The sequence below is a fragment of the Glandiceps talaboti genome, chromosome 23, assembly GCF_964340395.1.
Source record: "Glandiceps talaboti chromosome 23, keGlaTala1.1, whole genome shotgun sequence".
In the NCBI taxonomy this organism is placed as follows: Eukaryota; Metazoa; Hemichordata; class Enteropneusta; family Spengelidae; genus Glandiceps; species Glandiceps talaboti.
In genome coordinates, this window is record NC_135571.1 from 8,213,895 (window position 1) to 8,285,983 (window position 72,089).

Here is a 72,089-nt window from a genome sequence, read left to right on the forward strand (position 1 = left end):
GGTTTCTGGTAGTATTTTAATGTGTGTACTACATGTATATTTGTACATTGTATCGATCATATTGATGTGACTGCTATACCGTTTTTGCCATAGATGACTCCACATATAAACATGTCGATGTTGCACTTGTGAACATTTTTGTGTGTGTGTGAGTGTGTGTGTGTGTGTGTGTGTGGGGGGGGGGGGGGGGGTTGTGAGTGTGTGTGTGTGGGGGGGGTTGTGAGTGTGTGTGTGGGGGGGGGGGGGTTGTGAGTGTGTGTGTGGGAGGGTTGTGAGTGTGTGTGTGTGTGGGGGGGGGGGGTTGTGAGTGTGTGTGTGACATATTGTGCAATTGTCCCTTATCTACATCTAACTGTCCACCACAATGATTATGTCATTGTAGGTTGATAGAATGTCATGTTTTCCTACATTATGTATTAATTTATGGATTTGTATTTATTCTTCAACAGGAAATGGGTCCTCATGTATACCAAACCTGTCCATCAGCAAACTACTTTGACTGTAAAGCTATGGCAATTGGTTCCAGATCTCAATCAGCTAGGACATATCTAGAACGAAACATGGACAAATTCGCTGACAGTAAGTTAAATTGTGCAAGAGTTTATTCAAGTAGTATGTAGTGTAAGATTGTATGATGTGGTGTGTTGTGTCTGTACTGTGGTGCGTTAGATTATGCCACCCTTGGAGCGTTGAGGCACCTGAGTTTGCCCCAAGCCCTAAGTCGCAGTTGTTCTGATCAGTTGTTCAAGAGTTCAAGTAGTATGTACATGTAGTGTACATAAGATATGACGTGTTTTGTTGCTGTATCAGCCACTGCTTCATGTCTGTACTGGGTGTCTTCGATTAAGCAACCCCTTGGAGCCTTGAGGCACCTAAATTTGCCCCACGCTGTGTTCGGTTACTATTTGGCGTCACTCTCAAGAAGCCCTAAGTCACAATTGTTCTGATCACCTGTCACACAAACTATCATTCTTATTTGATGTCTAAGCTACAACCAAGGTAAGTACTGTCTTGACTCTGGCAGTTTTAACTTCTGCATGACAGTCTTTTGAACACTGGGGTTCAAGATAGTACAGGGAGGACAACAAAACAAAAGCAATACAGGATACTTTATACTTTTGTGTGGAAATATTGGTTGTATATTAAATGTCATTTTTTTCCCCTCTTTCATTTGATAAATAGGTTCACTTGAAGAACTAGTAAAACATGGATTACGTGCGTTACGTGATACACTACCACAGGAATCAGAGCTCACAACCAAGGTAAGTACTGTCTTGACCCTGGCAGTTTTAGCACTTGCCTTCTTAGTCTATGAGTTATCCATTGGTTTTGAATCTGATGGTCTCTTTACCCAACATATAGTTCAATGAGGAATCATGAGCCAAAAGTTGTAACTTTTCTGTGTCTATCTCAACATGAAACCTTGTGATCAGGCTCACTGATCTTGATAGTTCGTTTAACAGCTTGGGCAAGCTTCTCTGAAAAGAACTGTAACCACATTCAAGGCAACAGTAGTCTAGAGGTTATCCATTGGGTTTGAATCTGAAGGTCTCTTTACCCAACATATAGCTCAACGAGAAATCGTGAGCCAAAAGTTGTTCATGCAAATGAGTAAACCCTCAACTGAATGATGTAAACAGTGTATAAGTAGTATCCTGATATGACAAATATACCATATTTGGACATTACTGTACCATATTTGGTCATTACTGTACCATATTTGGACATAACTCTACCATATTTGGACATTATGTAACTGCCCCACAAATACAAATTATCGTTGGGCAGAATTGTCTGATCGACTAACAGACATGGTGTAAATGACTCTGTGGGTGGCTTCATTTGAATTTAAAATTTCATCTCAGCTCCTCGTTGAGTTAGATGTAAGGTAAAGAGATCTTAAGATTCAATAATTGGTTCTTGTAATAAGTAGTTCTTGTAATAATACGTTCTTGTACCACATCTTATTACTTACAAGTAACGTTTCACCTGTTCAGGTCGACAGGCTTTGGTCAAACTGTCTCGTTGTTGGCTTTACCGCTAGGTGGTGATTGGCATACCAGTTACATCATTTCTATTAATCACGTCATCACCACTACACCACCTACATGTTTAGTTTAGTTTAGTTCAGTTAGGGATTATATGAGAATGAATGACTTCCATAGTGGTAAAGACAGCTAACAGAGAGTGTGACATAGCCATTGCTGCCTGATGGTGAACAAATAAGTCTTCAGTTTTGTTTTGAAACAATCCAGGCTGGAGGCTTGGTGAATGTCAAGTGGGAAAGAGTTCCATAGTTTGGGGGCGACATATGAGAATGAACGACCTCCATAGGTGACTTGTCTGTAATTTGTAGAACGGAGAGTGTGACTCGGTGTGTATGGTTGGAGAAGATCACAAATGTACTCTGGAGTTAAACCATGGAGAGCTTTATATGTCAATCGTCAAATTTTGTAGTTATCATCCTTTTACTGTTACCATTTAATGATCTCCAGAACCCAAATTTATATAAGGGCAAATAAAAAAAGTTGTTTGGTTCCATTACCCGACCCCACCTAGTTTATCACGCCAACCCTAAACTTTTTTTTACGTATTCGAGAAAAGTAATAATAAAATCGCAAAGAAATAGTGGGTACAGAAAATGACATCAACTTAAAAAGACAATATAAAACTATTCTTCCAATCTGTAATGGCTGTACATCTGATGAGAAGAAATAAACAACACAGAGACCAGATGGAAAACAATGGAAAAGCTGAACTAGATACTCACACATGAAAAGAAATATATAATAAAATAAAATAAAAAATCTACCTACCCCACCTATTTTAAAATTGAATGTAATCGGAACCACACTTTTTTTTTACGCCTAAAAATATCCTTGACTGGCATTCCCCTTTAACTTATGATTTTAAGAATGTGTATTAACTTTTAGAGTTTTTCTTTTATCTTACCTCTAGAACTGCTCCGTAGCCATCGTTGGAAAAGACATTCCTTTTACAATTCATGAGAACGATAATGTAAAACAATTTGTATCCTTTTAAATTTGAATTTTAGTAACATCCATCTGCGTTGACTCCTTTGGAAATTATAAAATTGTTGATTTCCTTGAAAACAAGATGGTGGACCCAAGATTTTCTTTTATTATTTCAAAAACTTTCATGGATAAGCTCTCTTATCATATGGCTAAATTTAGAGAGAATTGAAGAATTTTGATTTTCATGGAAATTTGTGCCTGTGGTACACATGAATTGAAATCGTATTGAAAATGAAACTTGCTATCAAAGTGTTTTTGTATGGGCAGTAAGTAAGTAAAATCTACCTGAGTTCCCCAGTCATTTTACTAGGGTTCCATACCAGTGTGTTTGTTAAGGGTGGTAAGTAGGTAAAATCTACCTGAGTTCCCCAGTCATTTTACCAGGGTTCCATACCAGTGTTTTTGCTAAAGGTGGCAAGTAGGTAAAATCTACCTGAGTTCCCCTGTCATTTTACTTGATTTCCATACCAGTGTTTTTGTTAAGGCCAGTAAGAAGGTAAAATCTACCAGAGTTCCCCTGTCATTTTACTAGAGTTCCATACCAGCGTTTTTCTTAAGGGCAGTAAGTAAGTAAAATCTACCTGAGTTCCCCAGTCATTTTACTAGGGTTCCCTACCAGTGTTTTTGTTAAAGGTGGCAAGTAGGTAAAATCTACCTGACTTCCCCTGTCATTTTACTAGAGTTCCATACCAGTGTTTTTGTTAAGGGTGGTAAGCAGGTACACATAAAATCTACCTGAGTTCCCAGGGTTCCCTACCAGTGTTTTTGTTAAGGGTGGTAAAGAGGTAAAATCTATGTATGTGAGTTGCGCAGTCATTTTACAGGGGTTCCCTACCAGTGTTATGGTATAATGTATGCCAGTTTTACCAGATTCACCTCTTTCTGTCACGAGAGTTTCTAGACCTTAGCAAAACACTGCCACATAGATGTGTTCTGTGTGTATCCTAGATGTATTTTTCCTTAATTTTATGTTCAGTTAAGTGGCATAGACACTGAAAAGAGGAGGGCAGATGCCCCTCCGAAGGCAGCACCGATGGAACAAGAAAGTGATCGAACAGAATCCCAAGCAACAGAGGGTGACCAACCACCACAACAACCTCCACAAGAACAGCAACCTATGGAACATTAATGAAACCATTCTCTCAGCATAGAATGTTACAACCATGTCAACCAGGGAATCACTTTCGCTTACATGTGGTAAAAAAAAAAAAATCAAAAAGTATACAAGTTGTTTAACCCGGTATTCCTTTTGTTATAGAATCACAGCTTTTATTTTTGTTATTGGAAAACAGATGTGAATTCTGCATTGCAACTGACTAAATTGAAGATAGCCCATTTAAAAGCCCACGATTCAGTCCCAGGTTCACTTATTAGCACTGTCTTTTAGTGGAGCCATATAGATTACACAGGATCATTTTTTGTTCAGGGTCAACTTTTTCTATAGCTCCGCCAGACACCTGTAAAAGTAAAACGTTTTCTGTATGTACCACAACTGTTTATAGCATCCATATTAAGTGTAAAAGTAACTGTTTCATTTGCTAATTGACCACATCAGAAAGGCCACATGCTAGGCTTGTAAATAAACCAATTGAAACAGTCACTTTTACACTTGAATGCTGTAAATGAGTGTAACACATAGAGAAAGTGCTTTACTCCAGTGTTACTGGTTGTAATATGAATGCTATAAATGAGTGTAGCACATAGAGAAAGTGCTTTACTTCAGTGTTACTAGTTGTATATGAATGGGGAGACAAAACCAAAGATGGACTCAGTCACACTAGTAGTATCAGAATTGGTGGGCAATAACAAAGAAATCATCTGTGATATCAAATGCATTGTATTGTTACATATGTACCATTACATGAATGTGTACATATATACTGTTGACATTTTAAAACTGTATTGTATGTACGGTTGATTAATGACATCAATGTGTGCATATATTACGGCTAAAATGATGAAGGCTTGGTGTTTCACTCATGTAACATGACATTTAATACACACCCTCAGACAACTTCTAATGCAAAAGAAACAATTACATAGGTGCCGTGCACAGTGGGGATGTAGAAGTAGTCAAGTTGATATGTTGATTATCAGTTGGAAAGTAAACAATTGCAGCCTTTAAAATCATCAATTCCATGTATACTGTTTTCATTAGAAGCTTGTTACCGCACTGTGAAAGAATAGCAATGGTTATCAGTGTTCAATGTGATTGGGCAAAGGATCCTGCTGTGTTTATGGTGTCTCTGTTATTGTTAGTCTAGAGTTGAAATATGTCTAGCTCTGTCAAAAATGTAATGCCCCATAATTGAAACACCAAGTCTACATCATTTCAACTGTATTAGCATAATATGTACTGCAGTGTAATATATATACCAAACATATTACTGTATGCCTCTGTCCAAATGCACACATGAGTGTGCCATGTACACACAATCATGTAAGTGCACATTCATATTATTTTCACAAAAATTGAAGTTTTTGATTAACGTATGGAATACTAATAGAAATCTGTGACAGGAAAGTGCCAGTTTGGGTACTCAAGGTATTTTCACTCCTGTTTGGATGTTTTCTGTTGCTTTTTCACTAGCTAGTCTTGTGAAGCACAGACTCCAAAAACACTACATGGTACATGCACTTGTGCAAATAACTTGAGTAGGCCACACTGCCACCAGTGTGCCCTCTAATGATAGCCAAATTTTATTGTTGCGAGTCAAAATGATAAAAAAATGGCATTTTTTGTGAGTCACCACATAGTAAGAGATAGGAGAACACCAAATTTTGGTGTCTCTCTAGAAATTATGTATGTCAGTGGCACGTCAAATTGGCTTAGAGGGCACACTGACTGCCACTCACATATAGGTGTCTGTCATATTACATATGGTCCACACTTCTAGACATGCGAAGTTGAATTTCAATGTATTTGTTATCAGAACAGTTTTGTTCATAGTCTGTTAAAATATTTCGAAGGCCCCGCTTCTGGTAAACTTTTGTGAAAAGAAAAGAAGGACCTAGCATCTCAATATTTGAACATGTATTGTACCAAGCAAACAGGGAACTAAATCTTTCAATGGTTGTACTTCACCATATTACATCTACGTCTAAGCAGCGATTTTGTGATAAAAGTGATGATGTATATCGGTTGACTTGTAAGTTTATGTCAAGGTAAGAATATTGCAAAAGTCACTACTTGAACACAATATTTGTTTATGTATGTGTTTATTCACTGAAAACAATTTTGTAGATGAAATGGATTATTTCAATTTGTCCTCATGGAAATAAAACAAACCCAAGTCTTAGTTTATTATACCAATATTTTATTGCCTTGAATATTTTTTACTTTGGTGTGACTAAAGTACATATTGACAGGAAATGTAACTGATAAGGTTCTCTGCCTTTCGTGTATGTATGTGTGTATGTACATGTATGTATGTATGTATGTATGTATGTATGTATGTATGTATGTATGTATGTATGTGTGTGTGTGTGTATGTATTTGTGTGTGTATGTATGTATGTGTGTATGTATGTATGTATGTATGTATGTATGTATGTATCCACACTTTGGCCGTTGGTAGCATTTGGACTGTTACTCCTGCTATCGAGAGTCCCCATCAACCAAAACTTGGATTACATATACAGCTATAGCCAAATACAGGATGAAATGGAGTCTAGAAGTAGAAGACTGACCCGTCACAGGTTCCCATACATCACCATCAAGTTGGTAACAGACAGGACGGGTACCACTGTCGTGAACAAGATACAGTATATGAGCGTAGATATGAGTGTCTACGAAGCACAGTCCACAGGGATCTGTCAGGTTTGTGAGATCATACGAAGGATCATCTCCAGAGTAACATGTATCACAGTTATCAGTTTTGTCTTCTTTAAATTCACACTTTCTTCCCACCTGTATAAGAACAATGACATCAATTATGATTTTGAAAAATAAAAATAAAATATAAAAAAACCCGTAAATTATCATCAGAATTAATTTGCAAGTTTTGAATTTGATTTTCAAAATTTAAATATGATAAGTGATGGCCATGTTATGATATTGATTGGAAAAAAATCACCTGTGCAAATAAAGAGATGAGATAAAAACAAGTTGTTCACTGTAGACATCTAAAGTTTGAAGTGGATGCAATATGAATAGTTTTTTAATAATGTACCTTGATTTATGCAAATTAGTTGGTCAGAATTGGCAATATTCAAGTGTGGTCTGCTGAAAGTGAAAACTACTATGAAGTAAAATAAGTGCTGTAATACCTGCAGTATGTCTAGGTAACATGAACGATAACTTGCTTGTATACAAGAAAAAATCGGGTATTGGTCTAACACAAACATACACATACACGTACACACACATGCACGCACGCACACACACACTCACACATACACGCACACACATAACCCCCCCCCCACACACACACACACACACACATACATAAGTTAATTTATTGCCTGAACATTTATAATTAGCTCTAAATATAACGCCAACCCTTGCAAAACGAAGATAAATATAAGGTCACCTGTAGAGGGCAGTATACATCGCCAAAAGTCGATTTCTTCACAAAGGTCAAAAAAGGCGAAATTGGGGCCGTTTGGACTGCAAAAACGCATTATTGCGTAATAGTTGAAAAATGCGACTTTTCTTCTTTTAATCGATAATAACATGTCCACGGCCAAACCAAATCATCTCTTTTACGTTTCATAATATCAAACACGTAATTTGGAGTAGTTTTTGACAAATTAAAATCAATATTTCTGAAAAAATTAATAAAAAAATTAATAAAAACTGCCATAATTTGGTTATAAACTGAAATTCAAGATATCTTACAACTCGCAACACATTAATTTATGCATTAATAATGATAGGTCAACTGTAGATGGCAGTATACATCGCCAAAAGTCGATTTCTTCACAAAGTTCAAAAAAGGCGAAATTGGGACCGTTTGGACTGCAAAAACGCGTTATTGCGTAATAGTTGAAAAATGCGACTTTTCTTCTTTTAATCGATAATAACGTGTCCACGGCCAAACCAAATCATCTCTTTTACGTTTCATAATATCAAACACGTAATTTGGAGTAGTTTTAGACAAATTAAAATCAATATTTCTGAAAAAATTAATAAAAAAATTAATAAAAACTGCCATACTTTGGTTATAAACTGAAATTCAAGATATCTTACAACTCGCAACACATTAATTTATGCATTAATAATGATAGGTCAACTGTAGATGGCAGTATACATCGCCAAAAGTCGATTTCTTCACAAAGTTCAAAAAAGGCGAAATTGGGACCGTTTGGACTGCAAAAACGCGTTATTGCGTAATAGTTGAAAAATGCGACTTTTCTTCTTTTAATCGATAATAACATGTCCACGGCCAAACCAAATCATCTCTTTTACGTTTCATAATATCAAACACGTAATTTGGAGTAGTTTTTGACAAATTAAAATCAATATTTCTGAAAAAATTAATAAAAAAATTAATAAAAACTGCCATACTTTGGTTATAAACTGAAATTCAAGATATCTTACAACTCGCAACACATTAATTTATGCATTAATAATGATAGGTCAACTGTAGATGGCAGTATACATCGCCAAAAGTCGATTTCTTCACAAAGTTCAAAAAAGGCGAAATTGGGACCGTTTGGACTGCAAAAACGCGTTATTGCGTAATAGTTGAAAAATGCGACTTTTCTTCTTTTAATCGATAATAACGTGTCCACGGCCAAACCAAATCATCTCTTTTACGTTTCATAATATCAAACACGTAATTTGGAGTAGTTTTAGACAAATTAAAATCAATATTTCTGAAAAAATTAATAAAAAAATTAATAAAAACTGCCATACTTTGGTTATAAACTGAAATTCAAGATATCTTACAACTCGCAACACATTAATTTATGCATTAATAATGATAGGTCAACTGTAGATGGCAGTATACATCGCAAAAAGTCGATTTCTTCACAAAGTTCAAAAAAGGCGAAATTGGGACCGTTTGGACTGCAAAAACGCGTTATTGCGTAATAGTTGAAAAATGCGACTTTTCTTCTTTTAATCGATAATAACGTGTCCACGGCCAAACCAAATCATCTCTTTTACGTTTCATAATATCAAACACGTAATTTGGAGTAGTTTTAGACAAATTAAAATCAATATTTCTGAAAAAATTAATAAAAAAATTAATAAAAACTGCCATAACTTGGTTATAAACTGAAATTCAAGATATCTTACAACTCGCAACACATTAATTTATGCATTAATAATGATAGGTCAACTGTAGATGGCAGTATACATCGCCAAAAGTCGATTTCTTCACAAAGTTCAAAAAAGGCGAAATTGGGACCGTTTGGACTGCAAAAACGCGTTATTGCGTAATAGTTGAAAAATGCGACTTTTCTTCTTTTAATCGATAATAACGTGTCCACGGCCAAACCAAATCATCTCTTTTACGTTTCATAATATCAAACACGTAATTTGGAGTAGTTTTAGACAAATTAAAATCAATATTTCTGAAAAAATTAATAAAAAAATTAATAAAAACTGCCATAATTTGGTTATAAACTGAAATTCAAGATATCTTACAACTCGCAACACATTAATTTATGCATTAATAATGATAGGTCAACTGTAGATGGCAGTATACATCGCCAAAAGTCGATTTCTTCACAAAGTTCAAAAAAGGCGAAATTGGGACCGTTTGGACTGCAAAAACGCGTTATTGCGTAATAGTTGAAAAATGCGACTTTTCTTCTTTTAATCGATAATAACATGTCCACGGCCAAACCAAATCATCTCTTTTACGTTTCATAATATCAAACACGTAATTTGGAGTAGTTTTTGACAAATTAAAATCAATATTTCTGAAAAAATTAATAGAAAAATTAATAAAAACTGCCATACTTTGGTTATAAACTGAAATTCAAGATTTCTTACAGCTCGCAACACATTAATTTATGCATTAATAGTGATAGGTCAACTGTAGATGGCAGTATACATCGCCAAAAGTCGATTTCTTCACAAAGTTCAAAAAAGGCGAAATTGGGGCCGTTTGGACTGCAAAAACGCATTATTGCGTAATAGTTGAAAAATGCGACTTTTCTTCTTTTAATCGATAATAACGTGTCAACGGCCAAACCAAATCATCTCTTTTACGTTTCATAATATCAAACACGTAATTTGGAGTAGTTTTTGACAAATTAAAATCAATATTTCTGAAAAAATTAATAAAAAAATTAATTAAAACTGCCATACTTTGGTTATAAACTGAAATTCAAGATATCTTACAACTCGCAACACATTAATTTATGCATTAATAATGATAGGTCAACTGTAGATGGCAGTATACATCGCCAAAAGTCGAATTCTTCACAAAGTTCAAAAAAGGCGAAATTCGGGCCGTTTGGACTGCAAAAACGCATTATTGCGTAATAGTTGAAAAATGCGACTTTTCTTCTTTTAATCGATAATAGCGTGTCCACGGCCAAACCAAATCATCTCTTTTACGTTTCATAATATCAAACACGTAATTTGGAGTAGTTTTTGACAAATTAAAATCAATATTTCTGAAAAAATTAATAAAAATATTGATAAAAACTGCCATACTTTGGTTATAAACTGAAATTCAAGATATCTTACAACTCGCAACACATTAATTTATGCATTAATAATGATAGGTCAACTGTAGATGGCAGTATACATCGCCAAAAGTCGATTTCTTCACAAAGTTCAAAAAAGGCGAAATTGGGACCGTTTGGACTGCAAAAACGCATTATTGCGTAATAGTTGAAAAATGCGACTTTTCTTCTTTTAATTGATAATAGCGTGTCCACGGCCAAACCAAATCATCTCTTTTACGTTTCATAATATCAAACATGTTATTTAGAGTGGTTTTTGACAAATTAAAATCAATATTTCTGAAAAAATTAATAAAAAAATTAATAAAAACTGCCATACTTTGGTTATAAACTGAAATTCAAGATATCTTACAACTCGCAACACATTAATTTATGCATTAATAATGATAGGTCAACTGTAGATGGCAGTATACATCGCCAAAAGTCGATTTCTTCACAAAGTTCAAAAAAGGCGAAATTGGGACCGTTTGGACTGCAAAAACACATTATTGCGTAATAGTTGAAAAATGCGACTTTTCTTCTTTTAATCGATAATAGCGTGTCCACGGCCAAACCAAATCATCTCTTTTACGTTTCATAATATCAAACACGTAATTTGGAGTATTTTTTGACAAATTAAAATCAATATTTCTGAAAAAATTAATAAAAATATTAATAAAAACTGCCATACTTTGGTTATAAACTAAAATTCAAGATATCTTACAACTCGCAACACATTAATTTATGCATTAATAATGATAGGTCAACTGTAGATGGCAGTATACATCGCCAAAAGTCGATTTCTTCACAAAGTTCAAAAAAGGCGAAATTGGGACCGTTTGGACTGCAAAAACGCATTATTGCGTAATAGTTGAAAAATGCGACTTTTCTTCTTTTAATCGATAATAGCGTGTCCACGGCCAAACCAAATCATCTCTTTTACGTTTCATAATATCAAACATGTTATTTAGAGTGGTTTTTGACAAATTAAAATCAATATTTCTGAAAAAATTAATAAAAAAATTAATAAAAACTGCCATACTTTGGTTATAAACTGAAATTCAAGATATCTTACAACTCGCAACACATTAATTTATGCATTAATAATGATAGGTCAACTGTAGATGGCAGTATACATCGCCAAAAGTCGATTTCTTCACAAAGTTCAAAAAAGGCGAAATTGGGACCGTTTGGACTGCAAAAACACATTATTGCGTAATAGTTGAAAAATGCGACTTTTCTTCTTTTAATCGATAATAACGTGTCCACGGCCAAACCAAATCATCTCTTTTACGTTTCATAATATCAAACATGTTATTTAGAGTGGTTTTTGAAAAATTAAAATCAATATTTCTGAAAACATTAATAAAAAAATTAATAAAAACTGCCATACTTTGGTTATAAACTGAAATGCAAGATTTCTTTCAACTCGCAACACATTAATTTATGCATTAATGATAGGTCAACTGTAGATGGCAGTATACATCGCCAAAAGTCGATTTCTTCACAATGGTCAATAAAAGCGAAATTGGGGCCGTTTGGACTGCAAAAACACATTATTGCGTAATGGTTGAAAATAGTCACTTTCTGTGTATTTGCAATGGCAACACGTGCCTAAGACCCAAGTAAACAATATTTTATGAGTTGTTAATGGTAAAATATTACACGGAGGAGATTTTTGATAAATTATGAAATATATTTATTTGAAATAATAACGGAAAATAGATTTTTTTTCATTATACATTCCAAATTTCTTTTAAATCCAAACACACTGAGAATCATGATATATTGATTGATGTTGAGTACAGACACAAAAATATTATCTAAAATTATGCATAATACAGAAGATTCATGGATGACGTCAAACTTTGCAAAACGTGGATAAATATATAATGTCAACTGTAGATGGCAGTATACAGCATAAAAGTCTCTCTGCGTAATAGTTGAAAAATGTCACTTTCTGTGTATTGCCAATAGCAACACGTGCCTAGGGCACAAGTAAATTATATTTTATGAGTTGTTGATTGTAAAAGATTACATAGTCATAGAGGAGATTTTGATAAATTATCAAAAATAGATTATATAATAATAATAACCCAAAATCTATTTTTTTTCATTATACATTCCAAATTTCTTTTAAGTGCAAAAACACTGAGGAGAATCATGATAGTTTGATTTACGTCAATTGAGTAGAGACACAAAAATATTGTCAAAATTATGAATAAAATATAGAAGATAATTTTATTGTCTGAACATTTATAATTGAATCTAAAGATGACGTCAATCCTTGCAAAACGAAGATAAATATATAAGATCAACTGTAGATGGCAGTATACAGCCTAAAAATCCATTTCTTTACAAAGGTCAAAAAACGCAAAATTGCGTCCGTTTGGATTGCAAAAACGACTTATTACGTAATAGTTGAAAAATGTCACTTTCTTTGTATTGCCAATGGCAACACGTGTCTAGGGCCCAAGTAAATCATATTTCAGAAGTTGTTAATTGTAAAAGATTACATAGAGGAGATTTTTGATAATTTATGAAATACAAATATTTGAAATAATAACGGAAAATCAATATTTTTAATATACATTGCAAATATCTTTCACATCCAAACGCGGGGAGTAGAATCTTGATATATTGATTGATGTTGAATACATACACAAAAAACTCGTCTAACATAGTGCAGAGGGTATAGTTTACAGCCTGAGAATTATATTTTGGTCGGATATGACGTGTTACTCCAGCCTGAGAAAGACAAAGGTAAATATAAGGTTGAACGTAGATGGCAGTATTATATAAAACATCAATAATTTAAATTTTTAAAGGTCAAACATCGCGAAATCGCGACTATTTCCAGAGAGAAAAAGACAGTCACTTATTACGTAGCGGTAAGAGTTGAACATTAAGTTTTCTTTAAAGAAATTGTGTGGTTCCGATTACACTCAATGGGTGGGGTAGGTAGATTTTTTAGATTTTTTATTTATTTTTTCATGTGTGAGTGTCTAGTTCAGGTAGTTACGCTTTCTATTGTTTTTCCTATGGTCTCTGTGTTATTGATTTCTTCTCATCAGATGTACAGCCATTACAGATTGGAAGAACAGTTTTACAAATTGTCTTTTTAAGTTCTGTCAGTTTCCGCAGCCTCTATTTCTGGCGAGATTTCCCAATTTTCGCGATCTTATCATTTTTTTCTCTCGAATGCGTAAAAAAAAGTTTAGGATTGGCAGTAAAAAACTAGGTGGGGTAGGGTAACCGGAACCAAACAATATTTTTAGGCCTTATTGCCAATAACAAGACAATATGGACAAGGCAGATAATATTTTAGAAAGTTTCATAATAGGAAAAAGGAGGAGTATTTTATTTACAATTTCTAGTTAATGTGTATCATGTTAAAAAAGAAACTATCATTATAAACGAATAAAGTAAACACACACAAAGCACATATTGTATTATGTATACATATCAGTTGTTAGTATAGAAGGTCCACTAAAACACAGACACATACACACAGACATACAGACACAGACACACGCATGCACGCACGCACGCACGCACGCACGCAAACGAACAAACAAACAAACAAACAAACAAACAAACGCATTGTTTTGCAAAATTATAAATCTTTCCCAAAAGTAAAAATTAATAAATAAATGAATACATAGGTTGATGGATGAATGAATGAATGAATGAATAAATAAATAAATAAATAAATAAATAAATAAATAAATCAATCAATCAATCAATCAATCAATCAATCAATCAATCAATCAATCAATCAATCAATCAATCAATCAATCAATCAATCAATCAATCAATCAATCAATAAATCAATCAATCAATCAATCAATCAATCAATCAATCAATAACTCTGCTATAACTTTCTTACCACCAGTGAGGGATCCTCTAGGTATACACTAGGGTCGTATTGGTCATAGATGTTGATTATATTATCAAAGTCAGTCCCGGCATCTAAGCATTAAAGACAACATGTAGAGAAAGATGTAGCAGATTTATTTGCATGATTTACGACAAAACCAAGAGTTTAAAACATTTATAATTTACATAAGATATGCGATGAAGGACATCTCACATTATGATACTAGTACTGGTTTCAGTTGGTGTGGTATGAGTGGGGAGAGATTTGTAAATTGAATTGAATTGAATTTGTAAAACAATACAATGCAACACACCACACCACACAACACAACACAGCACAGCACAGCACAGCACAGCACAGTGTGCACAGTACAGCACAGTACAGTACAGCACATGTACAGTACAGTACAGTACAGTTAAGTACAGTACACTACAGTACAATACAGTACAGTACAGTACAGTACAGTACAACACAGCACAGTACAGTACAGCACAGCACAGTACAGTACAGCACAGTACAGTACAGTACAGTACAGTTAAGTACAGTTAAGTACAGTACACTAGTGAAGTGCAGTACAGTACAGTACAGTACAGCACAGCAGAGCACATCACATGTACAGTAAAGTACAGCACAATACAATACAATACAACACAATATAACAATAAAATATAATACAATACAAGTGCATAAAAGGTTACACAAATATTACAAAATAAAAAAAATTATCTCATGCATTCCCTTATCTGCTGCTTTAAATTTTATTCTATCTAAACGAGGAAATCGTCTCTGAAAATATTATTCTCCTCCTTACTTAGCCTGGGACCGGCATCTTTACTTCCCTTAGAGCTGAATACTATAGCTGGTAGGTGGCCGTCATAATGGTTACTCATTAACTCGCCAAGAACCGCTCCCAAGGAATGCCCAGTGAATAATATACAGGAGTGTGGAAACTTTGACAGTACCTCGAGAAAGAAACATGCAAAGAAGTATTGTATAAGTGATAATTTCATCTCTATTACATTCCATTGCCAACAATTAAACGTTATCTTGCTAACATTACACTCTAGACGTTGGTGGCGCTATATAATGGCCAGTCTGATTCCCCACTGTCACGGTCGACTATATATTTATTTGTAAATTAATTCCATTTTAGTCGAATTAGTTTTGAATAATTTATTTCTTTGTTCGACATTTGCATTAATTTGTTTAGCAATACTGTTTTGATTTTGTTTTGACTTCAAATGTAATTCTTTCATGTTGTCTTTGTAGATTATACTTCGATTCATGAAGAAGTTGTTTCCATATTTATTTATATCATAAAAACGCAGTTACCTTGGAATACATATATTAAAAAAACGTGTGTTTACAATGTGCCATTTTGGTTTGCATTTTACACACATTTACATAACAATTAATATATTTAGTTACAGAATTTATCAAAACATCGCGACTTTATTGCAAGGGGACGTGAAAATGACATAATAGCTACGCCCATCTCAAAAAGCGTCACAAAATGTAGCATCCTCCATCAACATCTTTTATCAGGATCTAACCAGTTTTATCTGGTCGAAGTTAATGTAGTCATGACGTAGGAATGACGCGCTGATCGAACACACTTTCAAGCAATCACCTTGCATGAAATCGTTCCTGAATGATTGACATCACAAGGCGCTCTCCAGGAGAATTCACAATCGAACACTTTCAGTGATGATTGTCACGTGACACAACGATAATCGTGGTTTTTGGAAGAAGAAAAAGCTAGCAATATAGATATTGTTTGTGTCGTTCTGTGGTACTGCAAAGTACCCAGAGCGAACTTCGCATGCGAAATGGTCCGAGCTTAGAGCGAAAGAACATCACAGCAGCCGTCGTCAACATCGACGCCACTGCCGATTTAACAACGGTTCGGCTCGCTGTCGGAGGGAGGTGCTATGTCGCCCACTCCGGATAGAAACGCCAAAGATGATCTGTGTTCGATCAGCGGGGGAGCTGACGGTTCGCCCCGAGAAGAACCCGATGAAGAAGAAGAAGCAAAGAAATCTCCAGATCCGGAGCCAGACTTAATACTACCCATAGCAGTCATTACACCACTCCATCTCATTACAACTCGAACGATCTGGAAGAATGTCTGTTGTCTGTGTTTGGCATTTTTACTTTCTTTCACCGCATTTCAGTCAATCCAGAACTTGGAAAGCAGTATCAGTGCGGAAGCCAATGTAGGCACGGCCTCGTTGAGCACAATGTACGGAGTTTTCATTCTATCATGTAACTTTGCACCGTTGGTGATCGACCGCCTCGGAACAAGACGAACCATGCTCCTCGGTCTTGTTGGTAATGTTATCTACACGGCGGTACACTTCCATTCTCATCACTACACTCTCATCCCGACTTCCATCTTACTCGGAGCAGTTGCTGGACCTATGTGGACCGCGCAGTGCACCCATCTCATCAAATGTGCTGCAAAATACTCCGAAATGACAAGAGAAAAAGATTATATCGTTATTTCCCAGTTCACTGGTTATTTTTACATGACTTTCGGCTTTACTCAAATTTTGGGAAACATCGTATCTGCTGCCGTGTTGGAAGACAATAGCTTATCCATCAAGGACACTGCATCGAACAGTTCTGCCGCGCTCCCTATCATTAACATCCAAAGAACTTGCGGCTCTGGTGATGCCGGTGAGAGTGAAATGGACATTGACAAACTACCAACTCATGATTCCCAAACACTTTTATTCACCATCTACACAATAATCGGACTTATCGCAGTACTGGCGCTGATCCCTCTTGACCAACTTGACCGTATTCGGGGACCACAGGGAGCAAGGAACACTTCGAGAGGCTGCCTATGTGCATCTACGATCCAAATGCTGAAAGACCCCAAGGTGCTGTTAATGACTCCATTCTTAATGTACTGTGGTATCGAGCAAGCATTTCTCTTTGGAGACTTCACAAAAGTAAGTAATTAGATGCCAGTCGTTCTGTCATCATTTATAAACTATTATCAATTTTACTGTTTCTCATTTGACGCTACATACATAAATTTATTAAACGTAAAAGTACGCATCATATTATAGAAAATAAATGAATAAAATAATTGACAAAATTAAACTTTTAGATAAATAAAAAATAATGGTAAAAAATAAATAAATAAGTTAATATAAATAAATAAATAAATAAATAAATAAATAAAATAAATAAATTATCGGTTCAGTACAAGGTTTTACAAACGAATACCAGATTTATAGTTCTCTAATTTGTTTTAATTTCGCACGTTGTTAATTGTACTCTTTTACGGTACTGTAATCCATTATCGAGATGTGACATATGCCGCAAAGAGGTATGGGTATTTTACGACGGTGTGTAACTTTGTAATATTTGCATAACCAATATGTCATATTTGTCTTTCTTTCCATCCCACATTTCAGTCTTACATCAGCTGTGCAATTGGAGTCGACGCAGTCGGAGCTATCATGATCTGTTACGGAATGTCCAACTCAATATCCTCAGTTATTGCCGGCAGAGCGTCCAAATACACCGGACAGTCTAGCCTCCTCTTACTCTCAGCCATTATCAACTTGGCCCTGATGACGGTGTTGCTGTCATGGCAACCATCCCCGGATGACCGCACTGTCTTTTTTGTCATCACTGGAGGTTGGGGAATATCGGATGCAATATTACAAACGCAACTGAGCAGTAAGTATACATTATTTAATCATATTCACAGCATGTTAGTATCTAAGGGGAAAAGTGTCATCATTCATGTTTCTTTAATGTTTTTTTTCTTTCTCTTTCTGAAATCGCTGGGACATCGCTGCTTCGAATTTCACACGTAACATCACTGCAACTTGTTGGAAGTGCGATACAAAAATTGCTCCATCCTTCCAAGATATACATGTATACAGGAGTGTGTTCTTTCAAAAGTACCGTGGTGTACAGTGAGCTGAAATGGCGCTGGCACTGACGCAATTTGGAAACCAATTGCAAGGACATATCTTAAGTTACCAATCATGGGAACGATGCACATCGCGGTAATGGAATATCAGTGGCCCGGGCAGCACTTTGTGGTTTGGTTTACGACACAACGTCGCCACCAACGGTGAATTATGTAAACGAAAGCACCAACCGAAGAATGTGTGGTGATTAGAAATATTGGTCCGGAGATGACGATGAATACTTGTGATGTTTTCTGAGAGCATCGACCAACTGAATTACATCATAATTACATCAATTGGTCGTTCATTACGCCACGCCAGTCCAACGTGTCTGTATCTGCCTTCCATATCTCACCATCATATATACTAGAAGACTAACAAGACGATTTACCTTGTGTTTACTAACGATCAATAACGATGCTAATGTCATATCATATATCATATCATATCATATCACATGTACTGTGTAGTTAGCTTGTATTTCTTCTGATCATTTTCAATTGAAAATTACCTTTGAGCTGCAATAGTGACAAACTTAGTAATCTCTCTCTCTCTCTCTCTCTCTCTCTCTCTCTCCCATCTCCCCGTCTCTCTATATCTCTATTTCTCTGTCTTTATCTCTGTCACTGCCTTTCTCTCTCTTCCTCTGTCTCTGTCTGTTTGTCTCTGACTCTCTCTCTCTCCCTCTCTGTCTGTCTGTCTGTCTGTCTGTCTGTCTGTCTGTCTGTCTGTCTGTCTGTCTGTCTGTCTGTCTGTCTGTCTGTCTGTCTGTCTGTCTGTCTGTCTGTCTGTCTGTCTGTCTGTCTGTCTGTCTGTCTGTCTGTCTGTCTGTCTGTCTGTCTGTCTGTCTGTCTGTCTGTCTCTCTCTCTCTCTCTCTCTCTCTCTCTCTCTCTCTCTCTCTCTCTCTCTCTCTCTCTCTCTCTCTCTCTCTCTCTCTCTCTCTCTCTCCATTAGCTGTCCTTGGTGGTATCTTTCGGAACAAGATCGAGGCAACATTCTCCCTCGGAAAGATGCTACAAGCACTTGGTTATATGATCTCATTTGCCTTCAGTGGACTCATTCCCGTATATGCCAAAATAATAATCGTGGGTTCGACTCTCTTAATCGCCTTTGTTTGTTATATCATTCTTCAACGTAAGGTCAGAGGGAAAACATTCTTCCAGTGTGGTAAACTCGATCAAGGCTACTCAATCACAGAGGTGTAAATCGGCGACGGCAGTGGTGCGCGGCAATGTGATTTCTGGAGCTCAAAGCGTGTAGTATTCGATGACGTCATGTTACCGACTATACTATTTAGTTATGGGGAGGTTACAGATGGTAACATTATCGGGTTTACCAAATAAATAACCCACTTTATACATTTATGCGTGACCAGCTGTTTTTTATTATGCTAAATAACTAGAGTGGCCATAATCTTACGGATGAGAAATTACTATTAGTAGCTGAGTAGCTGAATTTTTGCGTGTCTAGCGTTTGGCAGTGACATACCAAATATTAGCATTGAAACACCTAAAGACTCTTAATAACGCGTACGTGTTCTTATATGTACCGTATCCCAGCCGTCATCATGTACAAGAAGAACGTTCTCACAAGCCATTTTTTTTGCTGACGCAACAGTAATGATACCTTTTAAGAAATTACTAGTAGCTGAATTTGTACGTATTGCCGTAAAGAGGTGCATTATTTTACAACAATGATGAATACAAGTGTTTGTTTTAGTTTGTTGTAGTTGACTTTAAAAATCAAAACAGAAATAAACCGAGAGCTGTCGTATTAGGACTAACGGCAACTTTAGTGAGACTTTGCTGAACTGTATTTCGAAACTGAACTGGAAATCAAACATTTTCATGTAAACAATAATTATAATGTTATTATATTTTATTGAATTAATAAGTTCTGTTAGGTTGTCTCCCTACTACTAGCACTAGATTGTATACGTCATGCCGTTCCCCCCTCAACGGTCTATTCTTGAGAAGGTGACAGTGGGAGTCGAAAAGTGAGAGCGCCCCCACACGTTGTATCTGACAATGTCCGCTTACCTGAACTGTGAAATTCTTTGCTTGGCTGAAATAGTCTATTTCTTCTGAACTGAACTGTTGGCAGTCGGAATCAAGTTGGGAACCATAGATGAACTGTCCGGCACATAAATCACATTCTCTTTCTTCCTGTGATCCAGATAACTTTGTCCCACGAAATGCAATCACAACACGGTTGGTGGCGCTGTTGTCCTGTCAGAAAATGGGGCAATATATAAGGCGTAAGTATCTTGTAATAAATGAATAAAAAAACCAACGAATATCGACTGAACGATTCGACACCGTCATCATATACACTCATTTAATCACTACATATGACCTACAAGAGCGCCACTAACGACGAATAATTGTCTCAAGAAAAAGTTGACAACGATCAAAATGATAAAACGTACAAATATTTCTACTCACAATTTGTGTGAGTTACTTTTGTTCTGTAGGTCTAGTGAGAACATAGACCCTGGGTGGAGGGTCTATGATGAGAAGCACCCTGTCTTTGTATATTACATGTTACAGCCTGTGTCCTTTTACAACTGCTGACACCAGACCGTGGACGAACGGAACCTGTTACAAACAGGGAAAGTAAACAACTGATTTGGCTGCTTAATATCACTCCATACAGCATGTTGGAACAGCAGAGACTTGTATTACACACCATGGTTGGATGAGAACAGTTTTATGGCCTTTCTATATGTACATGAAATGCAAGGGTAACTAGAAATTTGTTTTTGAACATGAACATTTACGTAAAATGGTGATAAAACTGTTCTTATCAAATGATAGAATGTAATACAAGTCTCTGTACTTCCAATACATGCTATGCCAAGTGTTATTAATCCAATTCAGTTGTTTACTTTCCGGTTCCCTGAGCTGCTTGTAACAGGTTCCGTTCGTCCAGTCTGCTGTCCGCATGCGCAGTAAATACAAATTAAAAACAAGATTGTAATAACTTGTATTTGGCAGGAAAGAAGTCGAAACCCATACGAGTACGGTTATTGACTTCGATGAAGACTTGTCAAACATATTCGTCCATTCATTCATTTGATGAATCGGTGCTAATGTCCACTGGCCAAAAATGTCCGAACTTTGATAAATAAACGATCTGCATATACCACTAAGAAATAACCATTGAAATTGGTCAAATAGCTAAAGTTTGGTTATCTTAAGCTTAATCGCTTTTTAAATCAAATATTCATGTATATAATGGTGATATTTTAATAATGACGGGTTTGATGACTGTTAGGCATATGTACGTCACTTAATGTAGCGGCTTTGACCTGCATAGCAAAAAACTGTGGATATATTTGTATTTGAAAACCACATTTACATGTTATCTCCAAACGTTTGATTATTGCCATGAAAAGATAAGAGACAAAGAAAGCTGACATTTCGGAGTTTATGCCACCGACCAAATAGACTGTCGACAGTCGTTCGTGCCTTTTTTGCTACGTTTCATCTGAAACAAAGTCGTCGCCTCGCTCATTAGCACTGAATACTAATGCGTATGTGACAGGAACTGTGAGTGTCGAAGGCACGCATTAATATATGTGACCATTGTGCACATGTGCGATGACCCTATGATGACCCAATCCAGAAAGTTTGGAGATGGGAAACGTTGGCTCACGACACTGGCACACGCAGTTCAATCAGTACGCGGTTATAATATTGCTCCGGATCGGAGCGAGGCGACGACTTTAGTTTTAGATAAAACGTAGCAAAAAAGGCACGAACGACTGTCGACAGTGTACCGACCAAAACGTTGGCTGCACCTGGCTGGCGTTTCCGTCACTTAAATTTATGATCGGAGCATAACTATCATTCGTGTATTTATTATTTGATTGCAAAAGATGTTATCTCTCAAAATACAATGTCTATTGTTTGATATTCTAACATATGTCCGATTATGTAATCGAAGATTCCATCTTACCTGGTACACAACTGCATGCATACCAAACTCCGGGTCCTTCTTATCGATAAGAGTCCAACCACTAATCGTATTATTAAATTCACCTGTGTAAGCGACTGTTACTGTGTCTGCTATTGGACCAACGTACGAGGCGAACTCTGCCTGGCTTCCAAACAGAGCGGCGTCTGTAAACCTTTCCCAGACATCGGTACAGGCATCTGTATGTGAGAAAACACTATGGTAGCCAAGTAAAAGGTACGCTGCAGTTATTCGAAGAAATACATCTGGAGTCATTTTTGTCTTGCTCTCCACACTGCACAACTAAGCTTGTAGAATGACCTTTGACACGTTGTGATATAATTATGACATGGTATCGGTGCATGACAATCACCTATACAGCAGAGTATTTACCCAACTGCCAACTCGAGTAGTAATAAAAGAATATTGACAGGTATAACAGATAAGGGTAGGCAAGGTGATTGTGGGTGGGTGGGGGGAATCCACAGTACAGTTTACGGAAGAAATATGTGTAAAATTACAAATTACGAAGATAAAATTTCAAATTTTACATTTACGATGAACAAACTTACGAATTATTAAGAAGCTGGCTTATCTCCAGTGTGACTTTGTGATCTTCTGCAGCCATACACACAGAGTCACACTCTTCGTTCTACAAACAAGAATCTGCTTGCAACAACAAATTACAGACAAGTCACCTATGGAGGTCGTTCATTCTCATATGTCACCCCCAAACTATGGAACTCTTTGCCACTTGACATTCACCAAGCCTCCAGCCTGGATTGTTTCAAAACAAAACTGAAGACTTATTTGTTCACCAAAGTCTACAGTGTGCTTTAGCCATTCAGTGCTACTGAACAGAACATTGCTCTGGAAATCGGCGCTATAGAAATTTGATTGATTGATTGATTGATTGATTGATTGATTGATTGATTGATTGATTGATTGATAGACTCAATATCATATTGCCTAATTTTGTGGTCACGGGTTCTCGGCCATAACACAACTTAAGCAGGTAATATATTTTGTCATTGTTTGGACATTAAAATCAAACAACTCAAACTGTCAGCTGCAGGGAGACAGACAGACAGACACAAGACACACATGGACAGACAGATAGATAGACAGACACACACAGACAGAGTCGACAGCCAAACACACACAAGACATGTTAACACACAAACTAACAAGCTAGAAAGCATGCGCGCGCACACACACAGAACATATGTCAGCATGGACATACATAATTTTCGTTACCAGATGTCGAAACGAAAAATGAGTAACAACTATGTATAGGATTGAATATTATAATTACTTTTGTTCAGTTGACCATAATTCTATTGTACGTGGTCTGAGATGTTTGTTCAAGTCAGAAATGGTGGTTGGTCAGGTATGGTGGTTGGTTGGTCGGTCAGGTATCATGGTTGGTTGGTCAGGTATGGTGGTTGGGTGGTCATGTATGGTGGTTTGTTGGTCAGGTATGGTGGTTGGTTGGTCAGGTATGGCGGTGGTTGGTCAGGTATCATGGTTGGTTGGTCAGGTATGGTGGTTGGTTGGTCAGGTATGGTGGTTGGTTGGTCAGGTATGGCGGTGGTTGGTCAGGTATGGTGGTTGGTTGGTCGGTCAGGTATTGTGGTTGCTTGGTCAGGTATGGTGGTTGGTTGGTCAGGTATGGTGGTTGGTTGGTCAGGTATGGTGGTTGGTCGGTCAGGTATGGTGGTTGGTTGGTCAAGTATGGTGGTTGGTTGGTCAGCTATGGTGGTTGGTTGGTCAGGTATAGTGGTAGGTTGGTCAGGTATGGCGGTTGGTTGGTCAGGTATGGTGGTTGGTTGGTCAGGTATGGTGGTTGGTTGGTCAGGTATGGCGGTTGGTTGGTCAGGTATGGTGGTTGGTTGGTCAGGTATGGTGGTTGGTTGGTCAGGTATGGTGGTTGGTTGGTCAGGTATGGTGGTTGGTTGGTCGGTCAGGTATGGTGGTTGCTTGGTCAAGTATGGCAGTTGGTCGGTCAGGTATGGTGGTTGGTTGGTCAGGTATAGTGGTAGGTTGGTCAGGTATGGTGGTTGGTTGGTCAGGTATGGTGGTTGGTTGGTTGGTCAGGTATGGTGGTTGCTTGGTCAAGTATGGTGGTTGGTTGGTCAGGTATGGCAGTTGGTTGGTCAAGTATGGCAGTTGGTTGGTCAGGTATGGTGGTTGGTTGGTTGGTCAGGTATGGTGGTTGCTTGGTCAAGTATGGCAGTTGGTTGGTCAGGTATGGTGGTTGGTTGGTCAGGTATAGTGGTAGGTTGGTCAGGTATGATGGTTGGTTGGTCAGGTATGGCGGTTGGTTGGTCAGGGATGGCTGCTCGTAAGACGTGAAATATCCAATAGTTAGAAAGTTTGCATTGAAAATAGATGTCAAAATTGAGAAGTCAACAAACAAACAAACAAACAAACAAACAAACAAACAAAAAACAAACAAACACAGAACTCAATTGTCACGAAGATTAGTATTATCGAGCTTTACACAGAATATAATAGTAGAAGTAATGTATTGTTTATTTTCAGCCGTTGTTACATAATTGCCTTATTTCATTTATCGAAATTTGTCGAGAATGACAATCCTTAGATTCTAGCATACGTCATGTTGTTCAGCCCTATCACATTAGTGTTGAATGTAGTGAGCGAAAATAATTTCAAATTTTGAGCTGAAAATGTTTACTTCCCAAATTATCTTTACCTACCACCAAAATTACCAAATATGGACATTAATACACATATATATATGTTTCTCTTTGGTGTAACGTATTGGTTTGTAGATATGGTCGATCCTAAACCAATACCTCGACCTCACATAAATGTAGAACTTCTACCCTATCAACTAACTGGATACTGACGTATCGGCCAATCATTGGTGCATCGCATCCACACGTCACGACGATGGTTTCTTGATAAGTGATGTCACCAACTAACATCTCGCCACACACGGGATTATTCGAGAAATCTTTGTCGTTACCAACACGTACTTCTGCTTTAGCTATTCTGTTCTCTGAAATGCCAATAATGAAAAGTGTGGTGTTAGGAATAATATATCAAGAAAATAAAAGCAGAGGACAGATGTTGCAACAAAAATAAAAACAACAGCAACAGCAAGAGCTACAACAGCAACGGCAATAACAATAATAACAACAACAACAACAACAACAACAACAGCAACAACAACAACATTGACAGCAGCCGCAGCAACAGCAGCAGCAACAACAACAGCAGTAGCAACAACAGCAACAACATTGACAGCAGCAGCAGCAACAACAGCAACAACAGCAGCAACAACCGCAGCAACAGCAACAACAACAACAGCAACAATAACAGCAACAGCAGCAGTAGTAGTAGCAACAATAACAACAACAGCAACAACAACAAGAGGAGCAACAACAACAACAGCAACAACAACAACAGCAGCAGTATCAGGAACAGCAGGAACAGCAGCAGCAGCAGCAACAACAACAACAATAACAACAACAACAACAACAACAACGTCACCATCACCATCAGAAAGACTAGAATCAGTCAGACTATGAAGTATAAAGGCACCAGGTATTATTTGATCCAGAACTTAATGACAACATTGTGTACCATAACAGACGCATATCATAAAATATCTTATTTACATACAGGAATTATATAAGAACCCTACTTACGGCAACAATCCTGCCTGTTTGTTATCACCACGTTGTGTATCTTGTGAGATAGTCCGAGATCCACCATCCACCACGGTTTAAACTGTTTGTTTGTTTGTGTACAGGACTGGCCAATTAACATATGACTGTCTTTGTTTCCATCCACAGCTTTCTCTGCAGGTCCTCCAGCATATTTATCAGTGGAACTCTGTATTACACTTTTCCCTGCAGCAACATTTTTAAGTGTCCCAGGTACCTTACAGACTAGAAAATATAAAAATGGTATCAAAGTCATTTCTCATCATCATCATCATCACCATCATCATCATCATCATCATCATCATCATCATCAACAACAACAACAACAACAACAACAACAACAACAACAACAACAACCGTCTATGACATGCAGATTAATCGAAACAAGATTCATAATAACTGAAACTGTCATTATTTTAGATTTTTTTTTTTATAAATTATACTTGTGGAGGTATGGGTAAATTATTCTCAACGATATTTTATTTTTCCAGATCAAAATATTCGTGACCTAAGGTTTTTGAAACTATTCCAACTATGGCGCATACGCACTAGATGTTATTCGATCCGGGAGACTGTGAGGAACTGGAACGGTCGAAGTTGTTATCTGATAAACTGTTATTTGAGCCAAACATTTTCTAACTTAGCAATTAATGTTTCTATCACCACGACTCGTCTATCTACTCGTAATGACAAAACCTAGTACGTCACTCGTTTACCGTGGATGAACAAAGAAAAAACGCATGTCGCGGGATCAGTCGTGACAATTGTCTGTCTGTCTGTCTGTCTGTCTGTCTGTCTGTCTGTCTGTCTGTCTGTCTGTCTGTCTGTCTGACTGTCTGTCTGTCTATCTGTGTCCATCTGTATGTATGTATGTATGTATGTATGTATGTATGTATGTATGTATGTATGTATGTATGTATGTATGTATGGATGGATGGATGGATGGATGGATGGATGGGTGGATAGATGTATGTATGTATGTATGTATGTATGTATGTATGTATGTATGTATGGATGGATGGATGGATGGATGGATGGGTGGATAGATGTATGTATGTATGTATGTATGTATGTATGTATGTATGTATGTATGTATGTATGTATGTATGTATGTATGTATGTATGGATGGATGGATGGATGGATGGGTGGATAGATGTATGTATGTATGTATGTATGTATGTATGTATGGATGGATGGATGGATGGATGGGTGGATAGATGTATGTATGTCCATCTGATTTGGTTGCAAAGGATTCAAAATATCAAAATAGAACTCTTAATCTACATATAGTAGCTTGTCGAATATCAATTATCATAACAACTGTAATAAATACCTCGAGCACGTGCTCCGACTCCGCCTCCGACTCCGACTGATGGGACTAAGTCTGACCCTGGAGAAAACAAATAGACCATTAATAGGCATGCAATGTTGTCATCTAAAATAAACTGGAAACAAACAAACAAACGAACATACATACATACATACATACATACATACATACATACATACATTCATACATACATACATACATACATTCATACATACATACATACAACATACATACATACATACATACATACATACATACATACATACAACATACATACATACATACATACATACATACATACATAAATACATACATACATACATACATACATACATAACTAACGAAAATCCATCCATCTGAACTGACTAGCAGTTTGAAAGACACAACCTTCTTACAAAAGTTGAAATCTGGGTACAATGATTAATGTTCATATGTTCAGTACAGTAAACTACATAAGTTTGAATTACCAAGAAAGGTTGTGATAGTAATAAAAAAAAAGTACCAGCAAAGACAATTACTTTACTGACTGTGCCCTTTTATAATTTGCATAATTTTTAAGAATTCCTAAATACTGGACTAGATATGGAATGGTATGATTACTTACTAGGGACCATTATTTTAACCTCGCATAGTTGTAGATAATCCTGTCTATTCACGAGTTGAATGCTGACATAACGACCCTTTAATGGTCCACCACAGTAGAATGACAAAGTTTCTTGATACTTCATATCATGTCCAACTGGTTTCCCACATGGTGCATTAGCATTGAAATTGTCATTATCTCCAACTCTCACAACTGCACTCAGAATCCTTTCCACTGTAGACAAAAAACATTGGCATGACATTTTAGTTCTGGAAACGACATAGTACCCCATCTAGACGGCACTAAAAATCCTACTTGAGGTAGGATTCAGGATAGTTTAAAGCCTGTGTAGACGCAAACGCGTCCTGAACCTGTCCTGAAACTGTCCAGACTTAGGACACCTTGGAGAGGTTTCCTGAAACACTCCTGACGTCATACTATGTACTGTCAGGACAAAAGGCGCGTCATCTAGACGCTGTAACCTTCCTATGTGTAAACACAAATCTATCCTACCTCAGGTAGGACTTGGGACTGCCTCAGGTAGGACGACCTTCGTGCAGATGGGGCTACTGTCGAAATTTTGAGACAGACAAAAAGCTGTTTCTTAGTTTTAGAATGTAAACTAAATGGATACTTAGGCGGAAGTTTCAAAATAATGTCAGAAAATAGTGACTTCTTGAACACAAAGCTTAGCAAAGTTAACTTAGGGTGAGGATTTTTTTACATAATTAGTACTCAAAGTATTAAAAGTGTCAGAACACGTAAACTCTTTGCACCATTACTAGTGATGTCCACACATGTACATATTCACAACTTGGTGTGATACAAGTATTACCTAGTCAACTGATACAGAAACTGTTGGTAAAACTGCTGTTTCATGTTCTACTTTAACCAGCTTTTAGAGACATAAAACGTCAGACAAATGAAAATCACAAGAAATCTTATATGGAACTGTTTGCACTAGGAAGCAATGTCTATTGTTTATACACACTAGATTTGAGAAAATAGTTAATAGTTGTTGATGGTGCTTTTCAACATAAAATTAGCGCCATCAACGACAAACTATTATATATCGTTTTAGAAACCGTTAGACACAAATCTATGTATATCTACTTACTGCAACAATCCATTCGATTGGTTACAATGACCTCTTGTACATGGTAAGACTTCCCTAGGTCAACTTTCCACCAGGCGTTCTGTTCTGTGTTTGTACAAGCACAGCTATTTCCACTCCACAGACTGTTACTGTTACCATCAATTGCTTTGCCTGGAGTGGTACCAGGGTATATACTACTTAGAGAAGCAGTTCCCTTCTCCGCTATATTTATGAACATTGAGGATACTGGTACAGCGTTGACTGTAGTGAAAATACAAAATTATATATCAAAATATTAAATTGAAGATTCCAAGTTGGTGGTTTGTTATCTGTAAAGCGCCAATGGGCAGTAGCGTTGGATATTACGTGCTATACAAAACCCTTTCCATAGCTTTGCATATTGCAACACATCACATCACATCACATCACGTCGGATTAGATCAGATCAGATCACATCCCATCACGTCACCGCCACACCACACCACTTCACATCACATCACATCACTTCACTTGACGTCCCATCAAGTCACGTCACATCAAATCACATCTCATCATATCACATCACACCACAGCACAGCACATCACATCACATCACATCACATCACATCACATCACATAACTTTACGTCAAGTCATGTTACGTCACATCACATCGCGTAGATAATGACACCTGTCATCATGTATGGAACAGATATAATTATAACAGTCACATATGTTACACTACCCGTAAGTAAGTCCTAATAAGAGTTATCATAGTACAAACACCCACCCGCATATTCAATCTCAGAAACATATGATGGAAAAGAAAAATTGGTTACACATAAGAGTAAATACCGTACAATATACATGTACTATGGTAAAACGTGACTTGTCTGTCTGTCTGTCTGTCTGTCTGTCTGTCTGTCTGTCGAACTGAATGTTTGTCTGTCTGTCTCCCTCCCTCTCTATGTTAGCCTGCCTGTGGCTTTCTGTCAGTCTGTGTCTGTCTGTCTGTCTGTCTGTCTGTCTGTCTGTCTGTCTGTCTGTCTCTCACTCTCACTCTCTCTCTCTCTCTCTCTCTCTCTCTCTCTCTCTCTCTCTCTCTCTCTCTCTCTCTCTCTCTCTCTCTCTCTCTCTCTCTCTCTCTCTCTCTGTTTTTGATATATGTAAAAAGTCTAGATTTGGAGCGAAATCAAGAATTCTCTTTACCAGGAACTATGACTTCGACTTCACACACATGTAGATTTTCTTGCCGACCATTGATATGAATACTGACGTAACGACCTAGGACTGGTTTGTCACAGTGGAAAGTCATCGTTTCATGATAGATTCTATCATTTGCAACGGGTTGTCCACACATCGTGTTACCATCAATACTCAGGTGGTCTCCAACTCTCACCTCGGCATCAAGAAGGCGTTCCACTATTCAGAAAAATAGTTCCATCACGAATTACATATAACATAATATCAATACTGAAAGTCATATATAAACAATATAGATTATATTGATTTGTATTTTTACACGCTCCTTTGAGTTATTGCAAATTATGTATTGAATAGAGTGGCAATGTTTTTCCATGGTCATCTTCGTGACATAGACTAGTTCAAGTTGAAACTTAAGAACTCGTCTATAATTCAGAATTATCATATTAAAACTATTCATATTTTACATGATGCATTTCAATTGCAATATGAATAATTAGATGCTTTGTAAAATTACATCTCCTTTTATGTACCTATAGTGCCACAACCGAATTATGTTATCTTACTGAAATTCACACTATGTCTACTTACAGCAACAATCCTGGCGATTGAATACAACTACCTCTTGCACAGGATAGGAATATCCAAGATCTACTCTCCACCAAGCATTGTGGTCAGGGTTGGTATGCGAACAGCTATTTTGATTCCAGTCACCATTAGTACTACCATCAACTGCATTGTCTGGATCGGTACCCAGGTAATCACTACTTTGGGAGGCAGGTTTACCCTTGGCTATATTTTTGAACTTATTAGGTATTGGTATAGCTGTATGTATAATGAATAAACATTAAAAGAAAACTGCAGTATATCATTAACACCTAAGGCCTAATAAAAAAAATTGTGTGGTCCCGATTACATTCAATGTTAGAATACGTGGGATTGGTAGAATTTTTTTATTATATTTTTTTCTATGTGAGTGTCTACTTCAGGTTCTCCATTGTTTTTCAAATGGTTTCTGTGTTGTTTATTTCTTCCTATCAGATGTACAGCCATTACAGATTGGAATAATAGTTTTATATTGTCTTTTTAAGCTGATGTCACTTTCCACATCTACTATTTCTCGTGACACTTCAACATTTTATTTTTTCTCGAATACGTAAAAGACGTTTAGGGTCAGCAGTGAAAAGCTAGGTGCGTGTCGGGTAACCGGAACCAAACAATTATTGTTTTAGGCCTTAGCTAGCTAGATAGACCCATACATTAATTTCACAACTTTTGTAACAGATTATCACAACATACAGACATACGTAATAATAACACTTAAAATGGCACTTGGATACCTTTGTGACATCACATTTGTGGTATTTCTTTCTAGTTCTGTAACTGGTGAGCAGAAATTGCCCAAAATAAATAAAGAATTTAATTGAATTTGGATATACGACGGAATAAAGAAAAAGATTATTTGCATGTTTCAGACACATCTTACTAATAACTATATAAACTTGTAAAATCGATTCACAGTTATATGCTTATTTAGCTTGGCAAACGTTCTATTATTTCCTAGTTTTTGTTTTATCTACTTTGGTAGTTTTTTTAACTTTGTGTATATTTACTTTTGGTGCTTTTGTACATTAGAATGCAATCTCCTAGTGTCAGTTGAAGGGTATTACTTTGTTAATTACGCATTGACCAATAACTTTATTAACAAGGGGAACCTTGTAAACCCGCCATCTTGAATATCTTTGAGCTTTATTATGTAGAAAGATGTATCATCCTAGCTTCTGATATAAATATAAATCAGTGAATGTGTCACATTGCAGGATAACTACTAGGAATATGGAAGATAGGTAAAGCACATTTACTCAGAATTTCTAACATTAGTAAGAGACTCTGTAAAAGTATGACTTATTACCTGGAGCCATGACTTGAACTTCACACACATGAAGATTATCTTGTCGATCCTTTAGTTGGATGCTGACATATCGTCCCTCTACTGGGCCATCGCAGTCAAACGTTAGAGTTTCCTTTGTGACATCGTCATTTCCGACTGTAGGGCCACACTGTGTATTGGCTTCAATGCTCTGGAAGTTTCCAACTCTTATTTGGGCACTTCGAATGCGTTCAACTGTCAGAAGCAAAAATGTAATATTAACAATCTTCTTTGTTTGTTTGTTTGTTTGTTTGTTTGTTTGTTAACGTAATCTGAATAAAGCAGTTTGAACCAACTTAGAAGACAAGGGAATGGTGCATAGTTATATACATCATCATCATCACCACCACCATCATCATCACCACCACCACCACCACCACCACCACCACCATCATCATCATCATCAGCATCATCATCATCATCATCATCATCATCATCATCATCATCATCATCATCATCATCATCATCATCATCACCACCACCACCACCACCACCACCATCATCATCATCATCATCATCATCATGATCATCATCATCATCATCCCATTTTAACCCACAGCACAAGCATTATCAGCACCAGAACTAGCACCACAATCACAAGCATCACCACCACGACCAACAACAACAACAACAACAACAACAACAACAACAACAACATCATCAGCAACAGAGATAAAGAAGATGAGAAGAAGAACATGAAGGTCAAATCAAGTCCAAGAGCAAGATGCACACGACAAATTTTCATGACATCTGTCAATCCGATTGAAATGATCACATTCTATTTCGAAGTTAACATTTTACTACACGATAAGATTATACATCTTTTAAATTGACTGTGGTAGAATATTCTATAGAACAACTTACTGCAGCAGTCTCGACGGTTTGTCACTATCACCTTATGTACAGAATACGTCTGTCCGAGGTCAACTTTCCACCAGGCATTCTGGTCAGGGTTGGTATGAGAACAGCTATTTTTATTCCAATCAGTATTGGTGTTACCATCAACTGCGTTGTTAGGATCCGTACCCAGGTAGCTGCTACTCTGGGATGCACTTGCGCCTTTGGCTACATTTACCAAAGTGTCTGCAGGAAGAAAAATGGAATACAGCCACAGTAATCATATTTGTAAAGTGACGTATAGATAGATAATGTTAGTTTACATTCAAAGTGCATTGGACTTTACAGACTTAGAACAATTACCAAAGTAGGTATGAATATGTTGAAGAAAATTGAATACAACCATAATATACAAAATAAGTAAATTGACACAGTTTGTACATGTTTAGTTTTAAGTTTGTTTAGTTGAGGGTTGGTACTGTATCAAACTTTATGGACTGCTACTACACCATAACAATATCCGGATTCGAAAACGAAAAAAACACTATCTGGTAAAACTCTAATAATTGCATTAAAAGGCTTCAGGTTTTACAATGTACACATTCTTAATTGAAATATACTCTTTTGAGCCTTTCTCATTTTGTCCACCATTACAATGACCAATACATAATTAGCTATATATTACCCTGCAATTGCACAGAGAATGACTAATACCTGCTTACATTTACTTTGTGTTGAGAGATTTAAAATTTGAAAGTTGAAAATATTACATGTGTTTGCTATTTTATGATAAGCCTTTGGCTTACCAGGAACCATTACTTAAATTGTCCTCAAATATCTGAACGTTATTATATTATTATATAGTATTTTATTTGCCACAAACTCAAAATCATATCAACATAACAAGAGAGAAAGTAAAAAAGACAGTGGTATAAATATTATACATAAACTGATGGATGAATACAGAGTTCATGGCTGGACCACAAAAATTGTTTGAAACAAACTAGTCAAGTTTGTGGCCCATACTACAATTGATAAAACAAAATAATCAAAGCAAAAACAAAAACAAATTTGAAATTAAAACAAAAACAAACAAAAAACAACGTTGTTGATGACGTCGATCCAATAGTTATGTGATAACACTCAAACCCTCTAGTGCACCGTAACAGTAAATGGCTCACTGATTGCAACCGTGTACAATATCAAAATGGAAACACTTATTTGCCTGACAGAAATAGTCTAATATATATTCACTATATCATAACAAATATATAAATACCTTTTTGAGGTATTCCCACTCGTGTGATTGTTGGGACTCGGTCTGATCCTTGGGAAAAGAAATTAACAAATTAATAGAAGTGCAAGAACAACATCTTGAATAAACCACTAACAAAACAAACAACAAACTAACTAACAAAAGGCCAAACAGACAAAGAAACAAATTTCGTACAGAAATGTAAATCTGGGTACAATGATTAATATTCAGAATAGCAAACTATACGTTCAGTATAGCAAACTAATTAAGTGTTAATTACCAAGGATGTTTGCGATAATAAAGTATTACAAAAATCCATAAATTTACAAGACTGTGTCCCTTTATAACTTGTCTATGTAGTAAGAATAATTAAATTCTGGACTAGGTATACGATGTTGTAACTACCTACCAGGAACCATTATTTTAACTTCACACAGTTGCAGATAATCCTGTCTATTCTCCAGTTGAATGCTGACGTAACGACCCTTTAATGGTCCACCACAGTAGAACGACAGAGTTTCTTGAGTTGCGATGTCACTTGCCACTGGTTTCCCACACGCACGATTAATATTCATATTCCAATTATCTCCAACTCGTACCACAGCATTCAGAATTCGTTCCACTGAAGACAAAAAGTGTTGGCATAATATTTAGCTTTGGGTATTACAATGTGTCAGAACTTTGAGACAGACAAAAAGTTTAATTTTAGAATGTAACCTGTAGAGACATTTAGGGAGATTCAAAATCATTTCACGAAAAAGTGACTTTTTGAGGAAAAGAATTAGTAAACGTAATTAGTTACTGTAGGTAAGACTGTTGCATGTTCTAATTTAATTAACTTTTTGATAATAAGAAACTAGCTTTGTACGACACATTTTGCACTTGGAAGCAATATTTACTAAATTGTTCATATACACTGAATGTTACAAAATACTTCTTGATGGTGTCTTTTAATATCGTGCTAATCGCGACATCAACGACAAACTATTATATCTCGTTATTACAAAACGTTAGATACAAATCGAAGCATATCTACTTACTGCAGCAATCCATTCGATTGGTTACAATGACTTCATATACCTGGTAAGACTTTCCCAGGTCAACCTTCCACCAGGCGTTCTTTTCAGAGTTTGTACAAGCACAGCTATTTCCACTCCACAGACTATTACTGTTACCATCAATTGCTCTGTCTGGAGTGGTACCAGGGTATGTACTACTTACAGAAGCAGTTCCCTTCTCTGCTATATTTATGAACATTGACGGTACTGGTACAGCGTCGCCTGTAGTGAAAATACAAAAATTAATAAAAAAATATTTCAAGTTTCCAAGTTGGTGGTTTGCTATTTGTAAAGAATTAGTGGGTATTATCTTTGGATATTTGGAGCAAATCACAACACAGAACAATACATCATATAACATATCATTACAGTGCATCACGCATAACAGCACATTACTTCACATCACAACGTAGTACAGCACATCAAAATGTCAAATCACGTCACACCGCATAACATATATATAACATCACACTGTATCTTATGGAACAATGCATTGTATTATCACATCACATCCCATCATATTACATGACGTCACGTGATATCACACTACATCACATCATATCATCTGTCATTGTTTGGAAGGTGTGAAAATTGTAGACAGTATGATGTCTATTTCCAGTACTTGAAACAGTAATAAAAATCCCTCCCTCCCTCCCTCTCTCTCTTTCGTTCTCTTTCCCTCTCCCTCCCCCCCCTCTCTCTCCCTCTCCCTCTATCCCCACCCCCTTGGAATATTTATATCAGCATTGTTAGTATTAACAAATAGTGTTTTGATGTCTGTTGTTTTTTGTGTCTGTAAAAAGTTAGAATTTGAGACAAAATGCTCCTAATACTTACCAGGAATTATGACTTGAACTTCACACACATGTAAATTGTCTACCCGACCATTTATTTGAATACTGACGTAACGACCTAGGACTGGTTTGTCACAATGGAAAGTCATCGTTTCATGATAGATTCTGTCCTTTCCAACAGGTTTTCCACATATGGTGTTACCAGCAATACTTAGGAAGTCTCCAACTCTCACCTCAGCATCAAGAAGGCGTTCCACTATTCAGAAAGACAAGTTACATCAAGAATTGCATTTAACTTAGTATAACAACATGTCAAAGTGTATCATAAACACTACAGCTTAATTCATTTTCATTTCAGTGTCTTTTATATTTCCATGGACATATTGGTAATGTAGGCTGGTTCAAAATAAATCTAAAGAACTCCTTTATAATTCAGAATTGTCATCGGATTAAAACTTTATATTTCACATGATGCATTTTCTCATTGCAGTATGATGTACAATGGAATGTAAAATTATGTATTAAACCTCATATGTACCTATAGTGGCACAATCAAATATATCCATGTTATCTATTTCAATTTACAAATTAACTTCTATCTACTTACAGCAACAATCCTGGCGATTTGTTACAACCACCTCATACACTGGATACGATTGCCCAAGATCTACTCTCCACCAAGCATTGTGGTCAGGTTCGGTATGAGAACAGCTATTTCCAGTAAATACACTATTAGTATTACCATCAATTGCTCTGTTAGGATCATTACCTTGGTAATCACTACTTTGGGTGGCAGTCTTACCCTCAGCTATATTTACGAACACATTGGGTATTGCTTTATCTAATAAAGCGAATATAAATTAAAAGAAAAGTATGGCATATCAATAACAGCTAGCTAGCTAGACCCGCCGAATGATTTTAACATTGGAACAGCTTATCATAACAGACTGTCATTGTACGTGTAATAACAATGCAAATGGAACTTGTATGTAAGATGGAATACCGAAAATGGTAATTTACATGTTACATATTATATTGTACTGCAAGTGATTTGTAAAAATCGAGGTGCAGTTATTTACTTGGTCAGATTGGCAAATGTTTCTAGGCCGAAATAATTTACTTGGTGTGTATTTAGGTTTGGTGTTCTTGTATCATAAGAATTTAATCACGTACGTTTAGTGGAAGGATTCAAAAGAACAAGTTCTCGGAAGGGGAACTTGTAAAAACATTGTCTTAAATATCTTTAATTAATGGTTCGATAAAGGGAAAATGTATCATCTTATGATAAATAGTAAACATTGAACATATTGTGGGATATAACTACTGGCCTACACACCCCTGGGTAGGTATTTCTGTTACTATAAATCATACCATAAGCCCCTGTAGCTGAGCAGGCTTAGTTTGAATTCCACTTAAATCTCACTTAGCCATGGTACATGAAAGATAGATAATGCTCATCTGCACAGTATTTCTCATATTAGTAAGGAACTCTGTAAAAGTATGATCTGTTACCTTGAGCCATGACTTGAACTTCACACACATGAAGGTTATCTTGTCGATCCTTTAGTTGAATACTGACATATCGACCCTGTACTGGTCCATCGCAGTCAAACGTTAGGGTTTCCTTATTGACAACGTCACTTCCGACTGTCTTACCACACTGTGTATTGGCTTCAATGCTCTGGAAGTCTCCGACTCTTACTTCGGCATTTAGAAGGCGTTCACCTGTCACAAACAGCAATATTCGTAATATTCTTTATTTTGTTAAGGTTATTAGGTCATCACCATGATCATCGCTGTTATCACCAGAACAACCAACGACAGAAGCACTACCACCACCACCACCAACAACAACAACAACAACAACAACAACAACAACAACAGCGACCACAACCACGACCACGACAATAACAACGCCCACTACGACAAGAAGAACACGTTAATGGCAAATAAAAGTCAAGAGCGAAAAGTACAAGAACATACACACATGAAGACTAAACGGACATATTTTCATAATTTACCAAAGGAAATGATCACATACTATTTAATACTTAACTTTTTACCTTACCATGCATTAAAAGAATGACTAATTTCAATGTTGTAAAAGTTTATAATTAACCACTTACTGCAGCAATCTTGGCGGTTTGTCACGATAACCTTATGTACAGGATACGATTTTCCTAGGTCAAGTTTCCACCAGGCATTCTGGTCAGAGTTGGTATGAGAACAGCTATTGCCACCCCAATCACTATTAGTATCACCATCAATTGCTCTGTTAGGATCGTTACCTTCGTAGTTGCTACTCTGGGATGCAGTTGCGCCCTTGGCTACATTTACCAAAGTGTCTTCAGGAAGAAAATGGAATACGGCCACAGTAATTATATTTGTAAAGTGATCCATGATGCGCATTTATATATTAGATATATAATGTGAGTTTACATTCAAAGTGCATTGGACTTAACAGACTAGAAAAATTGTTTCCTTAGTTTTTCACGCCGACCTTAATTTTTTTTTGGTATTGGAGAAAAAACTTGTGAATTCCCTCAAGAAATAGTGGATGCTAAAACTGACATCAACTAAAAAAAAAAAAGGCAATATAAAACTGTTCATCCAGTCTGTATTGGCTGTACGTCTGATGAGAAGCAAACGATAACACAGAGACCATATGGAAAACAATGGGATATATACGACATATACGACAAATATATCTATAAAAAATAAACAATCTACTCCACCTATTCTAAAATTAAGCGTAATCGGAACCGCACAATTCTTTTGTTATAAGGCCTTAATATCAAATAAAACTCCCGACTTCTGATGTTATCAGAAAGTAGAGAACTGAAGGGTCATTACAGATTGAGTAGTCAACCAACAGGAGGATGTCTGTCAACGTTACATCATGAGCTTAACTAACCCTTAGGAAGATCCCCTGTGAGGGTTTGAAACATCCGAGTTTTATTTTTATAAACTTTTATCTGAACAAGACGTTTTGCATCGTATACTCGTGGCGACAAAGTCCACTATGCCACTCGTATATTTCTTGTGAAGAAATAAATGCATTAGATACCTTGAGTAGTTGTTCCTGGAGGTAATCCAACTCGTATGACTGATGGGACTCGCTCTGATCCTGGGAAAAGAAATCAACCATTAATAGACGTGCAAGGATAACATCTTAAATAAACTGCAAACAGCAAACAACCGAGCGGACGGCAGACTAAGAAACAAATTCTACACAGAAGTATAAATCCGGGTACAATGATTAATTTTTATATGTTCAGTACAGCGAAATTAATACGTTTGAATCAAGTTGACAGTATTAAAAGTATCACCAAAGACCATTAGGTTATTCACCGTGTCCCTTTATAACTTATACATGTAGTAAGAATGACTAATTATTGCACCTAATATACGATGTTGTCACTACCTACCAGGAACCATTATTTTAACTTCACACAGTTGCAGATAATCCTGTCGATTCTCGAGTTGAATGCTGACATAACGACCCTTTAATGGTCCACCACAGTAGAATGACAAAGTTTCTTGAGTTGCGATGTCACTTGCCACTGGTTTCCCACACGCAGGATTAGCACTGAAATCCACATTATCTCCAACTCGTGCCACTGCATTCAGAATTCGTTCCACTGAAGACAAACAAATATGTTGGCATAATATTTAGCTTTGGATTACAAAGTGTCGAAATGTTGAGAATCACAAAAAGTAATTTCTTCGATTTAGAATGTAAACTACAGGGATGTTGAGAAAGTTTCAAAATTCTTTCAGAAAAAAGTGACTTGTTGAAGAAAGTTTAGCAAAGCTACACTGGGATAAGGAAAACGTTTCACGTAATCAGTAACTGTAGACTCGACTCCTAATGAAAATTAAAATGAAAAGAATTTACAAGGAACTTTGTAAGACACTGTTTCCACTTTGAAAGCATTATTTACAATTTTTAAAATGTACACATCATTTTTAGAAAACATTTGTTGGTGGTGCTTTTCAACATAATAGAAACGCCATCAACGACAAACTATTTTATCAAAAACGTTAGACTTAAATTTAAGTATAACTACTTACTGCAGCAATCCATTCGATTGGTTACAATGACCTCATATACATGGTAAGAATTTCCCAGGTCAACCTTCCACCAGGCGTTCTTTTCAGAGTTTGTACAAGCACAGCTATTTCCACTCCACAGACTGTTACTGTTACCATCAATTGCTCTTCCTGGAGTGGTACCAGGGTATGTACTACTTACAGAAGCAGTTCCCTTCTCTGCTATATTTATGAACATTGAGGGTAATGGTACAGCATCGCCTGTAGTGAAAATATAAAAGTTGTTCCTTTAAAATAATTATAAGAGTGGTGTTTTCATCACATCACATCACATCACATCACATCACATCTCATCACATCACATCTAATCGAGTCACATCTAAGAACATCACATCAAATCACATCACATCATAGCACACCACACCCCACCCCACCCCACCACACCACACCTCATCACGTCAGGTCACGTCACGTCACATCACATCACATCACATCACATCACATGTGAAAATTGTAGAAAGTATGTGTCCAGTACTTGTAATAATAATCTGTCTGTCTGTCTGTCTTTATCTGACTGACTGACTGACTGTCTGTCTGTCTGTCTGTCTGCTTCTCTGTCTCTCGCTCTGTCTGTCTGTGTGTCTCTCTCTCTCTTTATGTCTATGTCTCTTTCTGTCTGTATGTCTGTCTGTCTCTGTCTATCTGTCTCATTCTCTCCCTCTCTCTCTCTCTCTCTCTCTCTCTCTCTCTCTCTCTCTCTCTCTCTCTCTCTCTCTCTCTCTCTCTCTCTCTCTCTCTCTCTCTCTCTCTCTCTCTCTTTGTATGAAAAAAGTCAGGATGTGGGACAAAAGACTTACCAGGAATTATGACTTGAACTTCACACACATGTAAATTGTCTACCCGACCATTTATTTGAATACTGACGTAACGACCTAGGACTGGTTTGTCACAGTGGAAAGTCATCGTTTCATGATAGATTCTATCCTTTCCAACCAGTTCCCCACATATTTTGTTACCAGCAATACTTAGGAAGTCTCCAACTCTCACCTCAGCATTAAGAAGGCGTTCCACTATTCAGAAAGACAAGTTACATCAAGAATTGCATTTAACTTAGTATAACAACATGTCAAAGTGTATCATAAACACTACAGCTTAATTCATTTTCATTTTAGTGTCTTTCATATTTCCATGGACATATTTGTACTGTAGGCTGGTTCAAAATGAATCTAAAGAACTCCTGTACAATTCAGAATTGTCATCAGATTAAAACTTTATACTTCACATGATGTATTTTCATTGCAGTGTGATGTACAATGGAATGTAAAATTATGTATTAAACCCCTTATATACCTATAGTGGCACATTCAAATATATCTATGTTATCTGTTTCAATTTACAAATTAACGTCTATAAATAGCTACTTACAGCAACAATCCTGACGATTCGTTACAACCACCTCATACACTGGATACGATTGCCCAAGATCTACTCGCCACCAAGCATTGTGGTCAGGTTCGGTATGGGAACAGCTATTTCCAGTAAATGCACTATTAGTATTACCATCAATTGCTCTGTTAGGATCATTACCTTGGTAATCACTACTTTGGGTGGCAGTCTTACCCTCAGCTATATTTACGAACACATTGGGTATAGCGGTATCTAATATATAGCATATAAATTAAAAGGAAAGTATGGCATATCAATAAAAGCTAGCTGGCCAGACCCGCCAAATGATTTTAACAGCTTATCATAACAGACTGTCATTATACGTGTAATAACAATGCAAATGGAAATTGTATGTAAGATGGAATAACGAAAATGGTAATTTACATGTTACATATATATTGTACTGCTAGTAATTTGCATTAATTTGTAAAAATCGAGGTGCAGTTATTTGTTTGGTCAGATTGTCAAATGTTTCTAGGCCGAAATAATTGACTTGCTGTATATTTAGGTTTGGTGTTCTTGTATTATAAGAATTTAATCTCGTACGTTTAGTGGAATGGAGTTCTTTTGAATAAGTTCTCGGAAGGGGAACTTGTAAAGACATTGTCTTAAATATCTTTAATTAATGGTTCGATAAAGGGAAAATGTATCATCTTATGATAAATAGTAAACATTGAACATGTTGTGGGATATAACTACTGGCCTACATACCCCTGGGTAGGTATTTCTGTTACTATAAATCATACCATAAGCCCCTGTAGCTGAGCAGGCTTAGTTTGAATTCCACTTAAATCTCACTTAGCCATGGTACATGAGAGATAGATAATGCTCATCTACTCAATATTTCTCAAATTAGTAAGGAACTCTGTAAAAGTATGATCTGTTACCTTGAGCCATGACTTGAACTTCGCACACATGAAGGTTATCTTGTCGATCCTTTAGTTGAATACTGACATATCGACCCTGTACTGGTCCATTGCAGTCAAACGGTAGGGTTTCCTTATTGACAACGTCACTTCCGACTGTCTTACCACACTGTGTATTGGCTTCAATGCTCTGGAAGTCTCCTACTCTTACTTCGGCATTTAGAAGGCGTTCACCTGTCACAAACAGCAATGTTTGTAATATTGTTAATTTTGTTATGGTTATTAGGTCATCACCATGATCATCGCTGTTATCACCTGCACAACCAACAACAGAAGCAGTACCACCACCACCACCACCACCACCACCACCACCAACACCACAACCAACAACAAGAACAACAACAACAACAACAACAACAACAACAACAACAACAACAACAACAACAACAACGACCACGACCACGACCTAGACGACGCCCACGACGACAAAAAGAACACGTTAATGGTAAATAAAGGTCAAGAGCGAAAATCACAAGAACATACACACATGAAAACTGAACGGACATATTTTCATAATTTAGTAAAGGAAATGATCACATGCTATTTAATACTTAACGTTTTACCTTACCATGCATTAAAAGAATGACTAATTTCACGGTTGTAAAAGTTTTATAATTAACCACTTACTGCAGCAATCTTGGCGGTTTGTCACGATAACCTTATGTACGTGATACGATTTTCCTAGGTCAAGTTTCCACCAGGCATTCTGGTCAGAGTTAGTATGAGAACAGCTATTGCCACCCCAGTCACTATTAGTATCACCATCAATTGCTCTGTTAGGATCGTTACCTTCGTAGTTGCTACTCTGGGTTGCAGTTGCGCCCTTGGCTACATTTACCAAAGTGTCTGCAGAAAGAAAATGGAATACAGCGACAATTATCATATTTGTAAAGTGATGCAATATTTATATATTAGATATATAATGTGAGTTTACATTCAAAGTGCATTGTACTGTACAGACTAGAAAGATTATTTCCCTATGGTTTTTCACGCCCACCTTGATTTTCTTTTCGTTTTAGAGAAAAAAAATAGTAAAATCGCAAAACTTGTGAAGTCTCCCAAGAAATAGTGGATGCTGAAAATGACATCAACTTAAAAAGACAATATAAAACTGTTCATCCTATCTGTAATGGCTGTACGTCTGGTGAGAAGCAATCGATAACACAGAGACCATATGGAAAATGTGATTTAAACTGAATGCCTCCCGTAAGAAAATCACTAATTATGCAAATAACTCATTAAACTAAAAAAAACTATTGTAACAGGCTTTGTTAATGTTAATGTATGTAAGATTAAAGTATTTAAGAGTGTATGATACTGCTTAATTACTGAATATCGTTCATTATTCAAAATACTCATTAAAGGAAAAAGTTGTAGAAACAAACTTCATAGGACAGGTGCGTATTATTATGATTGCTGTGCGTATCATATTATACGAAATTTGAAGCTTGCATTTTTAAGATACAACCTAGTTACCTAAAATCATTAATTATGCAAATTTGTCATTAAAACTAAGCTATATAAAAGATTTTATAAGACATATCCGCTTTGTTATGATTAAGGTATGTACTAAATTGTATTGAAATTGAAGTATGCAGTCTTAAGATATAGCCTAATTAACGAAAATCATTAATTATGGAAAACTTGATAGGACATATGTGTTTTCTTATGATTAACGTGTGTACTAAATTATGTTGAATTTGAAGTATGTATTCTTAAGATATAGCCTAATTACCAAAAATAATTAATTGTGCAAATTAATCATTAACGCTGTAAGATACATCAACGAATTTTATAGGACAAATGTATGTTGTTATGTTTAATGAATATACTAAATTATATTGAAATTGCAGTATGAAGTCTTAAGATATTGCGTAATTAGTTGATTTCATTAATATGCAAATTTCTCTAATCAAACATTAACAGATCTGGCTCAAAACCTAATCAGGTCTAGCTATTACCGTAAACATTATATATCCCAAATTTCATTACAATTGAGCCAGCCGATTTTTAGAAAATGATGACACAGACAGACAGACAGACAGACAGACAGACAGACAGACAGACAGACAGACAGACAGACAGACAGACAGTAGAGAACTGAATGGTGATTATAAATTGAGTAGTCAATCAACAGGAGGATGTCTGTCAACGTTACATCATGAGTTTAAACTAGCCCTCAGGAAGATCCCCTGTGAGTGTTTGAAACATCCCAGTTTTATTTTTCTAAACTTTTATCTGAACAAGAAGTTTTGCATCGTCTAGTCGTGGTGACAAAGCCCGGTATGCCACTCGTATTTTTCTTGTGAAGAAATAAATGCATTAGATACCTTGAGTAGATGTTACTGGAGGTAATCCAACTCGTATGACTGATGGGACTCGCTCTGATCCTGGGAAAGAGAAATCAACCATTAATAGACGTACAAGGATAACATCTTATATAAACTTCAAACAGCAAACAACCGAGCAGACGACAGACTAAGAAACAAATTCTACACAGAAGTATAAATCCGGGTACAATGATTAATTTTGATATGTTCAGTACAGCGAAATTAATACGTTTGAATCAAGTTTAAGAACGTTTGTGACAGTATTAAAAGTACCACCAAAGTCCATGAGGTTACTCACCGTGTCCCTTTATAACTTATACATGTAGTAAGAATGACTAATTATTGCACCTAATATACGATGTTGTAACTACCTACCAGGAACCATTATTTTAACTTCACACAGTTGCAGATAATCCTGTCTATTCTCCAGTTGAATGCTGACATAACGACCCTTTAATGGTCCACCACAGTAGAATGACAAAGTTTCTTGAGTTGCGATGTCACTTGGTACTGGTTTCCCACACGCAGGATTAGCACTGAAATCCACATTATCTCCAACTCGTACCACTGCATTCAGAATTCGTTCCACTGTAGACAAAAAATGTTGGCATAATATTAAGCTTTGGACATTAGGAAGTAGCGAAAATTTGATTTATCACGATTATTAAATTTTAGAATGTAAACAGTAGAGATATTCAGGGAGATTCGAAATCATTTCAGGAAAAGGTGACTTTTTAAATATGATGTTAAAAGGAAAATGTGTCACGTAATTAGTAACTGTAGGTAAGACTGTTGCATGTTGTAGTTTAATTAGCGTTTTGAGACATAAAACCGAGACAAATTTAAATCACAAGAAAATGTGTGTGATACTGTTTGCACTTGCAAGCAATATTTACTAATTGTTGATAGACACTTGATGTTAGAAAATATTTGTTGATATTGTCATTCAATATGGTGATAATCGCGCCTTCAACGACAAACTATTATATCTCGTTATCACAAAACGTTAGATACAAATCTAAGTATAACTACTTACTGCAGCAATCCATTCGATTGGTTACAATGACCTCATATACATGGTAAGAATTTCCTAGGTCAACCTTCCACCAGGCGTTCTTTTCAGAGTTTGTACAAGCACAGCTATTTCCACTCCACAGACTGTTACTGTTACCATCAATTGCTCTTCCTGGAGAGGTACCAGGGTATGTACTACTATCAGAAGCAGTTCCCTTCTCTGCTATATTTATGAACATTGAGGGTAATGGTACAGCATCGCCTGTAGTGAAAATACAAATATTGATCTATTAAGAAAAATAATTCAAGTTTCCAAGTTGGTGGTTTGCTATTTGTAAAGAGTTAGTGGGTATTATCTTTGGATATTTGGAGCAAATCAGAACACAGAGCAATACATCACATAACATATCATTACAGTGCATCACGCATAACAGCACATTACTTCACTTCGCAACGAAGTACAGCACATCAAGATGTCAAATCAAATCACATCACATAACATATGCATAACACCACACCATATCTTATGGAACAATGCATCACGTATAATCACATCACATGATCATAGCATATTACATGATGTCACGTGATATTACATTACATCACATCATATCATGTTATTGTTTAGAAGATGTGAAAATTGTAGAAAGTATGTTTTCAGTACTTGTAACAATAATCTGTCTGTCTGTCTGTCTGTCTGTCTGTCTGTCTGTCTGTCTGCTTCCATGTCTCTCGCTCTGTTTGTCTCTGTCTGTCTTTATGTCTATGTTTCTGTCTGTCTGTCTGTCTGTCTGTCTGTCTGTGTCTGTCTGTCAGTCTCATTCTCTCACTCTCTCTCTCGCTCGCTCTCTCTCTCTCTCTCTCTCTCTCTCTCTCTCTCTCTCTCTCTCTCTCTCTCTCTCTCTCTCTCTCTCTCTCTCTCTCTCTCTCTCTCTCTCTCTCTCTCTCTCTCTCTCTCTCTCTCTCTCTGTATGAAAAAAGTCAGGATGTGGGACAAAAGACTTACCAGGAATTATGACTTGAACTTCACACACATGTAGATTGTCTACCCGACCATTTATTTGAATACTGACGTAACGACCTAGGACTGGTTTGTCACAGTGGAAAGTCATCGTTTCATGATAGATTCTGTCCTTTCCAACAGGTTTTCCACATATTGTGTTACCAGCAATACTTAGGAAGTCTCCAACTCTCACCTCAGCATCAAGAAGGCGTTCCACTATACAGAAAGGCAAGTTACATCAAGAATTGCATTTAACTTAATATAACAACATAAGTCAAATCAGATCATAAATACTACACACTTTAGTCATTTATTTTTTAAACGTTCCTTGAATTATTGTGAACTCTGAATTAAATAGGGAGACTGTGTCTTTTCATGGGTATATTGGTAATGTAGGCTGGTCTAAAGAACTCTTTTATAATTCAGAATCGTCATCGGATTAAAATGTTAAATTTACAAGATGTATTTTCATTGTAATATGAAGTACCATGGAATGTAAAATCATATACCAAACCTCTGATGTACCTATAGTGGCACAATCAAATATATCCATGTTATCTATTTCAATTCACAAATTAACGTCTATCTACTTACAGCAACAATCCTGGCGATTTGTTACAACCACCTCATACACAGGATACGATTGCCCAAGATCTACTCTCCACCAAGCATTGTGGTCAGGTTCGGTATGGGAACAGCTATTTCCAGTAAATACACTATTAGTATCACCATCAATTGCTCTGTCAGGATCGTTACCTAGGTAATCACTACTTTGGGTGGCAGTCTTACCCTCAGCTATATTTACGAACACATTGGGTATAGCGGTATCTAATATATAGCATATAAATTAAAAGGAAAGTATGGCTTATCAATAAAAGCTAGCTGGCCAGACCCGCCAAATGATTTTAACAGCTTATCATAACAGACTGTCATTGTACGTGTAATAACAATGTAAATGGAACTTGTAATTGTATGTAAGATGGAATAACGAAAATGGTAATTTACATGTTACATATTATATTGTACTGCTAGTAATTTGCATTAATTTGTAAAAATCGAGTTGCAGTTATTTGTTTGATCAGATTGTCAAATGTTTCTAGGTCGAAATCATTGACTTGGTGTATATTTAGGTTTGGTGTTCTTGTTTTATAAGAATTTAATCTCGTACTTTTAGTGGAAGGGAGTTCTTTTGAATAAGTTCTCGGAAGAGGAACTTGTAAAGACATTGTCTTAAATATCTTTAATTAATGGTTCGATATATGGAAAATGTATCATCTAATGATAAATAGAAAAAAGTGAATATGTTGTGGGATATAACTACTGGCCTGCACACCCCTAGGTAGTCTTGCTGCTAGACGCTCGGGCTTTCTTTCGATACTATAGGCAAACGAAGTGCCCGAACAGTCTAGCTAATGTCATTTTCAGACCGGACATTCCATTGAGATTAGTGGGTTGGGCCATGTATGCATATATATACTTTAATATATTCAATCTCTGTATGCAGGTGTTGACAAACACATTTATGTCATTACTATGTCTTATCAGTTTATGGTAATTATGTTTGATGAGTGTGTAGACGTTGTCATTCACACATTTTAGTTAACGCATTGGTGGTTAATTTTACAAGTCCCTCCTTAAGATGAATATGCATGACAGATTAGCTATTGTCCTCTGTTTGTGCTTGTCGATAATACGGTTCTCTGATTGGCAGTTATTTATATCCTTATGACATTTGCTAGACCTCGGATGTTCCATCCTCGATAGCAATGTTCGGGCGTGTGTCGTATTCTATCGGAAGAACATCCGAGGTCTAGCAGATGGACTAACCCCTAGGTAGATATTTCTGTTAATATAAATCATATCATAAGTCTCTGTAGCTGAACAGGTTCAGTTTGAATTCCACTTAAATCTCACTTAGCCATGGTACATGAAAGATAGATAATGCTCATCTACTCAGTATTTCTAATATTAGTAAGGAAGTCTGTAAAGTATAATCTGTTACCTTGAGCCATGACTTGAACTTCGCACACATGAAGGTTATCTTGTCGATCCTTTAGTTGAATACTGACATATCGACCCTGTACTGGTCCATCGCAGTCAAACGTTAGGGTTTCTTTATTGACAACGTCACTTCCGACTGTCTTACCACACTGTGTATTGGCTTCAATGCTCTGGAAGTCTCCTACTCTTACTTCGGCATTTAGAAGGCGTTCACCTGTCACAAACAGCAATGTTTGTTATATTGTTTATTTTGTTATGGTTATTAGGTCATCACCATGATCATCGCTATTAGCACCTGCACAACCAATGGCAGAAACAGTACCACCAAAACCATCAACAACACCAACATCAACAATAACAACAACAACAACGACAACAACAACAACAGCAGCAGCAACAGCAACAACAACAACAACAACAACAACAACAACAACAACGACGACGACGACGACGACGACGACAACAAGAAGAACATGTTAATGGCAAATAAAGGTCTACTGTGGAAAGCACAATAACCCATGATAACATACATATATGAAAACTAAACGGACACATATTTTCATAATTTACCATTGAAGGAAATGATCACATTCTATTTAAGAGTTAATTTTTTACCTTACCATGCATTAAAAGAATGATTAATTTCACGGTTGTAAAAGTTTATAAATAACCACTTACTGCAGCAATCTTGGCGGTTTGTCACGATAACCTTTTGTACGTGATACGATTTTCCTAGGTCAAGTTTCCACCAGGCATTCTGGTCAGAGTTGGTATGAGAACAGCTATTGCCACCCCAATCACTATTAGTATCACCATCAATTGCTCTGTTAGGATCGTTACCTTCGTAGTTGCTACTCTGGGATGCAGTTGCGCCCTTGGCTACATTTACCAAAGTGTCTTTAGGAAGAAAATGGAATACGGCCACAGTAATTATATTTGTGTGAAGTGATGCGCATTTATATATTAGATATATAATGTGAGTTTACATTCAAAGTGCATTGGACTTTACAGACTAGAAAAATTGTTTCCTTAGTTTTTCAAGCCGACCTGAATTTTTTTGGTATTGGAAAAAAAAAATAATAAAATAGCAAAACTTGTGAATTCCCTCAAGAAATAGTGGATGCTGAAACTGACATCAACTTTATAAAAAGACAATATAAAACTGTTCATCCAGTCTGCAATGGCTGTACGTCTGATGAGAAGCAACCGATAACAGAGACCATATGGAAAACAACGAGAAAACATTACTACCTGAACTAGACACTGATATATGACAAATATATCTTTAGAAAATAAACAATCTACTCCACCTATTCTAAAATTAAGCGTAATTGGAACCACACATTTTTTATTAGGCCTTAATATAATAAAAAAAACTCCTTACTACTGATGTTAACAGACAGTAGAGAAATGAAGGGTCATTACAGTTTGAGGAGTCAATCAACAGGAGGATGTCTGTCAACGTTATATCATGAGATTAAACTAACCCTTAGGAAGATCCCCTGTGAGGGTTTGAAACATCCGAGTTTTATCTTTATAAACTTTTATCTGATGAAGAAGAACTTTTGCATCGTCTAGTCATGGTGACAAAGCCCACTATGCCACTCGTATTTTTCTTGTGAAGAAATAAATGCATTAGATACCTTGAGTAGATGTTACTGGAGGTAATCCAACTCGTATGACTGATGGGACTCGCTCTGATCCTGGGAAAGAGAAATCAACCATTAATAGACGTACAAGGATAACATCTTATATAAATTGCAAACAGCAAACAACCGAGCGGACGACAGACTAAGAAACAAATTCTACACCGAAGTATTAATCCGGGAACAATGATTAATTTTTATATTTTCAGTACAGCGAAATTAATGTTTACGTTTGAATCAAGTTGATGAATGTTTGTGACAGTATTAAAAGTACCACCAAAGACCATTAGGTTATTCGCCGTGTCCCTTTATCACTTATACAAGTAGTAAGAATGACTCATTATTGCACCTAATATACGATGTTGTAACTACCTACCAGGAACCATTATTTTAACTTCACACAGTTGCAGATAATCCTGTCGATTCTCCAGTTGAATGCTGACATAACGACCCTTTAATGGTCCACCACAGTAGAATGATAAAGTTTCTTGAGTTGCGATGTCACTTGCCACTGGTTTCCCACACGCAGGATTAGCACTGAAATCCACGTTATCTCCAACTCGTGCCACAGCATTCAGAATTCGTTCCACTGAAGACAAACAAATATGTTGGCATACTATTTAGCTTCGGATTACAAAGTGTCGAAATGTTGAGACTTACAAAAAGTAATTTCTTCAATTTAGAATGTAAACTATATGAATATTGCGGAAAGTTTCAAAAGTCTTTCAGAAAAAAAGTGACTTCTTGAAGAAAGTTTAGCAAAGCTACACTGGGACGAGGAAAACGTTTCACGTCATCAGTAACTGTAGACACGACTCCTAATGAAAATTAAAACGAAAACAATTTACAAGGAACTTTGTAAGACACTGTTTGCACTTTGAAAGCAATATTTACAATTTTTAAAATTTACACTTCATTTTTAGGAAATATTTGTTGGTGGTGCTTTTCAACATAATAGAAACGCCATCAACGACAAACTATTTTATCAAAAACGTAAGACATAAATTTAAGTAGAGCTACTTACTGCAGCAATCCATTCGATTGGTTACAATGACCTCATATACATGGTACGAATTTCCTAGGTCAACCTTCCACCAGGCATTCTTTTCAGAGTTTGTACAAGCACAGCTATTTCCACTCCACAGACTGTTACTGTTACCATCAATTGCTCTTCCTGGAGAGGTACCAGGGTATGTACTACTATCAGAAGCAGTTCCCTTCTCTGCTATATTTATGAACATTGAGGGTAATGGTACAGCGTCGCCTGTAGTGAAAATATAAAAATTGTTCCTTTAAAATAATTATAAGATTGGTGTTTTCATTACATCACATCACATCACACCACACCACATCACATCACATCACATCACATCACATCATAACAAATCACATCACATAATATCCTATCACATCACATCTAATCCAGTCACTTCTAACAACATCACATCACATCACATCACATCACATCACATCACATCACATCAAATCAAATCACACCTCATCATACCACACCACACCACACCACATCACACCTAACCACACCACGTTGTCACGTCATGTAACGTCACATCACTTCACATCACATCACATCACATCACACTACATCACATCACATCACATTCACCATCTATTAATTATTAATTGGATGGTTGATTATTTGTTTGTGTGATTTGTTGGTTGGTTGGTTGGTTGGTAGGTTGGGAAATAATATAACGTATGATGCGTGTTGCCTGTATTATTACTAAGTCATGTAAAGATAAGGCCACTTGGTTGCTTTCGCTTCTTTAGCCCTAACATTAATAATAACCCGTCATGGGAAGCAGCCAGTCGGTAGTGGTATGATTTGAAGCTATAAATCATACCAGACGCCTGTTTGCTATAAGCAGCATAATAACTTAACATAGCCAGACGACAACTTCGCATTATTTTTCGAGAAATTATTTCGCTGGTATATTCATGCGATGATCAATACATGATAGGAAACATTTGAGAAGACCGAAATATTGCCACGTTTGTTTTGCCCCACCCTATCAAATACATGCTTTACATGGCCATCCTTTGTTTGCAAAGACATAGGTAAACAACCTTCAGTTGCTCACGGTGTCTCTTTAATAGATAATGACACCTGTCATGTATGTAATTACCAGATATAATTATAACATACACATATGTTACACTACCCGTAAGTCCTAATAAAAGTTATTATAGTGTAAACACCCACCCGCACATTCAAACTCGAGCTAAGCAACATATGATCGAAAAGAAAGAGGCCAGGCTGCACATTAGTGTGAATAACTGATAATGTTTATTTAACATATATAGTAGCGAGTCTGTCTGTCTGTCTGTCTGTCTGTCTGTCTGTCTCTCTCTCTCTCTCTCTCTCTCTCTCTCTCTCTCTCTCTCTCTCTCTCTCTCTCTCTCTCTCTCTCTCTCTCTCTCTCTCTCTCTCTCTCTCTCTCTCTCTCTCTCTCTCTCTCTCTCTCTCTCTCTCTCTCTCTCTCCAAACTTTTCATTAGTGTTTATGGTAATAACAAAGTGGGTGTGGACGTTTGTATTTTTTGTGTATGTAAAAAATCAAGCTGTGGGACAAAATTAAAAATTCTTGTTATATTTACCAGGAATTATGACTTGAACTTCACACACATGTAAATTGTCTACCCGACCATTTATTTGAATACTGACGTAACGACCTAGGACTGGTTTGTCACAATGGAAAGTCATCGTTTCATGATAGATTCTATCCTTTCCAACCGGTTCTCCACATATTGTGTTACCAGCAATACTTAGGAAGTCTCCAACTCTCACCTCAGCATCAAGTAGGCGTTCCACTTTTCAGAAAAATATGTTACATCAAGAATTACATTTGTCATAGTATAACACCATAAGTCGAAGCTCAGCATAAAAACTACAGACTATTTTTTTTGTATTTTTAAGAGTTCCTTTGAGTTGTTGCCAATTGTGAGTCGAATAGAGAGGCAATGTATTTTCATGGGCATGTTCGTAATGTAGGCTGGTGTGAAGTTGAATCTAAAGAACTCCTTTATAATTAAGAATTGTCATCGGATTAAAACTTTATATTTCACATGATGCATTTTCATTGCAATATGAAGTACAATGGAATGTAAAATCATATATTAAACCTCTTATGTACCTATAGTGGCACAATCAAATATATCTATGTTGTCTACTGAAATTCAAATTCTATATACTTACAGCAACAATCCTGACGATTCGTTACAACCACCTCATACACAGGATACGATTGCCCAAGATCTACTCTCCACCAAGCATTGTGGTCAGGTTCGGTATGAGAACAGCTATTTCCAGTAAATACACTATTAGTATTACCATCAATTGCTCTGTCAGGATCATTACCTTGGTAATCACTACTTTGGGTGGCAGTCTTACCCTCGGCTATATTTACGAACACATTGGGTATTGGTGTATCTAATATATAGCATATAAAGTAAAAGGAAAGTATGAAAGGTATTGGTATAGCAGTATCTATAATGAATTAATGAATATACTTTAAAAAAACATTATGATAATATATCCATAACACCTCACTAGCTAGACCCGCCTATCTATTCGTACACGTTTCTAAGAAGATTATCACAACAGATTTGTTTAAAGACAATGAAAATGGAACTTAATTGTATAGTAGAACACATTTTCATTGCACGAAACAGGCATATTTTACTTATAGTGATAACAATCGATCTGTAGTTATTTGCTTGTATAGCTAGGCAAAGGTTTCCCCGCTTTTGTTTTGTCTATTTTGAAATCTTTAACTCTGTATATCTTTACTTTTAGTGCTTTTGTACATTAGAATTTAATGTCGTAGTGTCAGTTGAAGGGAATCAATTTATTAATTGCACAATAAGAATCTGTTATCGACTATTGACCAAAAACGTTATTCATTGATTGGAGGGAAACTTGTAAACCCGTCATATAATTATGGAGAAAAATACGTCTAGTCCTTAGATGAATATAAATCAGTGAATATGTCATATTGCAGACTAACCACTCTTCGGAACACCCCTGGGTAGGTATTTCTTGTACTAAGCAACGTAAATGAGCAGACTGGGTTTCGAATTCCACTTGACTAATATTTTAGCCTTAGTATATGGAACATAGCTAAAGTGCATCTACTCAGTATTTCTATTATTAGTGAGGAACTCTATAAAGTATGATCTGTTATATATTATTACCTGAAGCCATGACTTGAACTTCACACACATGAAGGTTATCTTGTCGATCCTTTAGTTGAATACTGACATATCGACCCTGTACTGGTCCATCGCAGTCAAACGTTAGGGTTTCCTTATTGACAATGTCACTTCCGACTGTCTGACCACACTGTGTATTGGCTTCCATGCTCTGGAAGTCTCCGACTCTTACTTCGGCATTTAGAAGGCGTTCCACTGTCAGAAACAATAACGTAATATTAACAATGTTTTGTATTTGATAAAATGAATAAAATAAATTAGTCAAAACAGATAACAAGGGAGTGATATGAGTAGCTTTATTAATACCACCAGCACCGTAGTTGCACCTACAGCAACAGTGGTGGCAGCACCACATCCAGCACCATCGTGCCGCTAACGAAAACAACAACAACAACAGCAACAACAACAACAACAACAACAACAACAGCGAGAACAGGGGCATCAACAAAACAACTGAAAATGGTCAAGAGCAGGAAGCACAAGAACAAGTTCACATTGTCATGATTTACTTATCAATCCGATATTGAAATGATAACCTCTATGTAGGAGTTAATATTTTACTCTATCATAAGTTACTACACGGATTAATGTCATTATGTTACAATTTTATTGAACCACTTACTGCAACAATCTTGGCGGTTTGTCACGATCACCTTATATACAGGATACGATTTTCCTAGGTCAAGTTTCCACCAGGCATTCTGGTCAGAGTTGGTATGAGAACAGCTATTGCCACCCCAATCACTATTAGTATCACCATCAATTGCTCTGTTAGGATCGTTACCTTGGTAGTTACTACTCTGGGATGCAGTTGCGCCATTGGCTACATTTACCAAAGTAGGTATGCCTATATTGAAGAAAATGGAATTCATCGATAAAAAGAAAAAAAAAGTAAAGTGATGGAGTTTTTTTTACTTATTGAATATACAATAGTCCCCTATTTAAAGTTAGGCATTATTTTATTAAATTGATGAAATTGTTCCTGTTATCTATACATATCATCAGTAAATACACGTCAGTTTGTATTAAGAATTTAATGTATCATTTAAGACCGAGTAAAGATCTTCACTTTTCATAACACATACATTCTTATTTGAAACACACTCTTTTGAGCTTCTTTATTCTTGTTTGTCATTATACTGATAAAGATATCATTAGATATATATTTACTTCGTAATCGCATAGATAATGAATAATACCTGGTTTTATTGCTTCGTAGTGCTATATTTCCAACTTTTAAACTTATTTTAAAAGAAACGGAAAAGACAGTTGAAAGTATCACTGTTTGCTTTTTATTCATGGTATGCCTTTGACTTACCAGAAGACATTACTTTGACTTCACATACATGAAGGAAATCACGTCGATCCCATAGTTGTATGCTAACAAACCGACCCTCTATTGCATCATTACAGTAAAAGAACAGCGTTTCTTGGTGAACTGTTTCTTTTCCAATCCTGGCCCCACAAGGAGTATTATCAGCAATATCTTCACTGTTTCCGACTCTCACTTCAGCATTCAGTAGACGTTCATCTGTTTTCGGTGACGATGAAGGCAACAACAACGGCAACAACAACAACAACAACAACAACAACAACAACAACAACATCATCATCATCAACAACAACAAACAAACAAACAAACAAACAAACAAACAAACAAACACACACACAAAATATACAACATTAACAAGTTATAATCTAAAATAATAAGAAGTGCACAGTTAACTAAATGAAAATGGAAGCAAGAATTCATGACATTATTGGCAGAACGTTCAAGTGACAATTCTACTGTTTTTTAGCAAAATATTACACATTAGTATGTTAATAGATTTTACTGCATTGAAATAATCTGAAATATATTACTTAATTAGTTTGAAATGAACGATTATCATTTCACCAAGGAAATATTGTATATAACCCACCATATTCATGAACTCTGGGAACATTAGTTTTATTTAGTACAAAAGTTATAAATACATATATATATTCCACAATATTATTCTATATTCAGTCGGAAGGTATGGATGCCATACAAGACTTCATACTACAAGCCGGAGAATGGACATGGTATAAACCACATATATTTCGTTTGAATGCGTTCAACTCTGAACATGCTGATACACATATCTTGGCTGGCATATACTTACGGCAACAATCCATGCGATTGGTTACAATGACTTCATACACATGGTATGATGCACCCAGGTCCACCTTCCACCAGGCATTCTGGTCAGAGTTGGTATGAGAACAGCTATTGTCATTGAAATCACTATTAGTATTACCATCAATTGCTCTGTTAGGATCGATACCTTCGTAGTCGCTACTCTGGGATGCAGTACCCCCATCAGCTACATTAACGAACCTTGAGGGTATTGGTGTGGCAGTAGCTATAAGTATATCAAAAATAGAATTATTTACATGTTTGTTTACAATAAACTTAAATATAAACGATGCACACCTTAATCTTATGTTATTATGAACAATAAGCCAAACTGCTACATCTTGGTGGTTATCTCAGTCACAATAATTTAATTAATACTGATGCAAGTTTTAGATATTAAGCTTTCAAACACTATGCAAAGAATTTTACAATTATTAATCATGGTACGGACCTATAATGTTATGATGGTTTTCCCGAGCCTGTCAACCGAGGGAAATAGTTTCTATATAAACAGCATGAGGGTACATCTAAAATTGCCTAAATAAGGCCAGGCAATAAGTGTTTTATAACACATCACATTAAGGTACTTATTCTTTCAATAATCAACGCAAATCTCAGATAAGGCTTCCTTGCTACATGAATATTGTCCAAGGAAACTAGAATGCAAATTGAGGTCATTACGGGTCAATAGTCCAAACCACGTGACACGACCTAAGCCAATCACTGACTGTAACATGACTGGGATGAGTTATAACACAAAACATTGTCACAGCAAAATCAAGATCATGCTATCACTTGCCTGGAACCATAACCTGAACTTCACACACATGTAGGATGTCTGAACGGGCCCTTATTTGAATACTGACGTAGCGTCCAGTGAGTGATCCCTTACAATAAAACGTCAAAGTTTGGTGAAGGATTCTATCATTTCCAACCATCTGTCCACATACAGAATTTCCTTCCATGCTTAGGTAGTCTCCAACTCTCACTTCAGCATCAAGAAGGCGTTCCACTATTTAGAACAACAAAACATGATAATAAATAAATTAATAAATCACATGTCTATGAGTGTGGAGAGAGAAAACTGCCTCTCACAAGTGGATATCCCATCTCAACTTAGTTGGCGTGTGTGATCTAAACTTCTATCTTTGAAGTGTTAATGAGCGATCCAAAAAGAGCATGCTGGGAAAATAGAATAACTACAATGTCTGGGTGGGAGTGGTGGAGATGTAATCACCAAGACCACATTTCTATAATCGTAATAGTTCTTTTTTTTATGTTGATACCACATACCAAAAGCATTGGAAAAAATGTAGCATTCAGAATTATGGATTTATAAAATTCTTGTCTTTAGAAATATGCGACATGCTACATTACTGTAAACATTAGCGGTGATTCTGATAGGGAGTTGGACGTGCATGTTATATATATACATTTTTAACCAGCTGTAACTTATTTTTAAAGGCCAGGGTTTCAATCCCATGTTCTCGAACAAGTGTTATCAATGGACCATACATATTATATAGGACAATTATTTTTGTTTTAGACCAACATTTTCACTCTCTTTAATTTAAAAACAAAACAAAACAAAACAAAACTTTTGTGTAGCTATGTAAGACTGCTCATTTTCACACATATATCATAATCTCAATTTGAACTTGTTTTTAAGATACCCAAAGAGCAAGTATAGGAGAATTATTTTTGATTTAGACCAACATTTTCAATAAACACTCTATCTAATTTAAAAACAAAACAAAACAAAGCAAAACTTTTGTGTAGCTATGTAAGACAGCTCATTTTCACACATATATCATAATCTCAATTTGAACTTGTCTTTAAGAGCAAGTTGGTTTATTACGAAAGTGCAGCCAATGTCGAGATAGGTCTGGCTGGTTGATAATTGATTATTTAGCGAGGGAAACAGACTGGTTGTAACCCGAGATGCATATTGTTTGAGTAAACACATATTAACAAAATTATGATTTTGAAAATATCTGCTAAAACGATATTACTAATAATTTCAAATTGTATATCTGTGTTAAGATTGTTTCATGATAGTATTCAATGTCTGTGTTTGATACAACCATGCTGAATACATTCTTTCTTTGCACATGCTACACTTGAACTTACCAAGATTTAATGACTAGTTTTTTGTGACATGTCCGAAACAGGGAACTTGCAATCCAGACTGAGCATGCCCAGACGCAAAGGACTATGGGATTATATGTGGTTATTGTAATACCTAATCTGGAGCTACCAATAAAATAAACCTCACACAATGGTCAGGATGACTATATATTGATTATTTGTGGTTACAAACAATGTATCAATATTGTTTATAATGCAAATTGACGAGTATTTATTATCACATATCCCATGATGCAACATTCAACATGGCGGGCTTGCAAGTTCCCTATTGAATTGCTGTTTCAAAGTGCAGAATTTGCAGTTTCTTACTGATGGCTGCACGGTTGTGTCAGGCAGAGAGAGTGATACTGATATGAAATGATCAGTAGTTAGAAAGATCTTTTTCAACAGCTTGCTTCCAAAAAAGACAGAATAAATACTTACAGCAACAATCCTGGCGATTGAACACAATGACCTCATGCACAGGATATGATTTTCCAAGATCTACTCTCCACCAAGCTTGGTATTCAGAGTTGGTATGAGAACAGCTATTTCCACTAAACCTCCTATTAGTATTACCATCAATCGCTCTGGCAGGGTCGTTACCTTCGAAATCACTACTTTGTGATGCAGTTTTACCCTCGGCTATATTTACCAACATTGGAACTACTGGTGCAGCATTATCTGTATATTAAATGTAATAAAATACGTTATACAATGTGCTGACCTAATTGCTGTTAACAGGAGCGTCAGACTTTTCACAACTCACTGGGTTGAAATCTTGTTTCTTTTATTGAGTTTGTACAAGTTGCATAATTATATAGATATTGTTTTGTATTTCTCCATCATGATGCTTGGTGCGATCAATCTGCCCAACCCATCCATCCATCCACCCATCTACCAGCCCGCCCTCTGGCAGACCAGTCAGCGATCCATCCAGCCTTCTCTGACCACTCACTCACTCACTCACTCACTCACTCACTCACTCACTCACTCACTCACTCACTCACTCACTCACTCACTCACTCACTCACTCACTCACTCACACTCACTCACTCACTCACTCACTCACTCACTCACTCACTCACTCACTCACTCACTCACTCACACACTCACTCACTCACTCACTCACTCACTCACTCACTCACTCCAATCCATCCATCAATCCATACGTCTACCCACCTTTCAACCAAAACATACACTGACTATAAACGAAGAACGCCATCGTGACCATGAATTCAAATACTTACCAAGAACCATAACTTGAACTTCACAGACATGAAGGTTATCTTTTCGACCCTCTAGGTGAATGCTGACATACTGACCCTGTGTTGGTCCATTGCAATCAAATTCAAGGGTTTCTTGGTTATATCTATCACTTCCAACTGGTTGGCCACACTGTTTATTAGCATCAATACTTTGATAATCACCGACTCTAACTATGGCATTTAGAAGGCGTTCATCTGTTACAAATGGAATGAAATTGTATTATTGGCACTTTTGCTATTAAATCCTATTTTACTCGTCAACGCACACTAGATTATGAGATTATAATATATATATATATATATATATATATATATATATATATATATATATTTGATAGATAGATAGATAGATTAGATAGCTAGATATATATATATACATATAGATAGATAGATAGCTAGATAGATAGATATATAGGTAGATATATAGATATATAGATAGATAGACAGACAGACACACAGATAGAGATATAGAGATAGATAGATAGACAGATAGATAGACAGACAGATAGATAAATAGAGATAGATAGATAGACAGACAGATAGATAGAGATAGATAGATAGATAGAGATAGATAGATAGATAGATAGATAGATAGATAGATAGATAGATAGATAGATAGAGATAGAGATATAGAGATCTAGATAGATAGATAGATAGATAGAGATCTAGAGATCTAGATAGATAGATAGAGATATAGACAGATAGAGATCTAGATAGATAGATAGATAGGTAGGTAGGTAGGTAGGTAGGTAGATAGATAGATAGATAGATAGATAGATAGATAGATAGACAGACAGACAGACAGACAGACAGACAGACAGACAGACAGACAGACAGACAGACAGACAGACAGACAGACAGACAGACAGACAGACAGACAGACAGACAGACAGACAGACAGACAGACAGACAGATAGATAGATAGATAGATAGATAGATAGATAGATAGATAGATAGATAGATAGATAGACCGAGGCTGTACTTACGGCAACAGTCCTGACGATTTGTTACGATAACTTTGTATACTGGATAAGATTTTTCCAAGTCCACCTTCCACCAGGCATTCTGGTCAGGGTTGGTATGAGAACAGCTATTGCCACCCCAATCACTATTAGTATTTCCATCAATTGCTCTGTTAGGATCGTTATTTTGGTAGTTGGTACTCTGGGACGCAGTCTTACCCTTTGCTACATTTACCAACTTTGGAGCTACGGGTGGAGCTACGGGTGGATCTACGGGTGGTGCTACCGGTGGAACTATGGGTGGATCTACGGGTGGTGCTACCGGTGCAACTCTGGGTGGATCTACGGGTGGTGCTACGGCTTTGGTGAATAAATATAGAAAACAAAATATAAAACAATATCGCATCGTATCTTGATGATAAAGTTTCTACGATGGATTATATGGTAACATACATACATATGGTCGACGACAGGGAAAAAACGCCAACCTGCAACCTACAAATTCAGCCGGAATGTTTAACCATCTATCCTTCACGAGGACACTTGTTATTACATGGTCTTATTTACGTGGATTACATACACTAATACCACGTTGCCCTAACCACAGATCACTGCGACCTGGTGTGGAAGTGTGGAAGCGGGTGTATATGAGAAAATATGAAATTAGATGCAGTTGCCAACTGAATATCATCAAGTCATCGCCACAAAAGGAGCCATGGTATTAGTAGGTTATTCATTGTAAATACATGAATGAGACGAAAGTCACCTTGTGAACCTTGTGTCACCTTGTAAACAGCGCCCTCTATCATGAGTGAACAAGACTGGCTGTTTGCAGTCAAAAGCTCTCAACTTATCTCAACTTATTGGTTGAAATTTGAATACTCACGAGACGAAAGTCTTTTTAATAAAAAAAGGGATACATTAATAAACATCAATGGACTAGAGGGTAGCTTTAGCTTAGTTTTATTCCCATCATAAACATTCAAATGATTTCAATTTCAGCTTTATCACAGTCACCAACTATTTCAGATGCGGTAAATCTTTCTAGAATGAATTAATTCGGTTTAGGATGTCATTGTTATTCAATCATGATTATGAATGGTATTGTTACAGAATTAATAATAGTAGAAATAATTAATGAGTGTGCCATACATACCACAAAGTTTGTCACAGTCAGCACCTGCAAATAATTGCAGGTGATGTGGAATCATAAAACGATCAATACTTAATGAAAACATGTCTCTATTCCCTCGAGTGGCGTTCCACTTTCATGGGTAAACGATCCTGGTGTGTGTCTGTCTGTGTGAGTGTGTGTGTGTGTATGTATGTATGTATGTATGTATGTATGTATGTATGTATGTATGTATGTATGTATGTGTTTGTATATATATATATATATATATATATATATATATATATATATATATATATATATGTCTGTCTGTCTGTGTGTGTGTGTGTGTACGTGTGCATGTGCATCTCTGTGTGTGCCATGCTTCTCATGTTGTTGTTAGTCTAAAGTTGAATTTTGTCTGTCTTTGTGTAAAAATATCATGTCCCATGAGTGAAGCACCAAGGTAGTTTTATATATTTCTCATGTGTGTCACTAACATGAAAAACATTATTTAAACTCGAATTGGTTAAAGATTTCATGAACAACTTAACAAGAAAAATCTGTTTATAGAGTTCATTTGAAAGGATACTACGTTAAGTCTTAACTTCTGCATACTATCACAAACTCATTCCATGTCTATACTGAATGTATGTGTTTGTGCACTTGATATTAGAAGACCCGATACAAAATCACAATCATCGCAGTCAGTGATTTACAAAATAAATAGTTACCGCATTTGATTTAAATAGCATATCTAAACAAATCACCATGGTGATCAATCACGAAATGTATTGATGGCAAACAGATAATTTATCAATATCATCCAATTTTTCTAAAGAATTATGAAACTTGTTCATTTCTGTTGACATCTTCTTAATAAATATTAATCCATATTTAACAGCTATATTACAAGTTATGACGGAAATGAAAACTTACCGATACCAATTGGTGGTGATGGTTTTGGTGCAACTTTTTGTTGTATTACTAAAGGAGGAAATCACATAATATAATTATTGTCAGAAGACATAATGTGTTTACGGGATTCAACGGGAAATGTTTCCCCTAAAATAAGTTGTAATAGTAATAGTACAAATACTTAATTAATGGGCCATACATACCACAAGGTTTCTCACAGTCAGCACCACAAGTCTCACTACATACGAGTTCGGCATCACCTTTAATATCAAGACCATTGACATCCCAGGCAAAGACATCACCAGCACTGGAGCAGTCAATACCAGCTATTTCACTGCTGCTGAGAGCTGTGGACCACATGCTGAAATATGCAATGACTCCTTGGAAGGCTTGGTTAATGCTATATCCTCCTCTAACGGAATCTTGTTCTTGACCCAAGACCAAACTACCATGAGCTCTGACACTCCTACCCTTCTTCAAACCGGAACCGGAAGCATACAAAACGCCATTGTCGTAAAACGCCCAGCTTCCGTCTTCGGAGGACCACGTAGTACACACTAAATGCCATTGTCCATCGTTGACATTTAAAGAAGTGGTTGCCTTAGCCTTCTTGATAAATATTGTTAATCCTGAGGTATCAAAAATGATAAACTCGTTGTCTGCATTTGAAGCATCGTATGATATAAGTGTTGCAGTTTTTTGGGGGTTGTTATCACCTTTTGCCCAAATACAGGTAGTCAGCTCGTGTAATTGTGGTACAGTTGTCTTCACAGCTACATCTGTATGTAGGCTTTTCAACTCAAGAGCATTTTTACATTCTAGAAACAAAACAAAAAAACGAATTCAAAGAAAACATAAATGAAAAATGAGATATGTGTTTAGAAAACAAATCCACCAGCAGATTTATTACTCAGTAAATATGAATGAAAGGTCACATAATTTATAAGAAATTGATGACAACAGATACATACTGCAATATGTCTGTGATAGGTGTGTAGCAAATGGCCTGACTTTGATAATTGACCTGAAGTAATAAGTTTATTATTACAACTAGAAATATCTGGCATGATACTGCAAAATATGTTTATACTCCTTGTTTTAATAACTATAAGGTCTAAAATCAAATGTACAAATAGGTATGAGTAAAATATGCTATACACTTCATTGTGGAACAGCTCTCATTAATATTAAGTGCTCAACCATGAACTAATGTATTTCTGCTCTTTCCAATGATGCAATAGCCCACGGCAAAGATACCTAATAAATGCATAAGATCAATGTCATGTTATTCTGAAATCGCAAATAATTGTGCGTGATGTGGAATCATAAAATGATGATCAATACTTAATGAAAACATGTCTCTATTCCCTCGAGTGGCGTTCCACTTTCATGGGTAAACGATCCTGGTGTGTGTCTGTGTGTGTGTGTGTGTGTGTGTGTATGTGTATGTGTGTGTGTATTTGTATGTATGTATGTATGTATGTATGTATGTATGTATGTATGTGTGTTTGTATATATATATATATATATATATATATATATATATATATATATATATATATATATATATATATGTCTGTCTGTGTGTGTGTGTGTGTGTACGTGTGCATGTGCATCTCTGTGTGTGCCATGCTTCTCATGTTGTTGTTAGTCTAAAGTTGAATTTTGTCTGTCTTTGTGTAAAAATATCATGTCCCATGAGTGAAGCACCAAGGTAGTTTTATATATTTCTCATGTGTGTCACTAACATGAAAAACATTATTTAAACTCGAATTGGTTAAAGAGTTCAAGAACAACTTAACAAGAAAAATCTGTTTATAGAGTTCATTTGAAAGGATACTACGTTAAGTCTTAACTTCTGCATACTATCACAAACTCATTCCATGTCTATACTGAGTGTATGTGTTTGTGCAGTTGATATTAGAAGACCCGATACAAAATCACAATCATCGCAGTCAGTGATTTACAAAATAAATAGTTACCGCATTTGATTTAAATAGCATATCTAAACAAATCACCATGGTGATCAATCACGAAATGTATTGATGGCAAACAGATAATTTATCAATATCATCCAATTTTTCTAAAGAATTATGAAACTTGTTCATTTCTGTTGACATCTTCTTAATAAATATTAATCCATATTTAACAGCTATATTACAAGTTATGACGGAAATGAAAACTTACCGATACCAATTGGTGGTGATGGTTTTGGTGCAACTTTTTGTTGTATTACTAAAGGAGGAAATCACATAATATAATTATTGTCAGAAGACATAATGTGTTTACGGGATTCAACGGGAAATGTTTCCCCTAAAATAAGTTGTAATAGTAATAGTACAAATACTTAATTAATGGGCCATACATACCACAAAGTTTCTCACAGTCAGCACCACAAGTCTCACTACATACAAGTTCGGCATCGCCTTTAATATCAAGACCATTGACATCCCAGGCAAAGACATCACCAGCACTGGAGCAGTCAATACCAGCTATTTCACTGCTGCTGAGAGCTGTGGACCACATGCTGAAATATGCAATGACTCCTTGGAAGGCTTGGTTAATGCTATATCCTCCTCTAACGGAATCTTGTTCTTGACCCAAGACCAAACTACCATGAGCTCTGACACTCCTACCCTTCTTCAAACCGGAACCGGAAGCATACAAAACGCCATTGTCGTAAAACGCCCAGCTTCCGTCTTCGGAGGACCACGTAGTACACACTAAATGCCATTGTCCATCGTTGACATTTAAAGAAGTGGTTGCCTTAGCCTTCTTGATAAATATTGTTAATCCTGAGGTATCAAAAATGATAAACTCGTTGTCTGCATTTGAAGCATCGTATGATATAAGTGTTGCAGTTTTTTGGGGGTTGTTATCACCTTTTGCCCAAATACAGGTAGTCAGCTCGTGTAATTGTGGTACAGTTGTCTTCACAGCTACATCTGTATGTAGGCTTTTCAACTCAAGAGCATTTTTACATTCTAGAAACAAAACAAAAAAACGAATTCAAAGAAAACATAAATGAAAAATGAGATATGTGTTTAGAAAACAAATCCACCAGCAGATTTATTACTCAGTAAATATGAATGAAAGGTCACATAATTTATAAGAAATTGATGACAACAGATACATACTGCAATATGTCTGTGATAGGTGTGTAGCAAATGGCCTGACTTTGATAATTGACCTGAAGTAATAAGTTTATTATTACAACTAGACATATCTGGCATGATACTGCAAAATATGTTTATACTCCTTGTTTTAATAACTATAAGGTCTAAAATCAAATGTACAAATAGGTATGAGTAAAATATGCTATACACTTCATTGTGGAACAGCTCTCATTAATATTAAGTGTTCAACCATGAAATAATGTATTTCTGCTCTTTCCAATGATGCAATAGCCCACGGCAAAGATACCTAATAAATGCATAAGATCAATGTCATGTTATTCTGAAATCGCAATGGCCTGAATTTGATAATTGTAGCAAATGGCCTGACTTTGATAATTGACCTGAAGTAATAAGTTTATTATTACAACTAGACATATCTGGCATGATACTGCAAAATATGTTTATACTCCTTGTTTTAATAACTATAAGGTCTAAAATCAAATGTACAAATAGGTATGAGTAAAATATGCTATACACTTCATTGTGGAACAGCTCTCATTAATATTAAGTGTTCAACCATGAAATAATGTATTTCTGCTCTTTCCAATGATGCAATAGCCCACGGCAAAGATACCTAATAAATGCATAAGATCAATGTCATGTTATTCTGAAATCGCAAATAATTGTGCGTGATGTGGAATCATAAAATGATGATCAATACTTAATGAAAACATGTCTCTATTCCCTCGAGTGGCGTTCCACTTTCATGGGTAAACGATCCTGGTGTGTGTCTGTGTGTGTGTATGTGTGTGTGTGTGTGTATGTGTGTGTATTTGTATGTATGTATGTATGTATGTATGTATGTATGTATGAATGTATGTATGTATGTATGTATGTATGTATGTATGTATGTATGTATGTATGTGTGTTTGTATATATATATATATATATATATATATATATATATATATATATATATATATATATATATATATATATATATATATGTCTGTCTGTCTGTGTGTGTGTGTGTGTACGTGTGCATGTGCATCTCTGTGTGTGCCATGCTTCTCATGTTGTTGTTAGTCTAAAGTTGAATTTTGTCTGTCTTTGTGTAAAAATATCATGTCCCATGAGTGAAGCACCAAGGTAGTTTTATATATTTCTCCTGTGTGTCACTAACATGAAAAACATTATTTAAACTCGAATTGGTTAAAGAGTTCAAGAACAACTTAACAAGAAAAATCTGTTTATAGAGTTCATTTGAAAGGATACTACGTTAAGTCTTAACTTCTGCATACTATCACAAACTCATTCCATGTCTATACTGAGTGTATGTGTTTGTGCAGTTGATATTAGAAGACCCGATACAAAATCACAATCATCGCAGTCAGTGATTTACAAAATAAATAGTTACCGCATTTGATTTAAATAGCATATCTAAACAAATCACCATGGTGATCAATCACTAAATGTATTGATGGCAAACAGATAATTTATCAATATCATCCAATTTTTCTAAAGAATTATGAAACTTGTTCATTTCTGTTGACATCTTCTTAATAAATATTAATCCATATTTAACAGCTATATTACAAGTTATGACGGAAATGAAAACTTACCGATACCAATTGGTGGTGATGGTTTTGGTGCAACTTTTTGTTGTATTACTAAAGGAGGAAATCACATAATATAATTATTGTCAGAAGACATAATGTGTTTACGGGATTCAACGGGAAATGTTTCCCCTAAAATAAGTTGTAATAGTAATAGTACAAATACTTAATTAATGGGCCATACATACCACAAAGTTTCTCACAGTCAGCACCACAAGTCTCACTACATACGAGTTCGGCATCACCTTTAATATCAAGACCATTGACATCCCAGGCAAAGACATCACCAGCACTGGAGCAGTCAATACCAGCTATTTCACTGCTGCTGAGAGCTGTGGACCACATGCTGAAATATGCAATGACTCCTTGGAAAGCTTGGTTAATGCTATATCCTCCTCTAACGGAATCTTGTTCTTGACCCAAGACCAAACTACCATGAGCTCTGACACTGCTACCCTTCTTCAAACCGGAACCGGAAGCATACAAAACGCCATTGTCGTAAAACGCCCAGCTTCCGTCTTTGGAGGACCATGTAGTACAGACTAAATGCCATTGTCCGTCATTGACATTTAAAGAAGTGGTCTTTTTAGCCTTCTTGATAAAAATTGTTAATCCTGAGGTATCATAAATGATAAACTCGTTGTCTGCATTTGAAGCATCGTACGATATAAGTGTTGCAGTTTTTTGGGGGTTGTTATCACCTTTTGCCCAAATACAGGTAGTCAGCTCGTGTAATTGTGGTACAGTTGTCTTCACAGCTACATCTGTATGTAGGCTTTTCAACTCAAGAGCATTTTTACATTCTAGAAACAAAACAAAAAAACGAATTCAAAGAAAACATAAATGAAAAATGAGATATGTGTTTAGAAAACAAATCCACCAGCAGATTCATTACTCAGTAAATATGAATGAAAGGTCACATGATTTATAAGAAATTGATGACAACAGATATATACTGCAATGTGTCTGTGATAGGTGTGTAGCAAATGGCCTGACTTTGATAATTGACCTGAAGTAAAACGTTTATTATTACAACTACACATGTCTGGCATGATACTGCAAATATGTTTATACTCCTTGTTTTAATAATTGTAAGGTCTAAAATCAAATGTACAAATAGGTATGAGTAAAATATGCTATACACTTCAGTGTGGAACAGCTGTCATGAATATTAAGTGCTCAACCATGAAATAATGTATTTCTGCTCTTTCCAATGATGCAATAGCCCACGGCAAAGATACCTAATAAATATATAAGATCACGTCATGTTTTTCTGAAATCGCAAATAATTGTGCGTGATGTGGAATCATGAAATGATCCATACTTTATGAAAACATGTCTCTATTTCCTGGAGTGTGTTCCACTTTCATGGGTAAAAGATCCTGCTGTGTGTGTGTGTATGTGTGTTTGTGTTTGTCTGTGTGTGTGTGTATGTGCGTGTGCCTGTGCGTCTCTGTATGTGCCATGCCTCTCCTGTTGTTGTTAGTCTAGAGTTGAATTATGTCTGTCTCTGTGTAAACATATCATGTCCCATGAGTGAAGCACCAAGGTAGTTTTATATATTTCTCCTGTATGTCACTAACATGAAAAACATTATTTAAACTCGCATTTGATATAAATAGTATATTAAAACAAATCACTATGGTGATCAATCACTAAATGTATTGATGGCAAACAGATAATTTAACAATATCATCCTAATTTTCTAAGAATTATGTTTTTGTTTTTTTTCATTTCTGTTGACATCTTAAGAAATATTAATCCATATTTAACATCTATATTACAAGTTATGATGGAAATGATAACTTACTGATACCAATTGGTGGTGATGGTTTTGGTGCATCTTTTTGTTGTATTACTAAAGGAAGAAATCACATAATATAATTACTGTCAGAAGACATAATGTGTTTACGGGATTCAACGGGAAATGTTTCGCCTAAAATAAATTGTAATAGTAATAGTAGAACTAATTAATGAATGTGTCATACATACCACAAAGTTTGTCACAGTCAGCACCACAAGTCTCACTACATACGAGTTCGGCATCGCCTTTAATATCAAGACCATTGACATCCCAGGCAAAGACATCACCAGCACTGGAGCAGTCAATACCAGCTATTTCACTGCTGCTGAGAGCTGTGGACCACATGCTGAAATATGCAATGATACCTTGGAAGGCTTGGTTAATGCTATATCCTCCTCTAAAGGAATCTTGTTCTTGACCCAAGACCAAACTACCATGAGCTCTGACACTCCTACCCTTTTTCAAACCGGAACCGGAAGCATACAAAACGCCATTGTCGTAAAACGCCCAGCTTCCGTCTTTGGAGGACCATGTAGTGCATATTAAATGCCATTGTCCGTCGTTGACATTTAAAGAAGTGGTCTTTTTAGCCTTCTTGATAAAAATTGTTAATGCTGAGGTATCAAAAATTATAAACTCGTTGTTTGCATTTGTAGCATCATACGATATAAGTGTTGCAGTTTTTTGGGGGCTGTTATCACCTTTTGCCCAGATACAGGTAGTCAGCTCGTGTAATTGTGGCACAGTTGTCTTCACAGCTACATCTGTATGTAGGCTTTTCAACTCAAGGGCATTATTACATTCTAGAAACAAAAACAACAACAGATAAATGCTGCGACACAACATAAATGATTAATCCCAGAATGCCTTCATAGAAAACATACCCTTCAGATACTTCATATCAATCACTTTAAACAAGTCACTACGTGATAAGTCACCATTATGATCAATCACGCAATGTATAGATGGCAAACAAGTAACTTATAAAAAATCATCCAACTTCTCAAAAAACCGATATTTTTTTCACTCTGCTGACATCTTCAGAAGACATACAAATCCATACTTAACAGTTACATTACAAGTTGTGACGGAAATGACTACTTACCGATACCAATAGGTGGTGATGGCTTTGGTGCTTCTTTTTGTGGTATTGTAAAAGGAGAGAAATCACAATATATAATTATTGACAGAGGATTTGATATATTTAAAGGTTTCAAGTGGAATTGTGGCTTAAATATATGTTAAGTTGTCTGTGATGAATGCATGACAATATCAACAAACTTTGCCAAAATAGTCTTCAATATTTATATATTGTAATAATGGCTTCAAAACTTGACGGTCATCGTAGTTGTTTCCATGGTAACACTTCAAAAGAAAACGTCATGAAGGCATGTAATATAGTGCTTACTGGAGGAAATTGTAAACAAAAAAGAATACATGGTAAAAACTTTTATCAAGTTCGATACTTTTCCAATGAATTGAAGTCAAAGCACGGGGACTTTACTTCGATGTGCCTGGATGGTGAAAAGGTTAACAAGAAATTGATGACAACAGATCTATACTACAAAGCGTATGTGACATGCAGGAAATGGCTTGATGTTGATGATTTACCTTGGATCAAAAGTTTATTATAACCATACACAACAACTCATGGCTTTAATACATGATATCGCAAAAAAATATTCCTTACATTCCTTGTTTTAACATTGTGAGGTGTATGTCTAATTGCGATTCTTTCTTGAAAAATGACTTGTCGAGATTACAGAAGATTAATGTAGCAACTAGAGTAAGGCCAACTCTCGTAAAAACACACAATGGTCTATCAGTATGCAACATTTCACTTGGGTTTTACATTTTGAAGAGATCGTTTATTATTTGAATTACAAAAATTCCTTTATGTTTCTGTAGACTGTTTTTCGAATTTTCAAACATATGTCTGAAAATAATGAACTGGAACACAGTAAATACATTTCTACGACTCACCACAGACGTCTACTGCAGGTTCAACATTACAATATTCCCAACGAACACCGGAGGTAGTTGTGTAACACCACGTCCTTGGATCGCCACTAGGATTACGACAGTAATTGTGGTCACCAAGACCTCCTGCAGGATGCGCCACTAGTGTGTAGCTATGGGCTTGTGGTGATTGTGAGGACCATTTC

At 36.2% G+C, this 72,089-nt stretch overlaps 6 protein-coding genes and 2 long non-coding RNA genes across 8 annotated transcripts in view; 2 read left to right on the forward strand and 6 right to left on the reverse strand.

The window, feature by feature from the left end:
• Positions 1 to 6,323, forward strand: part of LOC144452586 (proteasome subunit alpha type-1-like) — a 23,532-nt gene extending 17,209 nt beyond the window's left edge. The window contains exons 7-10 of the mRNA XM_078143705.1: positions 450 to 579; positions 1,183 to 1,262; positions 2,959 to 3,030; positions 4,012 to 6,323. Coding sequence (XP_077999831.1) covers positions 450 to 579; positions 1,183 to 1,262; positions 2,959 to 3,030; positions 4,012 to 4,164 — 435 coding nt within the window. The 3' untranslated portion in view covers positions 4,165 to 6,323. The remainder of the gene's footprint in view (positions 1 to 449; positions 580 to 1,182; positions 1,263 to 2,958; positions 3,031 to 4,011) is intronic.
• A 590-nt stretch (positions 6,324 to 6,913) lies between these two features.
• Positions 6,914 to 15,378, reverse strand: LOC144452807 (uncharacterized). Its single transcript, XR_013482370.1, has 3 exons — positions 15,352 to 15,378; positions 14,550 to 14,632; positions 6,914 to 6,944 (listed from the first exon to the last, which is right to left on the reverse strand). It is a non-coding gene; the product is annotated as an uncharacterized LOC144452807 (long non-coding RNA).
• A 1,093-nt stretch (positions 15,379 to 16,471) lies between these two features.
• Positions 16,472 to 17,509, forward strand: LOC144452676 (protein unc-93 homolog A-like). The gene has a single exon (XM_078143820.1). The coding sequence runs from the start codon at positions 16,472 to 16,474 to the stop codon at positions 17,507 to 17,509; it is 1,038 nt and encodes a 345-aa protein (XP_077999946.1).
• Positions 17,510 to 33,242: 15,733 nt separating this feature from the next.
• Positions 33,243 to 34,871, reverse strand: LOC144452648 (uncharacterized). The gene is made up of 3 exons (XR_013482365.1): positions 34,751 to 34,871; positions 34,366 to 34,413; positions 33,243 to 33,332 (listed from the first exon to the last, which is right to left on the reverse strand). It is a non-coding gene; the product is annotated as an uncharacterized LOC144452648 (long non-coding RNA).
• A 502-nt stretch (positions 34,872 to 35,373) lies between these two features.
• LOC144452677 (uncharacterized) lies at positions 35,374 to 38,593 on the reverse strand. The gene is made up of 5 exons (XM_078143822.1): positions 38,320 to 38,593; positions 37,706 to 37,918; positions 36,801 to 37,034; positions 36,237 to 36,449; positions 35,374 to 35,621 (listed from the first exon to the last, which is right to left on the reverse strand). The coding sequence occupies exons 1-5, from the start codon at positions 38,591 to 38,593 to the stop codon at positions 35,374 to 35,376; spliced, it is 1,182 nt and encodes a 393-aa protein (XP_077999948.1).
• A 2,006-nt stretch (positions 38,594 to 40,599) lies between these two features.
• On the reverse strand, positions 40,600 to 43,193 carry LOC144452678 (fucolectin-like). Its single transcript, XM_078143823.1, has 5 exons — positions 43,187 to 43,193; positions 42,580 to 42,792; positions 41,672 to 41,905; positions 41,104 to 41,316; positions 40,600 to 40,625 (listed from the first exon to the last, which is right to left on the reverse strand). The coding sequence occupies exons 1-5, from the start codon at positions 43,191 to 43,193 to the stop codon at positions 40,600 to 40,602; spliced, it is 693 nt and encodes a 230-aa protein (XP_077999949.1).
• A 2,998-nt stretch (positions 43,194 to 46,191) lies between these two features.
• On the reverse strand, positions 46,192 to 48,191 carry LOC144452679 (fucolectin-1-like). Its single transcript, XM_078143824.1, has 4 exons — positions 48,134 to 48,191; positions 47,560 to 47,793; positions 47,036 to 47,181; positions 46,192 to 46,224 (listed from the first exon to the last, which is right to left on the reverse strand). Exons 1-4 carry the CDS (start codon positions 48,189 to 48,191, stop codon positions 46,192 to 46,194), a joined length of 471 nt encoding a protein of 156 aa, XP_077999950.1.
• Positions 48,192 to 48,914: 723 nt separating this feature from the next.
• Positions 48,915 to 50,487, reverse strand: LOC144452680 (fucolectin-like). The gene is made up of 3 exons (XM_078143825.1): positions 50,454 to 50,487; positions 49,645 to 49,863; positions 48,915 to 49,180 (listed from the first exon to the last, which is right to left on the reverse strand). Exons 1-3 carry the CDS (start codon positions 50,485 to 50,487, stop codon positions 48,915 to 48,917), a joined length of 519 nt encoding a protein of 172 aa, XP_077999951.1.
• Positions 50,488 to 72,089: the final 21,602 nt, after the last annotated feature.

Bases quoted from the DNA above. Each gene is read 5' to 3' on its own strand.
- LOC144452676 (XM_078143820.1), top strand. From the start codon at position 16,472: ATGTCGCCCACTCCGGATAGAAACGCCAAAGATGATCTGTGTTCGATC.
- LOC144452677 (XM_078143822.1), bottom strand. From the start codon at position 38,593: ATGGATCACTTTACAAATATAATTACTGTGGCCGTATTCCATTTTCTT. The intron at 37,919-38,319 runs GTAAGTGGTTAA...TGTTTGTGACAG, and splicing joins AAACCGCCAAGATTGCTGCA to GTGAACGCCTTCTAAATGCC. The intron at 35,622-36,236 runs GTAAGTATTAGG...TTTTCACTACAG, and splicing joins AGTTCAAGTCATAATTCCTG to GCGACGCTGTACCAGTACCG.
- LOC144452678 (XM_078143823.1), bottom strand. The intron at 41,906-42,579 runs GTAACAGATCAT...GCTATATATTAG, and splicing joins AGTTCAAGTCATGGCTCAAG to ATACCGCTATACCCAATGTG. The intron at 40,626-41,103 runs GTAAGTCTTTTG...TGATGTTCTTAG, and splicing joins AGTTCAAGTCATAATTCCTG to ATGTGACTCGATTAGATGTG.
- LOC144452679 (XM_078143824.1), bottom strand. From the start codon at position 48,191: ATGTCTTTACAAGTTCCTCTTCCGAGAACTTATTCAAAAGAACTCCCT. The intron at 47,794-48,133 runs GTACGAGATTAA...GCTATATATTAG, and splicing joins AGAACTCCCTTCCACTAAAA to ATACCGCTATACCCAATGTG. The intron at 47,182-47,559 runs GTAAGTAGATAG...CTTTCTGTATAG, and splicing joins AAATCGCCAGGATTGTTGCT to TGGAACGCCTTCTTGATGCT.
- LOC144452680 (XM_078143825.1), bottom strand. From the start codon at position 50,487: ATGTTTCAAACCCTCACAGGGGATCTTCCTAAGG. The intron at 49,864-50,453 runs GTTAGTTTAATC...TTCTTCCTAAAG, and splicing joins CACAGGGGATCTTCCTAAGG to ACACTTTGGTAAATGTAGCC. The intron at 49,181-49,644 runs GTAAGTGGTTAT...TGTTTGTGACAG, and splicing joins AAACCGCCAAGATTGCTGCA to GTGAACGCCTTCTAAATGCC.